At 50.2% G+C, this 69,357-nt stretch overlaps 2 protein-coding genes and 2 long non-coding RNA genes across 14 annotated transcripts; 2 read left to right on the top strand and 2 right to left on the bottom strand.

Moving 5' to 3' along the window:
- Positions 1–1,416: 1,416 nt before the first annotated feature.
- LOC109257404 (uncharacterized) lies at positions 1,417–3,756 on the bottom strand. Its single transcript, XR_008424559.1, has 3 exons — positions 3,658–3,756; positions 2,768–2,923; positions 1,417–2,522 (listed from the first exon to the last, which is right to left on the bottom strand). It is a non-coding gene; the product is annotated as an uncharacterized LOC109257404 (long non-coding RNA).
- On the top strand, positions 3,292–32,585 carry MFSD4A (major facilitator superfamily domain containing 4A). 4 transcript variants are annotated; one of them, XM_019433438.2, is made up of 10 exons: positions 3,293–3,828; positions 14,523–14,721; positions 15,398–15,658; positions 18,688–18,856; positions 19,296–19,411; positions 20,473–20,646; positions 25,733–25,880; positions 29,421–29,491; positions 30,788–30,810; positions 31,973–32,585. In XM_019433438.2, the coding sequence occupies exons 1-10, from the start codon at positions 3,599–3,601 to the stop codon at positions 32,169–32,171; spliced, it is 1,590 nt and encodes a 529-aa protein (XP_019288983.1). In that variant the 5' UTR covers positions 3,293–3,598; the 3' UTR covers positions 32,172–32,585. The 4 variants fall into 4 exon arrangements, with proteins under 4 accessions (XP_019289009.1, XP_019288983.1, XP_019289002.1 ...); XM_019433457.2 differs by having other exon boundaries at positions 30,690–30,810; positions 31,973–32,146; XM_019433447.2 differs by lacking the exon at positions 30,788–30,810.
- A 5,203-nt stretch (positions 32,586–37,788) lies between these two features.
- ELK4 (ETS transcription factor ELK4) lies at positions 37,789–65,384 on the bottom strand. 2 transcript variants are annotated; one of them, XM_019433493.2, is made up of 5 exons: positions 65,272–65,384; positions 51,148–51,363; positions 49,182–50,054; positions 48,317–48,433; positions 37,789–46,412 (listed from the first exon to the last, which is right to left on the bottom strand). In XM_019433493.2, exons 1-5 carry the CDS (start codon positions 65,275–65,277, stop codon positions 46,314–46,316), a joined length of 1,311 nt encoding a protein of 436 aa, XP_019289038.1. In that variant the 5' UTR covers positions 65,278–65,384; the 3' UTR covers positions 37,789–46,313. The 2 variants fall into 2 exon arrangements, with proteins under 2 accessions (XP_019289038.1, XP_019289046.1); XM_019433501.2 differs by lacking the exon at positions 65,272–65,384 and adding an exon at positions 58,002–58,375.
- Positions 57,151–66,126, top strand: LOC109257430 (uncharacterized). 7 transcript variants are annotated; one of them, XR_002075978.2, is made up of 6 exons: positions 57,151–57,634; positions 62,130–62,308; positions 62,683–62,818; positions 63,940–64,026; positions 65,351–65,463; positions 65,586–66,126. It is a non-coding gene; the product is annotated as an uncharacterized LOC109257430 (long non-coding RNA). The 7 variants fall into 7 exon arrangements; XR_008424556.1 differs by having other exon boundaries at positions 57,152–57,634; positions 62,112–62,308; positions 62,683–62,843; XR_008424554.1 differs by having other exon boundaries at positions 57,154–57,634; positions 62,683–62,843.
- The last annotated feature ends 3,231 nt before the right edge of the window (positions 66,127–69,357 follow it).

The following is a 69,357-nucleotide window of genomic DNA, read 5'->3' as shown; positions in this document are numbered from 1 at the left end:
GGATGTAGATCACTGTTGATGGTCCAAAATATACAATTGATTTATTGTTTATCAACTTCAAGGACTAAGTGGGAGTCACTGTAGGGCAAACATCTCTCACCACAGAGCCAGTCCTGGCAACTCAGTGACGAACAAACCCCGTGGCCCTTGCCTTGGAGGAGAGGCGGTAGACAGGTGATCAGCAGTGATGTAGTTTGGGGCCCTAGGAAGGTCAGGGAAAGGTTTCCAGAGGAGGCGACCCTTGAGGCAAAGAAATAGATTTCAGTCAGCAAGAGCCTGAGGACCCTTCACTCCTACAGATCTTTTCTGCCAATGCAGTCAGTTTTTCCGTTCTTTAGCGTCTCAAACTGCTTTCCAGAGCTAGTGAGGAACAGGGATAATTTCCTTCCAATTTACAAGGAGGGAAATCAGACAGTGGCTAAGGGACCATCCAAGGTTTTTCTGTAAAATTTAAGAGTGACCACAGGGTGCCCAGCTAGGGTTAGATACTTGAATACTCAACACGGGAAATATAGGACAGCCTCTGCCCTTGGGGAACTTGTTATCGCTGGGAGATAAGATATGTAAATGAAAAGCCAAAAATAATTGTTAAAGGCAACGTGCAAATAACTCAGTTCCCCAGCTGTTTATCCAGGACTCGCTATCTGAAAGGCATTCAGTGAGGCACCTGGGCGGAGGTGGGGAGAGTCAAAAATATAGGTAAATATGTCCCAGGCCCTTAAGAACTCACCGTTTCACTGGCTGCAAGGGAGGCAGGGTGACAGGAAGAGGAACCTAGCAATCCATGGATACAGCTGTGAAGATTGTAGGGGCAAGAAGTCAATCAGGGGCTGGCTAGAATTTAGGGGTTGGATAGAATTTGTCCAGAAAAGGTTCCTGAAGGAGGTGGACAGCGTGATGATACTGGAAAACAGGAGACAGAGAAGAAAAAGAAGAGAGACGAAGAAAAATCTTTTCACACACCCATCCTTCCACATTTAGTTCAGTAATGAAGCCCTCCCCGGGCAAAATGGGATACGGCCCCAGGCTCTCGAAGCATCCCCATTACAGAGCCCCGTTGCTTCACCTGTTTCCCTGCCTGCTAGTCCCAGCTCCAGGGCTCTGCCCGAAAGAAAGAAAGAGAGGGACGCCCGGATGGCTCAGCCGGTGAAGTGTCAGATTCTTGGTTTCAGCTCAGGTCATGATCTCACAGTGCATTTTGTGGGATGATGCTGAGCCCCAAGTTGGCACAGAGCCTGCTTGGGATTCCCTCTCTTCCTCTCTATCTGCTTCTCCCCTGTGTGCTCTCTCTCTCTCTCCCTCGAAATAAATAATAAACTTTAAAAAATTTTAAAAAAAAGAAAGAAAGGGCGAAATAAAGGAAGGAAGGAAGGCTCGACTCTAAGGGGGTTGGGTATTCACAGTAAAGTGCCTCACTTTGTTTTTGTTTACTTATTTTTACTTCCCACTATTTTGTCCAACTGTAACTTATAGTAAAAGACACAAATCACAAGCATGCGTATGTCTGTACAAGAATGAATATTTACATATGTTTATAGCTGTGTAACCACCACCCAGATCAAGCTATAGAATGCCTCTAGCACCCCAGACACTATGGGCTGCCTCACGGTACACTGTACCAGGGTCACGGCTACTGTGGCTAGAGGAGCTGCCCCAGTAGGGTGATAGATCTGGGGAGTACCATCTATAGAAATTATGAAAGAATTTTAGGTGTTTGGGCTGGAGAAGCCAAGTGCTGGGGCGAGGTGGTGTGTGTGTGAAGGGCTAACATGCGCAGAGCAATTAGACTTGTCCTGTGGGTGGCGGTGGGGAGTCACCGGGAGGGGCATTTCAGTTCGGCATGAAACCCTTCCTAACTGGAGCTGACCCACGTTGGAAGCAGACCCACAGGAGATGATAGGTAAGGTCCTCAACAGTAAGAGGTATCAGCCAAGAACAGGACTGACGAGCATTTAGCAGCAACTATGGGGAGAGGATGGGGGACTCAATTTGGAGATTGTTCTTTCCAACTCGGAGCTTCTGTGGTTCTGGAATTCTGTGAAAATGGCAGAGAGGACCCAACCAAATGCTTGTGGTTATGATTCATTTTTTTTTTTTCCTAGAGGAGAACTTTTTACTGAACCACAAATACTGTGTAGACCCTCCATTATCACTACTGAATAAATAACTCTTACTACCTACCAACCCACTGAGCCAGAGAGGCCCTGGGGCTCTGCTCCCATGTGTTCAGAGGAGAGGAGGGATGGTGCCTCTGTGAGATGAAGCCAGCCCTGCAAGAAAAGTGGATTGCCCCCTCTTCATGCCAGGTTGTCAGGAGAGCACTCCCTCCCCGCCCCCCCAACCTCCTCAGCCCTTTCAGCTCTGGTCCCCCTGGAGGGCCAAGTGGGCATGATGTCGTGGTTCCTGCCACTACCAGCAGAAGTGACACTCTGGACCTTACTGCTCCGCCTCCGGGGGCCAGTGCAGGAACCCTGGCTCCCTCAGAAGCAGGACCACACAGGACTCGCCAGTTCTATAGCCACCTGGGGGGAGGGACAGCCTGTGTCAGCCCAGCCGCAGGCGCCTCCAAGGACTACTGGTCTGGAGGGTGACACCTCTCACCCCACTCCCCCATCCGTTTTTTTCCAGCAAAAAAAGGAATTCTCCCCCAGGACCCTTTTTACCCCTGGAGGATTACTTCCCAACTCCTCTTGGGATTCCTCCAGATCGCTGCCCACCCCCGCCCCCCACTAGGAAGAAGACGAGAAGTGGAGTTTGGAGAGAACACCCTCATCTTCCTCCTTCCTGCACCTGCCCAGCGCGCAGAGATGCGGCCGGGGAAGACCAGCTCTCAGGCGGAGCTTAGGGTGCAGATCGGATAGTTCCAAGGTTTTCTGTCTAAAATGCTTATCCTCTCGAGGGTCCAATGAAAGCCATGAATACTCTCCCAAAGGAAAAAAAAAAATGTATGTAGGAGATTTTATCTTCTATTCTGGGGGCCGATGGGGGCGCTGTCAGACCCTTGAAGTGCATCTGTGAAGCACCTAGGTGTAGGGGGGCGCTGTGCTCGGGGGGTGGGGGGGGTCCTCCACCGCAAAGCCCAGGCCAGGTTGGGGGTGCGGGGTGGGGGTGGGGATTGTAGCTCCCCAAGCCTAGGCGAAGCGCTGGAAGGTCCCGCTCTCCAGCCTCTCCGAGCGTCCGGGACTTCTCTCGGGCTCAGTTTGCCCAGCTCTGCAATGGGCGCGCGGGCCCCTCCGCCCCCGCGGGGCTGTGCACGGACGCGGGTGGGACGGACAGCTGGAGAGGGGGTGGGGGCGAAGCGCTGCAGGCGGTCGGTCTCCTGCAGCCGGGGAGGGTGAGCGTGCGTTCGGGAAGCAGGGGGAGGCCGGCGCCCGGCCGCGCGCGAGGAGGGCGCGGGCCCCGACGCGGTGCCAGGCGACCGCAGAGGCGCCCCCGCTGCTCCCCGGGCCCGAGGGCGGGGCCCCTCGCCGGGCCGCCCCTCCCCGCCCCTCCCTCCCGGCCGCCGGCCTCCCCTGCCCGGCCGGCCCTCCCGCGGGCGGCGCGGCACTCGGGCACCGGCGCGCGGAGCCAGCAGCCGCCGAGCCCGCCAGCCGGGGCCATGGGCTGCGACGGCCGCGTGTCGGGGCTGCTCCGCCGCAACCTGCAGCCCACGCTCACCTACTGGAGCGTCTTCTTCAGCTTCGGCCTGTGCATCGCCTTCCTGGGGCCCACGCTGCTGGACCTGCGCTGCCAGACGCACAGCTCGCTGCCCCAGATCTCCTGGGTCTTCTTCTCGCAGCAGCTCTGCCTCCTGCTGGGCAGCGCCCTCGGGGGCGTCTTCAAGAGGACGTGAGTGCCGGGCCCGCGCGGGAGCCCCGCAGCCCCCAGCCCCCAGCCCCCAGCCCCCGCCGCTCCTCCGCACGGCCGCGCCGACCCTTCCCTTCCCTTCCTTTCCCTTCCTTCCTCTCCTTCTCTTGCATCCCTTCCCTTCCCGCCGCCCGCGTCCCTGCCCCCGCGGGGCTGGGGCCGCGGGGCGCCCTCGCCTTCTGGCGGGCGGCGACCACCTCTCCCAGCGCCGCCAGCCGCGCCCCGCCTTAGCTGGACTGCCTCCCTCCCCCACCCTGGCTCTCCCCGGAAAAGTCTCTCCAGAGACTGAAGGTGACTTCTGGATTATTTATTTGCCTTCGCTCACCCCCGCCAGGGGGTTAAACCCGGCCCTCACCCGCTCCCCCACCCACGCGCCACGGGCCGAGGGGTGATGGAACCGGGGGCGGTGGGACGGCGTCTCCCTCCCGCACCGCGGGTCTCAGGTTTGTCAGTAGCCCCTGCTGCCGGGGGCGGAATTGGAAGTGAGGTGGAAGGAGAGTGGGAGTGTCACCTCAGGGGCCGTGCCAGGTGCCAGGGCTGGCTGCGGCTTGACAGAGCGCCCTGGGGCGGGCTCCACTCAGACCATCAGCTCCGGTTCAGCTGACACACGCTGTCCCTTCCCCCCCGGGGCTGCGGGGCTGCTGGGTCCTGTGTGTCCCTGCTTCAGAGGGAGTCAGGGTTCCTGCATCGGCCCCTGGAGGCCAAGCCCTTCTGCCTGGGAGACGCTCAGCACCAAATTACTAGGGCCACGTAGGGGAGGGGTGGGCTGTCCCACGCACAGCTTGGGTAAGTTGACCCTCCAACTCTGGGGCCAGGGTCCCCCTCCACTTCTCCCACGCCATGTTACTCTTCCTTGGCCTCTGCTCGGGACTCGGCCTGCCATGGCCGCGAAAGATGCCCCCTTTGGATACCATCGCAAAGCCTCCTTCTCCCCCGGGCTTACGTTGGACGGGGCCGCCCCCGCGGAGCCCTCCGGAAAGGCAGCAGGATTGCTCGCCTAGAGCAGCTGGGAAAACAGACCCAAAAGCAGGGGATAGATGGCTTGCAAACCGGAGGCTGCTGGAGATTTCCCTGGTTCTGGTTCCTGGCTGGGTGGTTTTCTGGGCTGCATGGACTCAAGCAAGCGGAAGGCCCAGGAACAAAACCCCGGGTTGGGCTATCCCAGAGAAACGGGGGTAGGGGGCATGCCCAGCCAGGTGCTCTCACCCTGGGCTCGCTCCTAGAGGTATCCCTGAGCTGATGGAGAGAACACAGGCGTCATACAGACAGATCCCACTTTAGGACGCCCAACTGACAAAACATTCCCAATTAGGGAGTGATTATCCCCGTTATCAAATTCTTTTGTAAACGGAAGAATTCTCTTGAGAGGCAAGTCTCGTGGACACTGGTTTTTCTTTGGGCTTTGTGCAAGGTTGGATGCATGGGGGCATGGGGGATTCCACAAATCTTAAGAGAAAGCTCAGGACGCTTCTTGATTCTGCCTAGAGGTTTAATTAGAAATCTATCAGGGTGTTTTTCTGTTTTCTCTCCTTCCTTTAAAAGCGTGTTTTGCCTTACAAAAGCTCCCTTACCTGGCACTTTTTAGGAACATGTGTAGCGCAAAGAACAGGAAGGGGAATGGGAGTAATTTGAAAGGGCAGGTTGGCGGGCCAGGTTCGGTGAAAACAACAGAAACAGACACACACACACCCAAAGGGGCCATCTCTTCCTTGCTTGCTGTGCACCTCCCTCGGGGCTCCTTACTCAACAAGGAGCTCTGAGCGGGCAGTGGAAAGGGTCGTGGGGCAGGAAACCGGCTCACAGAGAAGAAAAATAATGCTAATAATAAAACTAACTTCGGAGAGCTCTTTCTCAATGCCAGGCACTGTTCTTAGCTCCTCACCGTTCGTAGCAACTCATTTAAACTTCACGACAACCCTACAGAGTAGTACTGTTGTTTCTATTTTGTGCCTAAGGAAGCTGAGGCACAGAGAGGTTAAGAAACTTGCCCCGAGGGCCCCTGGGTGGCTCAGTCGGTTGAGCGTCCCACTCCGGATTTCGGCTCAGGTCATGATCGCTCCGGTTCATGGACTTGAGCCCCGCATCGGGCTCCATGCTGACTGTGCGGAGCCTGCTTAGGATTCTGTCTCCCTCTCTCTCTGCCCCTCCTCTCCTCCTCTCTCTCTCAAAATAAATAAATAAACATTTTAAAAAATTTTAAAAAAAAGAAACTTGCCCCAGGTCGCATCATACAGCTATTGAGTCAGGTTTTGAACCCAGGCATTTGTCTCTGGAACCAGATACCCGGGAAATGGCTCTTGCTTTCTGAGTAGTCCTCTCGAACTGTGTAGGATACAAGTTATACCCTGTCCTCACCAGGCAAAGGCATGGGGCTGAGTATTCCTGAGCTGACACCTCTGGGAAGGAGGGATCTGAAGGGTCAGGTGGAGGGCCTGAGTCCTATCAGTTCAGGCTCACATTTAAGTCCTGGACCTCAGTCCTCCCAGCCCCCAAACAAAATGTCATAAAGAACCCTTTCCTTTGGCTAGGAGCGAAGTGGACTTCGGGAGGAATGCAGGATTTGTCACAGGGGTGGCCTGTGTATAAAGGAAAGTGACAACCTAGCTAGGTCTGGACGACTCATCACAGTCCCCCATTTCTCAAAACAGAACCGCCAGTAGCCCTAAAAGCGGCCACTAAAGCTTGATTGCTTGGGGCCTGACCACAAATTCAAATGCTAATACCCCCCCCCACCCCCCACCCCCACACCAAGTGCTTTTCAGCTTAAGTGATTACCCGTGAGTGCAGTGTGGCCAGGCTGGTACTTGTGAGGGGGATGGGGGTTGGTTTAACAAATGGCAAGAGCCAGCCGGTACAGACAGACACACGGGAGAGGTGAGGGGCTCGGGACAGCCCAAGTCCTGCCTGCTGCTGGGCCCAGACTGAGGACCAGGGCTGAAAAGAGTTTCTGGATGCCTCCGTGGGGGCATGCATTGGAGGGTCTGCGTGTGGACAGCCTCGGGCGTTAGAGCGGGACCGGACAGGACAGCACAGGAGCTCCCTGCTCAGGATCAGTTACCGCCCCCCCACCCCCACCCCCGGCCCCACCCCCAGCTTCTAGCACAGACAGATCTTGAGGGAAGCTACCATGTGCAGGCCAAGAGGGAGACGGGTACAATTAGAGTCAGAAGAATCTGGACTAGACCTTCCTTAGAAATATCTTGCGTATAGAGAGCAGGGAACCATTCAGAGAAGAGAAAACTCCAAAGCCACCTGGTTGGCAGGGTGTATAGGTATGTGCTTTGTCAGACAGGAAGGAGAAAGGGGTATTTAGATAAAAGGTTAGGGTTTTTGTTTTCTTGGTTTCTTGGGGACCTGTCTAACCACCCTGGGCAGTTTGGGAGACCCCTTTATCTCAAAGGCATCAGGGTAGATAAATGGCTTTCAGACCTTCCCCAGCCTTCTCCCAGCCTCACCTTGGCCTCTGCCCTGCATGCACCCTCTTAATTGAAGGCTTGGGCTCTTCCCCTCTACCCTATTCACTGCCTCCTTCTCTACCTATCATTTTACCCAAATACCTGCAAGTCCTGCCCTGCCCAAGACCCAGCTCTGACTCCCTCCTGCCCATTGCATGAAACCTAGTCTTTCCTGCAAGGTTTCCCAGGCCACCATCAGCCCTGCTTCCCCAAGATGCTGGCCCCCTGAAGTTTCTGGAACACAGTACAAAAGCCAGTGTCTTCCCCTGAGCTGGGCCCCTGGTCGGTCTCCCGTCTAAAAAGCCTCTGCCTCTCCCTCCAGCAGTTTGTCTCCCTTTCAGCACGCAGAAAACCTGGGCTGAAAGCCTACTTGGGGTCTGGCCCCAGACACCGTTCTTGCTTTAAAAACTCATCTCAGTGTGGGAATTACCATAAGACCCAGCAATGCCACTCTTAGGTATATTAAGACCTGTCAACACAAAACCTTGTACGGGAATGTTTATAGCAGCATTATCCAGTTTTTAAAAAGATTTTATTTATTTTTGAGAGAAATAGAGTGCCAGCTGGGAAGGGGCAGAGAGAGAAGGAGACTCAGAATCTGAAGCAGGCTCCAGGCTCTGAGCTGTCAGCACAGAGCCCGTCACGGGGCTTGAACCCACGAATTGCGAGATCATGACTTGAGCTGAAGGTAGAGGCTTACTTGACTGAGCCACGCGGGCGCCCCAAGCAGCATTATTCATAATGGCCAAAAAGTGGAAGCAAACCAAATGTTCATCGATGGATGGATGGACAAATGAAATGTGGTTCACCCGTACGGTGGAGTAGTATTCAGCCAGAAAAAGGAATGAGGTCCTGATAGATGCTACAACATAGAGGAACTTCGAAAACGTCATGCTAAGTGCAAGGAGCCAGGTACAAAAGACCACAGGCTGTATGGTTCCATTTGCATGAGAGTCCGGAATGGGAAAACCTATAGATACAGAAGGTAGGCCAGTAGGTTTCTAGGATGCGGAGAGGAATGGGGAGTGGCTGCCGATGGGTATAGGGTTTCTCTCTGGGTATAGGGGTGAGGGGGGGATGCTCTAAATTTAGGTTCTGGTGACGGGTTCCCAGCTCTGAACATACTAAAAACCACTGAATTATACACTTTGAACAGATGAGTTTTATGGTATGTAAATTATACCTCATTTTTTTTAAGATTTTTATTTTTTTAAGTAATCTCTATACCCAACGTGGGGCCCGAACCCACAACCCCGAGATCGGGAGTCGCACGCTCCACTGCCCCTATCTCAATTTTTTAAATGAAAACAAAATCTCAAAACTCATCCCACCCCTTCATTCACTTGTCCAACAAGCATCTTTCGAGCCAAACCCCGGTTTAGGGGAGAATACGATAGACAAGGTCCCTGCTCTCAAGGAGCTTGTGCTCTGGAGGACCGTTGTAGTGAAATGAAGGAAACAAAGCAGGACGAGGATGGAGAGTAAATAGTGTTGGGGGGGGGGGGGTTACTTTCACCAGGTGGTCAGGGAAAGCTCCTCTGAGGAGGGGACAGTGGAGCGGACATGTCAATGACAGGAGAGAGCCATGCGTGCAAAGAGCTGCAGGGGAGGGGTTCCAGGCAGACAGAGCCGCTAGACCATCCTTGCAAGGCCAGCACCCCAGCGCACCAGGCAGGTCGTCACACACAGGGTGTACCCCCCCACCTGAGTCTAATAGGGCCTGAGCCCTGCCTTGGGCTGGGATCTCCCCAAAGGCAGTCTTTCTTGTTCCTCCCTCTGGGTGTCCCCAGCCTTAACACAGGGCCCTGACCAAGCTGGGGTGTCAGTATGGGAGCGGCCAGTTAGAGGGGAGCCACGAGAAGGCAAAAGTTGCCCCTTCCCTCTTGGCCGGCTCAAACTGTTTTCCAGCCTGCCCTAGCTCCCAGGGTGTGGCCTTGACTCCTGGTTTCTTGTTCCAGACCCCGACTCCTCTCTTGGAGGCTGCCGGCTCCTTTTGGGCTGGAGAGAGGCTCAGGCTGCCGCTGCCGCTTCCTGGGTTCTGGGCACTTCTCTTCCCTGGTCCCTCCAGGAAGATTATCAGGGTGGACAGGGGGACGCCCTGAGGCAAGAGTGTGAGAATGTCAGTGCCCATGCTGGAGTCACTCCCATGGAGGTGGCATGGAGCGGTCGTCAGCAGCATTTTTACCCACCCCTGGGACGTGGAGGGCAGGACGGGCTGGCTGGCATCTTACTGTTTACGCCCTTCCTCTGGTTTGGAGCCAGGCAGCCCCCCCTCCTCTTATCACAGAACCAGGAGGGCCAGAGCCGCCACTCCTGGCAACGCCAGGTCAAGGTGATCACGTGTGCCCTCTGGGTAAAGCAGAGCACCTGGGCTGACAGGGTCAGCAGCGTGTTCAAGGTCACACAGCAAACTGGTGGGGCGGGCACCTCCCACAGAGCCACCGCCAGGCTGGGGGAGGACCTGCTCTCTCTCCCCCGTTTCACCTGCCACTTGGAGCCGTCAATGAGTAACTTGGACATTTCTCAGGCTTCCTGAGGAAAGGTTCCCTCGACGGTCTAAGCTGTTCCTACATCTCCCCAGGCCTTGGGGGATTGCCCCCCCCCCCCCCCGCTTTAACTGGCCTGAATTAACCTCTGAGTTCGAGATCAGGGGAGGGAAGATCAATAACACGATGCTGGCTTTAGCCTGGAATGGGAGTCCAAAAACTGGATCCTGACTCTCTTCCCCTGTCTGGGCCTGGCTCCCGATCTATACAGTGAGGGGTAGGATTCTTAGGTCCTTGCTGCCGCTCCAGCAGTTCCCGCACCAGCCTCCCAGGGTCACCCCAGAGGGCACTGCAGTGGGAACAGAGAATCCAGGAGCTGGCACCCATCTCTGCCGAGCGGACTTCCCTGGGCCTGGCTGCTGGCAGGGAGGGGGATGAGCACCGAGGAGGGGGACTGCCAGTGGCCAGGGCCAAATCCCAGCGAGTGAGCCAAGGACTGTAGCATCACACTGACTCCGCACGGCAGCCTCAGGAGACAGAGCTTACTGGCCCCATTTTATAATAGAGAAAACCGAGGCTCTAAGGAGCGATGTGTCAGTGCCTCGTCCAGGGCCGCCTGCTGGGAAGTGACAGAGGGAGGTCTAGGACCAGTCTCTTTTTCAATTTTCTTTTCCTTTTTTAAAAATCTTTTAAAAATGTTTAGTTTTGAAGGGGAGAGAGACAGAGTACAAGCAGGGGAGGGGCAGAGAGAGAGAGGGGGACACAGAATCCGAGGCAGGCTCCAGGCTCTGAGCTGTCAGCACGGAGCCCGATGCGGGGCTCGAACTCAAGAGCCGTGAGATCACGACCTGATCCGGAGTCGGACGCTCGACCGACTGAGCCACCCAGGTGCCCCCTTTCCTAAAAATTTTCTATTGAAGTATAGTTGACATACATATTATATGGTTCCAAGTGTACAACACAGCGATTTGACATTTGTCTACACGAGGACCAGTCTGACTACAAATCCCACTACATCCGTGCTGCCAAAGCTGTTTTGACATTATTATTCCATAATTTTGAAATTACCCACATTCCTAGAAGGGGCCTTTGACTAAACCATTAAGTGACCAAGCCAATTAGTACATTTCAGTCTGGCTCTGGGGTGTATCTGGGACTTCTTTTCTCTTGGCAGCAATATTCCGATCTAAAGAAATTTGTTCAGGCTGGGTTTTGGAATGCCCAGGCACAGCCCTGCTGGAGAGACTGGGGAGGGCGGGCAGCCCGGGATTGAAACACAGGCTTTCTTGTGCTACGGCTGCTCCCGCTTACTGGGGACACGTCTCCATTTCCCAGTGCCCAGGAACCGCAGGCCCGGTATGGGCTTAGCCCTCTGCAGCCCCGGCTGGTAGGCGGCAGGTTCAGATCATGGCTCAGGGGCTGGTAGCAGATGCAGGAAGGGGCCTCCCCCGGCCAGTGTTCCTCCAGCCTCTCCTTTCTGTTTTCTCCTTATCCTTTCCTGCCCGTCGCTGGGCCTGGGAACAAAAATCCCTCCCCCCCCCCACCCCTGCCATGGGCATCAAGTGTCCTTCTCAGAAATGACGAGGTGAGAGGGTACAATAGGGGAGGGGAGAGGCCTAGACGGGCAGCCCGCCATGACCCCAGCCCTCCACATCCCCCTCCCATCTCCCCAGCCTCCTGCTGCTCCACTGGCATCCGGGCCCTACTTGAGTCTTCGTCTCTTGCCTCTGTCCCTCGGTCTCTGTCTCTGACTCTGTCTGAGTGTCACCCCGTACAACTCCCACGTCAGCCTCCCAAGTCTCCAGGCCGTCCTGTGTGGGGTCACAAGACGAGCTTCCTCAAGCACGTTTCTCATTGGACCAGCAACATCCAGCAGCCCCGGAGAGTGCACCTTCTCAGGGCCGAGCAAGGTGCCAGGCATGGGGGCCTCTGCACTAACGGCTGCAGCGGATGCCTTGGGAGGCCGGCAGTGGGGCCAGCGGTTATAACACGAAGGGTTTGGAGCTGCCATGACACCAGCAGAGGGACCCCTGGGGGCTCATGTTCCCCCATTGCCTCTAAGCCTGCCAAACGAGGCTCTGCTGACTCTGGCCCCTGCTCTCTTCTGGCCGCCCCTCTCCCCAGCCCTGCTGAGTCTGTGGCCCAGCACCAGCCCTTTTACACACACGCGCAAGCTCTGTCTCTGTCTCTGCCGCTGTCTCTCTCTCTCTCTCTCCTCCATGGAAAAGCAGCATGGCATAGGGGTTATCAAGATGATCTGGGTTTGAGTCCAGACTGTCAGCGGCTTTTGCAGTCTTTCTCTGCCTCAGTTTACTGGGGGGTCAAAGAGGCACAACTGCAAAGCCTACCCGCGGGCACTGTCGTGTGCACCAAATGTCTCTGGCACCGTAAGCACGTTAGTTGTCATTTTCTTGTCTCGCAGCCTTCCTTCCCTCTCAGTTTCCCGATCCTGGGACTTTGCTACAGGGCTGATCATTAACCACGTTCGTCTAGGTTTCTCAGGGCAATAATGATAATGTGTTCATTCTTTAAGAGAGTGTGTGCCCTTGACGTGGGACCTCCATGCGTTACCATAAAGTGGTGAGTGAGGTGGTGGAAAGGGCAAGCCATCCCGTGTGCCAGCTCAATGGGGAGAATATCTGAAGGGGAGACAGGGGACCCTCTTGCCATCCCTGAAGTGAGGCCAGCCAGGATGAGGCTGGTTCCATGCCCAACATGGGGCTTGAACTCCCAACCCTGAGATCCTTGTGCAGGCAGAGGAAAGGGAAAGAGAGAGAGAGAGAGAGAGAGAGAGAGAGCTATAATGAGAAGCTTGCTGTGTTCATCACCTGTGGAGAAGTGGGCATCGCCTCTGTGCTGGGCACCGGGGAGGAAAGGGAGATTCGGAGGCCAGGTTGCAGGAGGCGGAAATGCATGAACCTCAGTGAGCAGTCCAGGCTGTCAGCACCGGGGACCTGCAGAGCAGGGTGGGGGAGGATGCCAGAGGGAACAGGATGGTGGAGGGAACCCGGGAGAGACCTCAACAGGCCTCCCCACAGCACAGCCCTCCCTGTCCTCCTCCTAGTGGCCGAGGTGAAGGGAGTCCCCTCTCCCTGCTCACACAGGGTTGGGATCAGGCAGGGATCGTGATCAGTTATCTGCCCAGCAGATCAGCCCGGAAACAAGAAAAGAGAAAATAACTGATGCTATCAGCAGAGCCCTTCTGATAAAGGATTTAATCAAAGATGGGCCAGAAGGAGAAGCTGAGGGCCCCGGGGGTCAGAGGCAAGCACTTCTGGTGAAGGACGCAGCCCGAGGGCTCTCCTGGGGGCCCCCTTCTTTTCCTTAATGTGCTGGAAACTCACATATGTCTTCTGGCCACACACCCCTCCTCCCGCCCACCTCTCCAGGTCCAGCTGCCAGAACAGCTGTTCATAATCTGAGAAATTTCCTTTATAGCCTCTGTCTTCCAGAACCTTTTTTTTTTTTTATAAGTAGGTTTCATGCCCAACATGGGGCTTGAACTCCCAACCCTGAGATCAAGAGTAGTATCTTCTGCCAACTGAGCTGGCCAGGCGTCCCCAGAACCTTCTTGCTGCCCAACCTCCTTCACTCACATTAGCCTTTCAGCATGGTTCCAGAAAATACACGGCATCCTTCCTTGCTCAGAGTCTGCTCATGGGGGGACAGGCCCTCAGCCTGCCTGCTGCGGGCTCCTCTGGGGGAAGGTCACCTCCCAGACACCTCTCAGTGAGGACAGCCACCGGGCCTCCCTTCCAGACACTTGGAGAGTCAAGATCTCTGTCCAAGGTGGGGAGGCACCAAATTACCCAAAGACCTCGGTTGTGGGCTTTGGTTCAGGTGGCTTAGCTTGGCGCCTACAAAGGGCCTGGCCGTCTTGCCATTCCTGTGTGGGAAGAGCGCATTGCAGCCCCGCTGGGGGGTGGGAGGGGATGTTTTGGAAATCGGGTCCCACCCCGGGTCCCGCCTCCAGTTTCATGCGTTGGGCACAGTACCCCTGAGACGCTCGAAGCAGGCTCCTCCTGTACATCCATGAGAGGAGCAGAAATATCTTTGTATGTAATCTTTTCTAAGTAAGCCATTGATTTATTTATAAGCTTTTTAAAATATTTATCTTTAGACGTTTATTTCTGAGAGGCAGAGAGCGCGAAGGCGGGGCAGGGGCGGGGCGGGGCGGGGTGGGGGCGGACAGAGGATCCGAAGCAGGCCCCGCGCTGATAGCAGCGAGCCAGATGTGGGGCTCAAACTCAGATCCTGAGCCGAGCTGAAGTCGGTTGCTCAACCGGCTGAGCCACTCAAGCACCCTAAAGGTTTTATTTTTAAGTAATCTCAACGTGGGGCTCAAATCCACAACCCCGAGATCAAGAGTCGTACGCTCCACTGGCTGAGCCCGGCAGGCGCCCCTATCCGCAAACAATTTGAAGTTGAAACTCGCTTCTAAGTAAAATCATAGCAGGTGCACTTTGCTAAGTGCCATCACGTGCCGCTTCACACCGTTTCTTGAGTTCTTACGGCCGCCCTATGAGGTAGGGGTTGTTACCCGAGAAGACTGGGGCACAAGAAACTTCTCGCCTGTGAACCCCTAGCTAATAAGTGACAGAGCTTCTTCAGCAGCCCCCTCCCCCTTCTACCAGAAGCTTCCCCTGAGGCTGCCCAGCGAGCGGGGGACAAGGAGGGGGCTCTTTATTTGAAGGCCCCAGGCCCCTCCCCTGACCTCACCCCTCTGCTCCCGTAGCCTGGCCCAGTCGTTATGGGCCCTCTTCACCTCATCCCTGGCCATCTCCCTGGTGTTTGCCATCATCCCCTTCTGTCGAGATGTGAAGGTGCTGGCCTCTGTCATGGCGCTGGCGGGCCTAGCCATGGGCTGCATCGACACCGTGGCCAACATGCAGCTGGTGAGGGTCTACCAGAAGGACTCGGCCATCTTCCTCCAGGTGAGCCCGCACGCAGCCGCGGGGCTGGGTGGTCACGGGGAGCTCCCGGGAACCTGTGCACCTCTCCCAGCCCCCTCCCTGGGGTGAGGTGTCTTCTACCGGAGGCCAGGTGGTAATGCAAAAAGAGAAAAGAGCACCGGGGTCTTGGTTTTATGTGGCCACCTCCCGCTGGGCCACACTGGGCCACTATCTCTGGACTCGGGCCTCCTCAGCTCTAAAGTAGGGTCATGCTCCCTGCGTGCAGGGTGGTCCCAGGGACCCAGGTGCTCCAGAGAAGAGGTTCTTTGTGAATCGGAGTGTGCCGTGATGGGAGGGCTTGCTGTTCTCTCAGCTCCTTGCCCGTCTCTGTATTTCTCTTCCTATCCAGCCCTTCCCTTTATCAAGCTCCCTTCCCTTTGGGGTGTTAGCTGGTAGGTGTTATCATGGGAACAGCCCCCAGCTGGAGTTCAGATCTGGGAAAGAAGGAAGCGGGAGGGAGGGAATTGGCCACTGTCACCCAGTTATCCCCGGCCAAGAAGGTGACTGAGAGGAACTTCTGTCCTCATCTCTCCTGTGTCCCCATCGCTCCCCACTCTGGGGCCAGGCAGGCACTCCCCAGATGGAACACAAAGTGGGGGGGGAGGGTATGAAGCCTGAGCCATTCCCCCACCCACACCACTTCTCCTCCCTGCTCCAGGTTCTCCATTTCTTTGTGGGCTTTGGCGCCCTGCTGAGCCCCCTCATTGCCGACCCCTTCCTGTCTGAGGCCAACTGCTTGCCTGCCAACGGCACAGCCAATGCCACCTCTGGCAGCCACCTGTTCCACGCCTCCAGGGTCCTAGGCCAGCACCACACCGAGGCGTGGCGTTGGTCCAACCACTCGCTCTCCGGGCTGCCTCCGCAGGACCGGGCAGGGACCCGCGTGTCGTATGCCTTCTGGATCATGGCCCTGATCAATGTGAGTGCCACCGGGGCAGGGCCGGGTGGGGACAAGTGGACCGTCACACGTGCAGCTCCCAGTGTAGATTCTTATGATTCCGGGCAGTGTGCTGGGCTCAAGCGTGCCCTCAGGAAGGCAAGGGGGCGGGAAGACTAACCCCCCCCCCACCAGGGATGCATCTGAATACAAACGGGGTCGCAGGAGATCATCTTGAAGGTCCTCAGTTGTCACAATCCATGATTGCGATTCTCCAGGGAGGTAAAGCCATGAGCAGGTTGAGCACAACGGAATCAGGGTCAACTTTCAAGCCATCCGAGGCTCCATGGGAAACCAGCTCTCTCCCTCCAAGGCCAGATGAAGGGGCTCTGGGACAGAGCACCCCAGGCTGTATGGGGCTCTTCCCCGGGCTCCCTCATCGCCGGTGGGATTCCCCTGTGTTCTGCTGTGAGGTGGGCTCCCGTGGGGGTCAGGGGATGAACAAAATGACCACACCATGGCTGCCATGGTGGGAGCAGAGTAGAGAGACCACCTGCCTGTACTGGGTCAGGTACTGAGGCCCCTCTGCACCCCGGCTCTCATCCTCCCTGTCAGCACAGACTCTGTCCCTGGCCGGAAGCCTCTGGTGGTCTTTAACCCAAGACAGATCCCCTGCCAGTAGCCCAGGCTGGGGCCAGAGGGACAGGTGGGGAGACGCCCCTACCCTCTCTCCAGCTTGGGAAGTACCGCGAGGTACAGCGGGAGCATCCCTGGCCCCCTGGCTCGGCCCAGCCTGGGCTGCGGGTGTGGAATATTCCAGGCGGCCATTGGCCTAGCTGCGGGATGGAGGCAATGTATGGCCCGTCGTGACAAAGGGCCTCGGTTTGCTCTGGGCCCACTTGTCACCGCTCTGCAGTGGCTGCCCAGCTGCGATGCCGTGCACGTAGCACTGAAAGGGGTCTTCGAGATCATCCAGTCCCCCTGAGCAGCACAGCAGGGGGCGTCATGCCCTCCCTGGCACAAGGGCCCGATGAGTGGCTAGCAAGACGCTGGCCAGGCTGTCACCCCGACTGCCAGCACCAGCCTCCTTCCTCCTGCCCCATAGCAAGTGCTCGTTTTTCCTTTCTTCGTAACTTTCCTTTCCTTGTACCAGAATCTTCACCGGGGGCTCTGAAAAACACACGCCCCTCTCTCGCCCTTTCCGTTTTCTGCCCATGCCTGTCACTGCTTTGGAAACAACCCAGCTTCGGGCCTGTGCCCTCCAGGGGGGCACCTGTAAGGGGAAGCGTCACCATCAGTACCATGTCAAAGCTGAGACGCCAGGACCAGGAAGCCGGAAGGTCCAGTGTCAGCCCGAGCCCTGTTTTCTCTCGCCGCACGAGGTGCAGCCTGGAGGCACTTTGTTTGTGGCAGGATGTCCGGACTTTTTTGTTGGTTTGTTTCTGAAGATAAACAGTCCACCACAGAAGAGAATGGGGCTGTGCATGCTTGTGGGTGCACGCACACACACACACACACACACACACGCAGCCTCCCCAGAACTCTTGGACTCTCCAGGTGGAGCCTTTGCCTTCTCTGAATGGGCTTCTTATCAAGACAGGCTGTGTTCTTACCAGGCAACCCCAGCCAATCCTCTGTGAAGCCCTTCCCACCGCCCACCTCCCTGGAAAGCCCCGCTGGAGTGACCGGACTCTTTCACAGCTGTTTCCCCTCGGCCTTCACCCAGGCATTCTGCCACCGCAGGCCTCTGTGTGTGGGTTTCCTGTTTCCCCCATCAGACTGGAGGGAGGGTTTGACTCTCCCCCGTCAGACCTGGGACTCCCGAGGGCAGGGGTTGTCTCCTCCCACTGAGGCCTGATTTGCGGGGCGTGTGACTTGTTATCTTTGAGTGGAGGGAGGCTCCCAAGGTGCCCTCGGGGGGCGGGAGCCCTGGGAAAATGCCACCCCCACCCCGGGGCACCAGCCTGCCTCCAGGGAGGGAGAGACCGCCTCAGAGCAGCACCAGCCCAGCTGCCTCCCATCTCTGTCAGCGCGGAGATGCCTGGCGGGCTCTGGGCAACTTGCACAGCTCCCTGGGCTTCCTCTCTGTCCTAAGCAAAAGGAACTCGATTTATGTTGCAGCAGGGAGGGCAGAGGGCAGACTTGATGGGGAGCTTCCTGGCAGTGAGGGCGGTGAGACGCAGGCAGGGCACCTGAGGGAGGCGGTGGAGGCTTCTCCAGGCAACCGCAGGGGCAGGAGCTATTTCTCATCGCCCTGAGGAGTTCGCTAAACCCAAGTGGCTTGATATAAAATAGCAACGCACACAACACCGGGCTCGTGGGTGCGGGTGTTGCCCGGACCGTGCATCTTTCCAGCAAAGGAGTCCGTGTCCCGGTTTTCCTGTTTAGACAGCAAGCCTCTGGGGACAGGCCCTCTACCTCCTCGGGTATAACATCACCCACACAAGCCCTGAGGTGGGGTCTGACCAGACAGAATCAGGGTGCCCCGGGCTCCAGTCCAGCTCCGCCCTTCCCTCCCCCGTCAGCCAGTGACCAGGCACTAACACTCTCTGGTCTCTCGCTTACCGATCTGGTCTCTTCCAGTTGTAACGGGTGATGACTAAGTGACAGTTTTGAGCCTCAGGTCGCCCCATCTGGAAAATGGGGATAACGAACCAAAGCAGACCTTCTTCGTGAGGTGGCATGTGATCTCCCAGCATGAAGGAGTGTGGCGGGGGGGGGGGTCCCGCTTCGGCACCGTTCAGAATAAGGACCTTAGAAACAACTTTATCTCTGACATCTCTCCTGTACCAGCGGGGAGACCTGGTGTGAGTCCAAGATTTGCATGTGACAAGGAGCTGTCTTCAGAAAAACGGATGTGGTTAAGGTTGGACAGTCAATACACCTGGCAGCATTCGCTGGGGATGGCCTTTAGGTGGACACCCTTAGAAAAGCACCGTCTTCTCTCAGGACTGTGCGGACCCGTGCCGGTCGACCCCGTGGTGGTGTGTGCAGGTGAGGCACGGGAAGGGGAGAGCCTGATGGGAACAGGGCTCTCCTGACCCTCTGCCCAACCACCCCCCCCCCCCCAGCTCCCGGTGCCCATGGCTGTGCTGTTTCTGCTATCCAAAGAGCGGCTGCTGGCCTGCTGCCCTCAGAGGAGGCCCCTGCTCCTGTCCGCAGATGAGCTCGCCCTGGAGACGCAGCCTCCCGAGAAGGAAGACGCCTCCTCACTGCCCCCAAAGTTTCAGCCACACCCAGGTGGGGGCTCTAATGAACTTTCACGCTCACGGCCCCACACCGAGGCGTCCCTAGTGACCCCATCCCCCGGAGGGTGAACGTAGATCACAGGCAATGATGGTTGGAAGCAAACCCCGGGCATCCATGGTCCCGTCTGGCAAGACATGGACCAGCCTGGCCGCAGGAGTGGGGCAGGCAGGCTTCTGGCTCCAGCCTGCACTCTGCCTCAGCCTGCCTGTGTGACCTTGGGCAAGTGACGTGATCTCCCTGAGCCTCGCTTCCACCAGGACGGAGGTGGACAGGCGCTGTCCCTGACAGCTGGCTGGAAGTTAGGGAAGGTGGGCGGCAGTGACCGGTCCCCAACCTGCCAGGCTCGCCCATCTGGCAGCCGCTTACCCCGGGCCTGCAGAGAGGAAGGAGCAGAAGCTGAGACTCAGCCCTGTTCTCATGTCTCGTCCAGGGCACGAGGACCTGTTCGGCTGCTGGCAGAGGAAGAACTTCAAAGGAGCCCCTTACTCCTTCTTCGCCATCCACATCACAGCCGCCCTGGTCCTGTTCATGACTGACGGGATGACGGTGAGCCTGCCCGCCTCCCCGACGCTCAAGCTAGGGGCGGCAGGAGAAAGAGGGGAGCTTCAAGGTGTCCTAGAGGGCTCACCTGTTGTGCAGTCAACTCATTTAAACTAAATAAAAGTCCTAGGGGGCGGGGACTGCCTGAAGAATCGTTCGCAGCCCCTGGGTACTATGGTCTTCTGTCCCAGCCAGCTGTTTTTATTCTCCTTAACTCTGTGGGTAGGAGCCCCTCTGGTTTGTTACCAAGTGCAAGCTACCCACGTTTCTTGAGAGGTAGAGGTCTGTTCCTCCAGATAGAGGTCATGCCGTGTAAACGCGAGGGCACGCTGCTTCCCGGAACGCGTTCCAAACCTCAGCTTCTCAAACCATGTTGTAAACAAGCTACAGTCAAGATTTGGGCCCAGCTATTTATTCTACTAGTGACCTCTGTTAATACTGTTTAGTGCCTTTTTCCAGAAATCTCTTAGGATTAGATCGGGATACTTTTGAATGGCCGATTGATTAACCGATTGCCGTGCTGGGGCCTCTCCGAAGAGAAGGCCCTAAAAGAGGTGACCCAGTGGGAAATACTCGTGACAGTACTGGTTGACTCCCAACTCTCAGTGTGACCTTGGGCGAGTCACTTCGCTCCGCCCCCTCCTCCGTAGAACGAGACGCGACACGTGTGCCCACCTTGTTTTCAGCTGTGGTGCCCTTCCTTCAACCAGAAACCGTCCGTGGAATCCTCATAAATGAGACGTGTGGTTGTGCTCTGCTCTGGTGGGGAGGGGGGGAGCGGCCCAGACCTCTCGAGACCCCCTGTGGAGACCCGGAGACACCCCTCTCCCTGTGTCCCCAGGCCTGCGCCTCTGGGCCGGTGGAATGTGTAAGCTCTACCTCCCCAGGGTCTGTCCTCTGCTCGGGCCGCGAGTGTTGTGTGATGTTGGCCCTAGGCCCACCTTTGAGCTTCTAGAAGCAGGACCAGTCCTGCCTCAGCCCTCAGCACACCTGCCCCGACCTGGTCTTCCTTCTCTGAGGGCTCAGCTGTGCCGCAGGTGTGCTCAGCAGGGCCCGTCTCTCCACAGGGGGAGTACTCAGCCTTTGTGTACAGCTATGCAGTGGAGAAGCCGCTGTCTGTGGGGCACAAGGTGGCTGGTTACCTCCCCAGCCTCTTCTGGGGCTTCATCACCCTGGGTCGGCTCATCTCCATTCCCATCTCCTCCAAAGTGAAGCCAGCCACCATGGTGTTCGTCAATGTGGTAAGTGGCCTCCTTTCACTTCTTGGAGATGCAGGAGGACCATCCACTCCTGGCCCTACCACGGCCCCAGGACATTTGCTCGGGACTGGACAGGGAGGGAATGCAGGAGTAGAGGGAGGAGAGCAGTGGGGAGAGAGATGCCGGTGAGGAAGGGGGGAATCCAGAAGGTGGAGCCTATCTGTGTGACCTTGGAAAAATCCCTTTCCCTCTCTGGGCCTCTGATTTTGTACCCATCAATGAAAGGGGCTGTAGGAGGTGGTTACTGCCATGAGTGGAGCAGATCTCAGCTGACAGTCTGCCAAGAGTACAAGTGAAGCAGGTGCTGGCCTTGGCCCTCCTGTGTGACCTTGACGCCCAGCTGGTCAGAGCTCCATGGCCAGCGGAGGCCAGGCATCCCCTGGCCTTCAGAAATCACCGTGTCTGGGCTGGAGCCTAGGAATCTGCGTTTTGAAACTCTGCCAGATGATTCTTAAGTACCAGGCTGGTCAGGGAACTGGTCTGCCCGGAAGGCAGGGGTTCCAGGCCCAAGCGATGGGGTCAGACTTTCGACCTGACGTGTGTCCATGTCACTATCTATGACAAAGCGTCCAGATTACAGATTAGGGTCGTCTGGCCCAGCCTCCCTCCAGGGCTCAAATCACCTCTGTAACATCCCCTCCAGGGAGTCCACAGTCTGTTTAATAACCTCCAGTGACTGGGAACTCACTACCTTTCCAGGCAGCCCGATCCACTGCCAGAAAGTACTTCCCTGAGTCAAGTTTCTAGCGGCAAGGGGGTTCGGAAATAATGTTGGGGCTACAGACACCAAAGATCATGAGCCCCAAGAAAAGCCTTTATATCTGACCTTGTGCTGGTTGATGACTTTTAAGAAAGAAATTACTTTTTTTTTTTTCAGTTTTTCTTTATTTATTTTAAGAGAGAGAGAGAGAGAGAGAGAGAGAGTGAGCTCGTGACCTGAGCCAAAGTCGGATGCTCAACCAACAGAGCCACCCATGCCCCTGAAAGAAATTCTGTTGGACATAGAGGGGAGGCAGTGTGAGCGGAAGCCAAACTCAAGAGGTTGAGGGCCGGACAGGAAGCGGAGGTGTGACCGTTGCAAATTCCTGAGCTGGAGGGAGTTTTGTCTGACAGGAGCCTGTTTGGAGGCCGAGGAGAAAAGGAGGGAGCCTGGAGGGAGGGGTCCCATTGTCAGAGAGAAGGGCCCCCCCCACCCGAAGGGAAGAGGGGATGAAGAGCAGTGGAGAAGGGAGTGTCATCTCAGTGAAGAAGAGGGCCAACATGATACTGCCAGGAAGGAGCAAGTCTGCACGAGTCCTGGGGTGCAGAAGGCTCCGGGTACGTGCACTACTGGGGCCCCTGCAGGACCCCAGGGCAGCTGCTTAGACAGAGGAGGGTGGGGTGGGACTCTGAGTTTGGAGGAAGAAAAGCATCTGAAGCACCCACATGACAGGCGCGGATGAGAAAAACTCACCCGGACCGTTGGGTTTTGTTTTTTACTTTTTGAATTTTTTAAATGTTTCTTTATTTTTGAGAGGGCACGAGAGAGACACAGAGTGCGGGCAGGGGAGGGACAGAGAGAGAGAGAGAGAGACACACACAGAATCCAAGCAGGCTCCAGGCTCCCAGCTGTCAGCACAGAGCCCGACGCAGGGCTCAAACCCCCCAACCGTGAGATCATGACCTGAGCCGAAGTCGGCCGCTTACCCGCCTGAGCCACCCAGGCGCCCCTGGACTGCTGGGTTCTAAAAGGAAACCCAGATTCCTGGGCCCAAACCAGACCTCACGAACTGGAAGGTCCAGGGGAGGTACCTAGCGATCTGTATATTTAACCAACACCCCAGGGGGTTCATGTCACCAAGCAGATTTGGGAAACCAGTGTCCTAGAACAAGTGACTCCCAAATACACTAGTGGTGGTTTGGGAAGATACAGATTCCCGGGCCCCTCCCCCGGAGACTGTGACTCGGGGTGTGGAGAGGGGCCTTGGCGCCTGGATTGTTTTCAGACCTTTTCAGGTGCTTTTGGCGGGCACCCTGGCAGGATTACAGGTAAACAGCTGCGAGCAAGTTCCCCTCATGCTGCCGATTCACTCCTCTCGGTTTTAAACTAACAGTCACCCTGCTCTCTGTTCTCCTGGGTCTCGACAACCACTTCCTGGTGAAGGAACAGGCGCTTTGTGCAGGGCCTGTGGGCAAGTGCAGGGGTACCAAGTTGTACAAGGCGGGGCTCTGCCTCGGGGAGCTTATGGTTGGCTAGGGGGCTAGGGAAGAAGAGGGGCAGGGGAGGGGAGGGGTGGGGAGGGGAGGAGAGGGGGAGCGGGGCGTGCCCTGCAGGGCCAGTCAGCAGGCGCAGGCGTGTGTTTGGCAGGTGAGAAGCAGGTGGGGGGGGGGGGGTGGGAGCCGCACAGAGTGGGAGGAGTGGGAAGAGGGGCTAGTTCGCCCTGGGCATGCGTGCTCAGTCTTCGGTCACCCCGGCTAAAATAAGAGGTGTTTTTAAAGCTCGCCCAAGTCTAGAGATTTTCAGGGTGGCTCTTCAAGGCCCGCCTGCAAACATGTGGTGTGTAAATGGGGCGCCAAGGCAGCAGGAGGGGAGCAAGAGCAGAATCTTCGCCGGCTCTGCCCCCGACGTCTAAGTTGAGAGCTGACTACTGAGAAGGTGCCAGCGGTGTGAACGGCAGAGGAGTCGGGGTTCCTGGCTGATGGCACTGCCGGTTGCAAGGCCCAAGGGGGGAGCTAACTGGGTGAGAGCGTGGTGGGGCAGGGTCTGTGGTGGGGAGCAGAGAGGGAACAGGTTGGGGAAGCAGACATGGGCTAGATCCTGGAAGGTCTTGTAAGCCAGGTTTGGGGTTTTATTCCAAGTGGGAGAAAAGCAGGCCTTTAGAAGGTGTTAGGCAGGGAACGGACATGATCTGCTCTGTATTTTATTTTAAAATTTTTTTTATGTTTATATTTGAGAGAGAGAGAGAGAGAGAGAGAGACAGTGTGTGAGCAGGGGAGGGGCAGAGAGAAACAAAGATTCTGAAGCAAGCTCCAGGCTCCCAGCTGTCAGCACAGAGCCCGAAGTGGGTCTCGAACTCACAAGCAGTGAGATCATGACCTGAGCTGAAGTCGGTTGCTTAACCGACTGAGCCACCCAGGCGCCCCTGATCTGCTTTGTATTTTAGTATATGTGCTGCCGAAGCGAGCACAGATCTGCTTTGAAGCACGCTGTCCTGTGCTGTATGAGCGTGGATAGATCTAGAAGGGAGACAATGAAGAGCCACTCCTGCAGTCCAGGCACAAGAGGGTGGTCCGGGATGGGTGTGGAGAGGTACAAGGATGCACAGCGTTTTGGGGGCGGAGTTGACAGGACTTGCCCTTGGCCTGAAGGTGGAAAGAAGGAGGAAACAAGATCAAGGACATACATACCTTCGTGACAGGGCCTGACCACGGGGCGGATGGGGATGCCCTTCACCAATGCGGGGAAGTGGGTTTGCTGGAGGCAAGGCCGGGCTCTGTCTGGACCAGGTTGTCAGTCATCCAGTGGAGTTCTGGACACAGGTCATGGCCAAAGGGATGGATTTAAGCGGCTGGGCGTAGAGATATTTGAAACCATGGCGCCGGCCCAACAGGGAACACAGACAAAGAGCCAGAAGGGTCTGGGGCCGTGCCAACATTTAAAGATTGAGCAGAGGAGGAAGAAAGAGCAGTGAAGCTGTGGGGCCATTTTCTGTGCCAAAGAAATACATTATACTTGGAACCTTGGATATGTCCGCCTCTTTCGCGTTAAGAAGTCTTTCACGCTGCTTCTTCATTGTGAAGAGGGTGTCTTCCCCTCAGCCGCCATTTGTGGTACACCCCCCTCCGGGGCAGCAAGTCTTTCGCTAGGTCTCAGGTCTCGGACCAAGAGATCTTGCAGCAGAGATGGAGGGGCTGGTAGAGAAGCGTAAAGGGAGGGGGCTCGCGGGTTGCGATCACTGGCTTGGTTCTTCCAGCTGGAGCAAATCCCCGGGATCTGCCTGTGAGTGTGACCGTCCCTTCCCTCGGCACGCTCAGGTCATCTGTAAAGCGGCCGGGGTGGGGGTGGGGGTGGATGTGGTTTCTTACACACCTTCTAGCCCTCTGCTATGTAATTTCATCTTCCTTTTTTCTGGAAACAGAGGTACTCACCCAGGAGACGCTCACCTGAAAACCATGGTTTTCCATGCAAGATCCTTGTGTCTGGAGACATCAGGGAGGGCGCACACACAAACACTAAGACTGATATTTGTCGCAAGAGTCACACTTGAGGAGACCCTGCGTTGCCATCATTTTCCTACCACTCTTCCGTGTAGCTTTTGTAACCCATTTCGTGGACTAGGAGGCTAGAGAGATCAAGGACTTCAAAGCCCCAGACTTGGTCTTTTGCCTCCAGACCCGGGCTGCCTAAGTTTCCTCCCAGAGGCATTTTGCCTAGAAATTTTTCAATATTGACATAAAAACCTTTTTAAGGGATTTAGAAAAAGCGACACTTAACAAAAATATGCCCGTGTGACAGAGACCCTTACTGAACCAGGAAGATCTCTGGTCCCCGAATCCATCACAAGAGTCTCTAACCACAGGCTGGAATTTGCTCATGGGAGTCTGAGGTGAAACCGGGGAACCGGGCCACAGTCACGGACCCTCCGTCTGGGAGGTTTGCCTGGATTCCCAGAGCGTGGGGACCCAGCCACCCACACCCCCCCCCAGCCAGCCCCTCCTGCTGCCTGCAAACGCATGGCTTTTAGGGCCAGAAAAGCAGCTCCTCTTCATGAGGAGTGGAGGGCAGAGATCTGGTGGCGTGGCTGGAATTCCCCGTGCTCCAAGATAAGACCTGAGGGACAGGCAGTACTGCCTCACCAAGCGCTTTTCAAGTGTGTATGGCCCGCCCTTGGCGCCCGTCTTGGCGGCTCATCCCCCAGGGCATCCTTGGCCGAGACCCGGCTGGGGAAGGTGCAGTTCCCACACAGTCCACAGGGAGGCGCCCTGGTCACACAGCGCTGCTCTGGGGTCCGAGAGGAGCTTTCCAAGTCAGGAGCGGGACGCCCAGCTTTTCCCAGTTCCTAATAGCCTCCTTCTCTGCTGTTAAAAGGTGGGCGTGGTGGTGACGTTCCTCGTGCTTCTCGTTTTCTCCTACAACGTCGTCTTCCTGTTCGTGGGGACAGCCAGCCTGGGCCTGTTCCTCAGTAGCACCTTCCCCAGCATGCTGGCCTACACCGAGGACATTCTGCAGTACAAAGGTGGGTGTGCTGGGGCGCAGAGCAAAGAGCGCCCCCCCTTGGCTGGGTGCGGCTTCCTCCCCCGACACCCCATCTTTTCTGTGGTATTCCAGCCAGATCCCCGCCCTCCTGACTCGGGTGGGAACTTGTTCGCAAAGTTCTGACCCACGTGGAGTTCCCCGTTCAACAGTATGCCCGTGTCGTGTGATTTCAGGCCACTGAGAAGCCGTAAGCTTCTCTTTCCCGTTTTCTTTTCTCCCACGGCAGTGCCTCCTGAGGCACAGCTGGCATTTTGTGGAACACGGGTGTGCTGGAAATCCCAAGTTCAGAGACCAGCAAAGTTGCGCAGGAAAAGTTAGGGCATAGGAAGGGGGTTTTTAACTTATCAGTAATAGTACCTCCTTGCTCTGCCGTTCTTGTGGCTGTTTTTGGAAGCACGGAGAGTTAGAACAGCGGCTCCACACTTGGTTGGGGGTTGTCCTGATGGGGTTCTTGGATGCCGGAAACCTCAAATTCCCTGCAGTAATCTCCCTCCCCTGCTGTAGCCTCCCCACCGCGTGTAGCAATGAGCAATGATCCTTTTTTTTTTTTTCTTTAAATGGGTTAATTAAAAATAATTATGTTTTGAACATTTAACATTACCCTTAGAAGTAGCTAGAGTGCCCTGGGGTGTCGGAAAACCAACATTGAGGAGGAGTGATTTCTTTAGGGAGGAGTGAGGAAATGGTGTATGGGGTGGGGGTGGGGGGGCGGTCTGGAGCAGTTAGAGCCCAAACCAGCGCAGTTATCCCCAGTAACAAGAGATGGCAGGCCTGGATCCGCGAGATCTAAGGATGATCTCCAAACCCCAGTGAGTAGACGAAAGCAGTGAATTAACGTTGGTATCACACATCACGCCGTGGATCCCAGAGTTTTAAGTAGTCAACAAATGTTAGACGACACGGGCGCCTGGCCGGCTCAGTCCGCGGAGCGTGTGACTCTTGACATCGGGGTCGTGAGTTCGAGCCCCACATTGGGTGTGGAGCCTACTTAAAAATAAGTTCATTAAGTAAGCCAAATGTTGGAGAATAATAATAGTAGTAATACTAAGTGGTCACTCAGATCTGCCCTCTTCTCATTTCCCACCATCCCTACCGCAGTTCAGGCCTTTCCCATGACGTGCCTGCTTGGAATATTTCATGGTGCCCCGTTTTTTCCAGTCTCTGATCACCTCCATCGCTGCCTCCGCAGGTCTTGGCCTGTGCCCTTCAGATTTGCCTCCTTCGGTGGCGGTTCCCAGTGCTGGTCCCACATTAAAATCACCCAGAGCGCGTATAACACAACCAGAGGCCTGGGCGTTGTTTCCATGACACCTGGTGTAATTGGCCCGGAGCCACTGGGAGGCTCTGAAGTGCAGCCAAAGTGGGACCACTGAGCGGCAGGTCTCCAACCTGCTGCAGAGGGGTCCCCGTGAAACACACAGTCACGGCCTTTGTATATTCCGGTGGTGCTCTTCTCCTTTCACCAGCCTCCCCTGCCCACCTCTTGTACTCAGGGCCTGCGTCCCGGCCATGCTGAATTACTTGCTAGTCCCCGATGGCACAAAAGCTATGCTCTGCCTGGAGTGCCCGCTCTACTCCGTCTGGCCCCTTTACCTGCCTGCTCAAGTCCCTCCTCCTCTACCCCTTCCAGAAGTTTCTCTGATTCCCCCTGGAAAGATGTGTCCCTCTCCTTTGTACCTGCCTCTCTTGTTTGACCCTCATGGCTTTTGTACCTATGTTATCTGTGCCCTCTCCTCAGCAATGTGCTCCCTGTGGGCACCAGCAGGGAAGGAGGGCGAGAGCATAGGCTTTGAGGTCATTGGCAGACCCGGATGTGAGTCTTGCCTGCACCCTTTCTGGCCTTGAGACCATTTTCTCAATTTTCTTCCCCTTTCTGAGCCTCAGCTTTCTCATCTGCAAAACGGGGGCACAAATACCTATCTTTAGGATTGTTTGTGCATTTGACGAAATGTAAAACACTTGACTTAGCAGCTTAACTGACTCACAGGTGCTCAAAACGTACGTTAACTCTAATTATTCATCTGCCTACTCGGTGTTTAGTTCGGTACCTGATGCCCAGAAAGTACTGGAGGGTTTTTGAATGAATGAGTGGAACAGACAGTGGGTGCTACTGGGATTCAGAGAAGGGAGTGACCAGTGTTGAATCCACACACAGCTTCCTGGAGGAGATGGGACGTGAGCTGGCCCAGGATTTGGAAAGGCAGAAGGAAAAAGGGAAGACATTCCAAGGAAGAGTGGGGCAGGGGCAGTGAACAAAGTGACAGCAAAGGCATAGAGACTAATGGAAACGTGAGCCAGACCAAAAGAGGAACTTGAAGCCTAAAGCAGGGAATGATAATCTCTGTTTTAGTAGTCAATCAATCAACATTAAGTATCTATCATATGTTGGTCACTGGGCTAATAATAAGCAGTAGTGGACGCCACTGAATACAATTCAGGGCACAGTCCTCTCTCGTGGGCTCGCAGCGCAGAGGGGAAGGCTACCCTGCAAACAGTGGGGTACCTGGGGGAAGGGTGGAGGGCCGCGGGACACGAAGAGCAGCTACCGCAGGGTTAGGGACGGGGGAGATTTCCCGGAGGAAGTCTAAAGGAGAAACTTCAAAGATGAACAGGGGCTCGGCCCACGAAGGGGAGGAGGAAGAGGACCGCTCAGGAGGGAGGGAGGGAACGCAAGCGTCAGAACCCGGCGGTGAGCACGAGTGTGCAGGGCAGGAAGTGAGACCGTCCTCCTGGCGGGAGGGTGGATTGTGAGCAGGTGTGATGGGAGTCTGAGCTCTCAGCAGAGACCAGGCCCTGCAAACCACCTGAAAGCATTTGGACTTTATCCTGAAGGCAGCGTTGAAGGGGTTAAGCAGAGAACTGGCAGGGGTTCGGGAGTTCACTGTGTTCAGCACTGTGCTAAGTACTTACCACTTACTAAGTGGTGTATCAGATTCACCACACAGCAACCCTGCGGAGAAGGTGTTGCCATGCCCATTTACAGAAAGGAAACCAAGGCCTAGAGAAGGGGAAGAACTTGCCTAAGGTCACACGGCTGGTAGGTAACACAGTCGGGCTTGGGACCCGAGTCTGACTCTGAAGCTTGGGCTCAGGGGGTCTGTGCCCTGTTGCCAGAGTGAGCGGAGGTGTGGCCGCTCAGTACAATGCCAGGGCAGTGAGGACACTGGTCTGCCTGGAAGAGAGGGCTGGCCTGAGGAGATCAGGGAATCTTTCCGGAAACGTAGGGGGCAGTCAGATTTGGAAGGACCCCGAATGCCAGGCTAAGCAATTTGGAATTTACCCTGAGGACAACCCTGAGTGATTGAAGGTTCTAGAACAGTGAAACTACAATGACAGCAGGACCTAAGCATTCCCAAAGCAAAGTTAAGGACTGAGGTCTGAGAAATCTTAGGAATTCGAACTCGTCCTCTTAGACAGTCACGCCATTTTCCAGGGTCTCCCTAGAAATAGCCGGGATTGTACCAGCTGACTTGTCTCCTTAACTTGCTTTTACTAACCCAAATCCTTCTCTTTTGGTTAGGCTGTGCGACCACGGTGCTGGTGACAGGGGCAGGAATTGGCGAGATGGTTCTCCAGATGCTGGTTGGTTCGGTATGTGGGAGACCCTAGGGGCAGGGGACAGCGTTTGGGGACCCCCCCCTCCAAGCAGGTGGGAAGATGTAGCCAGCCACCTTCTGAACCCAAGCTGTCCCTCCCCTGGGGGTCCCACACAGCAGGCAGGGCCCCCCTCTGTTACCTGTTTCTGCTTCTGCACGTGAGACCTGGAGATGTGAAGGGAGGTGCGGTACGGTCCAAAGCAAACACAAGTCATGTCTGGGAGCGGGGCCAGCGGGGCCCCTGTGGGAATGTCGTTCAGCTCCCAGAGCCTGGGATGGGATTGAGTGGCGGGCGGGAGCTCTTTTCCCACCCCTTCTCAACCTACCATCCCCACCCCAGCTCCCCTAGCCTCTGGCCACCCTACACAGGGCCCAGCTTTCCTGCCCAAGTCTTGCCCTCATCGAGGGCCAGCCCTCCCGTGTCTCTTCAGACGTACCCGTCCTCCCGGGTGCACCAGGAAAAAAATACATCTGCCTTCGTTTGAAGCTTCTAGCGCTGTTGTTACGCCCCCTTTTGCAAAGGAGGATATTGAAACTCAGATAAATGAGCAACTTGCCCTCGGTCAGTCATACTTCTAATAAGGGACAGGATGTTCAAACCTAGGTCTTTGGGTCTCCCAGATGCCCCTAATCCCAACCCTCCTTTCCTGATCTTGTGCCCTGCCGGGAGGAGAGCTACACCTCCTAATAACACTCCGCATCGAAATGACGTGAGGTCTGGGGTTTGCTTCAGGGTAATCTTGTGCAGGGGACAGTGGAGGGGCACAGAGGTGCTAATTGCTAGTCGGGTGACGGGCCCAGGGGAACTCTGTAAGCTCCTTTGGCCTGTGTTTTAAATTTTCCATGATAGAGAGACATAGGTCTATACACATCCTCTGCAGAGTTCTGGTTCGGCCCTGTGGGTATAGAAACGGTCTGACTGGAGTTTTAAGGAAGATGGAGAGATTTTCAGAAGCTTCCAGATACAGAGCGAAAAGGGACCGCAGGGGTCACGAGCAGGATTTCTGCCTCCTCCAGACACATAACCTTGAAACGAGGCCAAGACGTCCCTCCTACTCACCACCCTGCCGGTCGGTGTGACGGGCCTCAACCTGACTGCGGAGCCCGCCGGGGGTCGGGGAAAGCTGCTTCCTCCAGTGCGCCTTCCTGTGAGGCTCTGACGGCCTGCGTCTCTGTGTTTTCCCCTCTGGCAGATTTTCCAGGCCCAGGGCAGCTATAGCTTCCTGGTCTGTGGCGTGATCTTTGGTTGCTTGGCTTTTACCTTCTATGTCTTGCTCCTGTTTTTCCACAGGATGCACTCTGGACTCTCATCAGGTAAGGAAAGAATCTGTTGCTACACAAGAGGAGGAAAACAAAGTGAGGCGAGGCTGTGGGAGATGCTGTAGATCGTAGCACGCCACCAATACTGTTCTGTTCCAAGTAAAATGCGAGGAAGTGTTTATTTTTCTACAGCTTCCTTTTCCCCTCTTCCTGCTTTGCCATGCGATTGTCCGCACTGGACTCTTAGGGCAGGAGGGAATGGGATAGGCTGACTCATGGTTTCTCCATCAGGAGAGGGGCACGGATCGTGAACTTGGCTTCCTGCATCCCACCATGCCGTGGGACCACGGGCCAGGATTCCCTTTCCAGCCCGTGTGGGGCCCTGAAAGGCGGCGTCTGCCTCCTTGGCTGGAACACGGCCCAGAGGCCTAATTGGCCATCTCTTTGCAGTTTGGGATTTTGACTCTAGTCCCAATTTCTTTTTCAAAAAGAGGTCCTTCGGGCCAAGTGGCAAAGAAAAGCTCCTTTGGGGCAGAGACACCTCCTAAGAATAGTCTCATTCCTGGAGACCCAAGGCAGGGGGTGTCCCGAGGCTATTTTCATGTTCCTGAGCCTCCCAGCCTTTCTGCCCAGAGATCTCAGAGTCCCAGGCAGTGTATCAGCTGTGCACGTAGCCAGTTCTTAAGAGAAGGGGCCCAAGCGGAGCCCTCATCCTCTCCATAAAAGCAACATGATCACCAAAAAATTGAAGGAATGGGTGTCTGCAATCCGATCTCTCAGATGACCACTCAGTTTAAAGCCCAGAAGAGCAATCCCACCACCGCCCCCCCCCCCCCCACACCCCGGTCAGCACTAACTGCAGCCCCGCTTCCAAGGTGGCCGGTACCAGCTGGTGTCTAGCCTAGCGCTCAGCATGGAGCCTTCATTTAGGCCACACATTCGAGAACTATTTGGTGAATATCCAATGAGTAACACCCAATGAGTGCCCTGTTGGTGGCAGACCAAAAGAAACCTATATTCCCTGAGCCCCAGACGCGAGTCTCAACGAACTCCCTCCACCAACAGTTTGCCAGAACCAGTAAGTCTGACTCTCTGCTTGTTCTCCCTATGGAGCCATGGGATGGGAAAAGCAAAAGCCCGGGGAAGCTCTCGGAATGAATAATTGCCGCAGCTAATCAGAGCTGCTGACGCATGCTACCTGTTTTTTCTGTTGTAGTTCCTACCCAGGACAAAGCACTGGGAATGGAAAGCCCAGAGTGCTACCAGAGGTAAAACTGGGGGAAGGGGGCAGGCGAAGACGGCCGGCCTCTCGAGCACCAGCACAGACCAAAGTGTTCAAGAAATTGGGGGTCGCCCTGGAGGCGATCTCTCCACGCCTTGGCTCGGATCTTTTCCACAAATACTTGGTTAGGTAGAAGAAATTGAACGGACTGGGAAAATCATTAGCAGTTTACTGGATGGACATTCAAGTTACCTTCCTCTCCCCCGGTTCGGACCTTTGGTAAGAGGTGTCCAGGATACCCCGATGGGAAGGAAGAAGACAGCCGTATGCTTCACTCCATTGGCCACCAACCACCTCCTGCATGGACCATCCCCTGGGTTTGAATATCACTTTTTGTTGAAGTTTGAAAGAACAGGTTGAAATTGTAAAGTTCGATGATCACTGCTTGCTGTAGATATATTTGAAATCAGTCAAAACAAACCCCAAGTTAGTTCCCGGCATGCTCAAATGATTTACGTGCTTTTTACTTTTTGGTAAGCCACAGTCCCTCAAATTCCCGTTGCTGATATCCGTAGTTCGTTTAAAATCTAAAACATCGAAAGGAAAAGTCGAATCTTGCTATCTTTGGGACACTAATTCAGTGGTATGCTGGGCTGGCTCGTACTAGCTGATAAAAGGCGGTTGTTAGCATTTCCTTTTGAGAGCTAGTTGTTAAAACTCGGCCAGTATGAAACATGAGATTTTATAGAAAGTTAACAATTCCGTTAAAGACAAGGGAAAGAACCACTCAAAACTCATCCCTTCCTCGAAGGTATCTAAGCGTATTGTACCTGTACAGGGGAAATAGGATACGGAGGTGTGGCTCTGTCCTTCTCTTCCCAGATGCGCTGTCAGTGGTGGCTCGAGATCAGCCACGTGGGAGGATTCACCCCATAGAAACTGGCAGAGGCTACACATCCTCCCCTTTCTCTTCCCCCCGGGAGAGCCAGTTGTTAAACATCTACCTGCAAGTACCCCACTGCTAACTATCAGTGCTAATGGGCTCAGGAGCCGTCTGGGAGAATGGGATGAAGGTTCCGGTTTTCTTTTACTTGACCGCGCTTACGCGAAGTGTAGGCACAGCACCGAGAAATTCTCAAAAATACCTGATTTAAACTTTACATCTTTTGTCAAGGAAAACAGCTCTTTGTACCACGTCAGGTGGGTTTCCTTAACAAAAAGCTGGGACTGCCGAGCGATGCGGGGGGAGCAGCACACCGGAAGCAGTGTGGAGGAGGGGGCTCTCCCGACCGAGCAGATCCCCTAGTGATCGAGAGGGCACAGAGCCTGCCACTTGGAAAGGGTGAGACCACGGAGGCGTCTGTAAGTAGTAAAATGGCCGTGACGGTGACCGTACGTGCGCTTACCTGCAGCTTCTCTGCGTTATGTACAAACGTGCATGCGTGGCTGTAAAAAGGGGATCGAGGTTCTCTGTAGCCTGAGCCGCAGGCCCCACACTGAGCAGTGTACCCCAGATCGGTGGCCTTGTCATGTCAGCCGGCCGCATCTGCCAGCATATCCTGTGTGGTGACGGGGCCCTGGCCGGAGAGCGGGCGCTGGCCTCGCTTTCTAGCTGTGCGGCCCTGGGCGGGTCCCTCACTGATGGTCTTCCAGCCTTGCTTGTTCTTGTTAAATCTAAGTGACATTTCTAAAAGAACTTACCCTACCTCAAAGGAATTCTGAAAGAATGAAGTGGCTTTGTTTAAAGCAATTATTGTATGCCTGACCTAGAAACTGCTTCATAAATGCTAGCAATTTTTATTTTTAAAACCTCTTCATAAGCAGATTCGAAATTGTTCGTATGTTTGGTACATAATTATTGTTAAGTCAAACAGATCTAAATTTTTTTGAAGGCTGATGGTCTAAGGGTGTAGTTTTAACTATGCCTGTAAATACTGAAAAATTGCTGATGGCTGCCGGACTTCAATGTGCAATCTAACTGGAGTGACTGACCTGGACAAAAAGAAAGTAGCTGTATTTTTCTTGTGGTTTTTCAAAACAAACAAACAAACAAAAAAACCCGCATCCTTTTTATACAGATTTACAAAGAAGGATCAATGGCTTTATCTAAGATGATCATGATTAATTTGAGAATATAGAAAACGAGATTGAAGCAAATCTAAGTGTACCTTTCCTGAAATAAAATATTTTAAATTTAACAAGTGTGTTATCCATTGTGGACGATCGAGCCTTTTATATGCAGCTCAGAAACAAATGACCAAATATTTTCCAAAGAGAGGTCTCTCTCAAACCGTAGGTTCACATGGCTGGTATTTTAGAAGAAACAAAACTGTTAGACTGAGAATCACTATTTCCCTCGTTCGTATAATCAGAATAAGGGAAGGCAGAGGTTTTGAAACCCCACTTCAAAATCAGTTCCAGAGCAAGTGGGGCTTTGTACCTGATCTCCTTTGAAGAGTGTGACATTTCAGAGTGCAAGGGAACATCACCCTGTTCCCAGATGTCCGTCTGCTGCTTGGAGGCAGGAATCTAATCCATCTGTACGCCAGATTCACTAAAGGAAGACAGACTGACCAAGCGGTCTTTTAGAGGATTGATTCATTTATTCGTTTTCAAAAGATTTAGGGGGTGCCCGGCTGGCTCAGTCGGGAAGCACATGTGACTCTTAATCTCCGGGTTGTAAGTTTGAGCCCCACACTGGGTGCAGAGATTAAGAATAAAATCTTTAGGAAAAAAAAAAAAAGATTTATTGAGCCACCTGTTATGTCCAAGGCACTGATTAGGTGCAGAGAATCGGCAGAGAATGAGATAGAAGCATCTGCCTCAGATTACACTGCAGTTGAAGACAGAAAGACAGGAGAGGACCACGCCGGGAGATGAAGGGTACTTGAGTGCCACAGAGGAACATAAAGCAGGGGAGTGGGAAGAGGGATTGGCAACAGATGCTCCTGGAAGCCTTCGTAGGGAGGTGCCGTCTGTGCTGGCACTAGATGACAGGCGGGAGCAGTAACTCCAAGTCCCAGGGAAGGCTCGTAGGAGGCAGGGGAAGGGGTGAGTGCACAGGCATCGGCCAGCATTCGTGTGCCGTGCCTGAGAGGCAGCAAGCTGGCCAGTGAGGCTTAAATGCAGTGAGCAAGGTGGTGACAGGAGCAGGAAGCAGGCGGGAGTGGCAGCGAGAGGCCAGATCCTACTTGCCATGGCGGGAGCACGGATTCTGTTGTTTTTATGTGAAATCGTTGGGAGTTGCGAGCAGGCAGGGCACGTGGTCTCATTTACACTTCTAAAAGTAATACTCTGCTTGTTGTGAGGAGAAGAAACTGGGGGGCAGGAATGAAACCGGGACACTGGCGAGGGCACCACCGCCTAAACTACGCGAGAGACGTTGGTGGCTTCGACAATGTCGGTAGCATCCGAGGTAGTGAACGCGATTGGATTCAAGCTCTATTTCGAAAGTCGAATGGATAGAATTTGCTGCTGGAGTGGGTATGTGTGGGTGTGAGAAAAACAGGAATCTAGGATGACCCCAAGGCATTGACTTGAGTTACTGGCTAGATGACGAGGCCAGTGAACACTGGAGGGAGGATGAAGGAGGTGCTCCACAATTGTCTTGCACATGTTCATTTTATGATGGTATCTCGCATGTGAAGAAGGCTAGTAAGTATAAATGCACAGAGCGTCAACGTCAAGCCCAAAGATATCAATTTCATGGTCACATACCTATAGAGCTTAAAAGCTGTGGGACTGAAGACGACCACCTAGAGAGAGAACATATGACTAGAAGGTTGAGCCCTGGGGTTCTTCAACACTTAGTGGTTTAAAAAATATATATATGGTCCAGCAGAGCAAATGAGAGAAGCCACGGAAGGAGGAGGAAGTTCAGGAGAGACTGTGGTTTCCTGGAAGGCACCATGAAGAGTAAGTATCTCGAGGAGGAGGAAGTAACCAATGCTGCCATGAATTCTGATGAGGACTGAACATCGACCACTAGACTGGGCAACATGGAAGGTGGCCTTGACAAGAGTGGGGTTTCTGTCAATGATGCTTTGAAAAGCACACGGGAATCATAACATCGACTGTGACGTTCCAACAACCTCCTCGACACCAACGCTTTCCGTCTGGTAGAAATGATCTTTCCTGTTTGATTTTTCATCACACACTGTCCTCTTAAAGTTATCCCGAAGGAAGTCACCTTCATGAACTCCAGTTACAGGGCATATTCCTCTTTTTTTTTTTTTTTTTAAGTTTTATTTAATCTCTGCACCCAAAGTGGGGCTTGAACTCACAATCCCAAGATCAAGGGTCACGCTCCTCTGACTGAGCCAGCCAGGCACCCACAGGGCATATTCCAGTAAGTGCAGTGCTTTATAGTGACAAATCAGTGTGAGAGCTATTTTTTTTTTTTATTTTTGAATGAGAGAGAGAGAGAGAGAATGAGAACGAGCAGGGGAGGGACAGAGAGAGAGGGAGACAGAGGATCCAAAATGGGCTCCACCCTGACAGCAGAGAGCCTGACGTGGGGCTCAAACTCACAAACTGAGATCATGTCCTGAGCCAAAGGCAGATGCTTAACCGACTGAGCCACCCAGGTGCCCCAAAAGCTTACAACTGTTAATGATTATCTCCAACCTGGTAATGCAAGCCCTGGGAAATTACTCAATGTTCGGGCATTAGTTTGTCACTAGATGCATCTATAAAACACAGAAAGTGATTGCAAAATGGACATTATGCCTCTCAAGAGAATGTGTCAACAGCCAGAAAGGCTAGAAAATGGTGGCTCGAACAGGCTTTTTTACTGAAGGATTTCTTAGAGCTTTTAATATTCTAATATGCATCTTCAATCTCCAAGAGGTGGTGACCCCATTTCCCAAACGTATTCGACCTCCCGGGACAACGGTTTTAGGTAATATTATTTTGACGACAGCGGTTTAGGAGGATCCGGCTGTCGTCCTAAGTGGTTACTACCCAAACACGCTGAACATGGTTTACCCGCCATCTGAAGTGAAGCTTCATTGCCCCCCACGGAACTCTTACTCCATCTCGTTATGTCCCCCTGGAGACAAGAGACAGCCCTCTGTGACGTAATTTGTGCCATCTAGTAACCCCACTTTCCCCCATGTGTATTATATCAACTCAGCTCGGAAAGGGCCCAATTTCATTAACTTAAAGAACTCAAGTCTCCAGTGTCTTATGTCAAGAAACAATGCCTAGAGCAGAAACAAGCAAAATATGGTGCTCACAAGGGCTAGAATGAAAGAATCTAAGTTTCTTAAAGTTAAAAAAAAACAAACAGACAGAAGTGAAATTTTCACACGGGGAGTAGTTTTTCTAGCCCGTCAGTTCTCAATTCCTTTTTATGGCAACAATCATTTTACAATCTCCCGTTTCCAGCACCTATATCCCAACTCAGGCTTTAAATATTTTATTTTTTTTATTTTTTTTTAATTTGTTTAATGTTTATTTCTGAGACCGAGAGAGACAGAGCATGAGCAGGGGAGGGGCAGAGAGAGAGGGAGACACAGAATCAGAAGCAGGCTCCAGGCTCTGAGCTGTCAGCACAGAGCCCGACGTGGGGCTCGAACTCACAAACTGTGAGACCATGACCTGAGCTGAAGTCGGTCGCTCAACCGACTGAGCCACCCAGGCGCCCCAGGCTTTAAATATTTTAATGTAGCTACACATCAAATAGTTGATGGCCAGGTTTTAATAACCACTGGGAAACCGAACTTTTTTCTAACCCACATTTAGCACGGATGAAAACAGAATCCAGAGACTATCTCAATGGGTGTGACAGGAATAATCAATTCAGAGGATCATTTTGTTAAAAATATTTATTTAAAAAAATACAATTGTCGTCCGTATCTAGTTGCACATATATCTATTAACATATCTATGTAGTTTCAGACTTCAGTAAATTTGCTACGGTGCTTTCTTAAAGCTAGCTTGCCATTATACAAAGCAAATTCCTCTGTCAGTTCCTGCATAAAAATAGTTGTTTTTAACATATCATCTTTCTAAAAAGACACATATCACCATTACAGAATGTAACAAAACTTTTGCATAAAACTTGAAGTGAGAGAGAAAAAGCGATCACCTGATTGGTTATCAGAGCAACCCCTTGCTATGTCTGGAGATGCACTGAGTATCAACGGTCCTTTTCTCTTTTCAAAGCAGCATATCGTAAAGCCCTCAAAGTGCTAGCGCATCCTCTTCCTCACCTACCTACGCTCTGTGGGAAGGTTCTTTGCCACAAGAATTAGAATCCGAGACTCTGGCTCCCGTCATTCTAATCAACCTTAAAACAACACCCCTTTGTTTCCCAACAGGCTAAGTCCCACTGCTGAGCTAGAAGACAAGGCAGCTTCTCTCCAGCTGCCCCAACAACCAGTATAATTTCAATAAATGTTAGCAGTTACCATCATTTCCGTTGCTGTTGTAGGAAAAAGAAGAAAAAAGCAATGTTAATACTTTGAAGATCTCCCTAACGTAAATCATACTGAAATTATAACAAGTCACTAGTGCTGCTCTAACCGTCATTCATTCCTTTGGGTAGGTGCGCACCTGCATCACATAGAAACAGTCCATTTATACAGAAGCGGTGGATATTAGGTATCGTGAGCGATAGATTTCAATAAACAAGGAGGAAACAAACAGTGACAGAACTGTCTTCTCAGCCAAGTGGATCTGGGTTGGAGGGAAACACCCCAACAAGTTCTGATGACCACACAGCCCGAATTAAGACATTGATGTAAAAAAACAAAAACAACAACAACAAAAAAAAAACTTCTCTCCGGTGTTAACGCCACAGCAGACATGTTTTTCCTCTGCATTATACACTGGGTGGATGAAAATCGAATGTTCGCTATCTAATAACATTCCATTGTCAAGTGACGTCCACACCTGAAGATCCAGTTAGGACTCATAGAAAATTCTTAGTTTGTTCTTCAAAATGCAAGGTTATACACTTTTTTAAAAAACCAACTTGATTATCTGGCCAAAAAAAGGGTATAATTCTAAAAAACTAGTTTCAGGTCAAAAATTGTATTCACCTCAAACCAAAGCTATCAGTGGCAAAATGACTGGACTGAGTTTCACATTGAATCTTCCCTACCCACAGAGGTCAGTGAAACTGCAAGAAGGCAAAAGTGCAGAAACCGACAGGACTGTGATTAGGAAAATCAAACGGCCAAACCGAATAAATAGGCCATGAGTGACCAAAACTCAATTGTGTTAATTTCTATCTTTACATATATGCATATTAGTTAATTTCACTAACAGTGAACAGGGAAGTTGATAAGATATTGCTACTTCTTACATAAGCACTGACTGTAATGCAGGCCCTGGTAAAACTGCCCTCAAAAACAAAACCCATGAAATGTCTTAGAAGGGACTGCGTCCCACTGCCTAACAGACAATGAGCGACAACGATAAAACAGAAAAGAAACATGTAATTGGATAGTTTACAAAGCTGAGTGTACTCCATCAATTGCAAATCATTTAAAAAGTCATACGTTTCCACAAAGCAGAGTATTAAAAGCTTGTAAATGATTTTAAAACATCCTAGCCAAAAGAGCATACCTTACAGAGCCTTAAAGAATGGCTCACCAGGTAATCCATTTACCTCTTCTCCAAAGAGTCTTAATTCCAGAAAACATAAACGAGAAATCGACATTACTTCTCTGACCCTCCATACCCTTAAGATGAAATGAATCAAAATTACCATTGTGCTTCCAGTTATTAATAACAAAACAGTGCTAATAATGGTGCCCCCAAAAGTGCCAAGTGACTTAATACCAGTATGAACTCTATTCTGGGCATATTTGGACGATTCCGTTGGCTACGGCTCTGGCCTAGCCGCAGGGCATGCCCACCCTGTCCGGATCCCAGGCCTGTCCTAGCGCGGCTCATAATCCTTGGAGGGACAAGACTCAGAATGGGCCCTCAGGAGATGGGAAACAGAGCAAGCTGAGAAGAACATTCAGCCCGGGATACTCTGAGGTTTCTGCTAATGCTTATTATGTACAGTCTGAAAGGATAAACTAGACGACAAAGCCACAACTCGTCCACTGTTTTACCAATTCACGGTCAAATCTGTATTTTAGAAATACTACTCTTAGTATAAACCCCCTCTCTGAGAAACTCAGACCCCAACATAACAAAAGTGATAGTGTAGAAATGTTAGGAAAGGGCATCTGTATTTGAGCAGTGATACGTGCACAAGCGAGTGGGGTAACGTGGCTTTGTTCACCGCACGTCACATGCAGCCTCCTATTTCTAAAAATGTTGGCAAGCAATTACTCTTTAAGGCCTATGAGTCTAAGGATTTAAAAAAACTGAAATGTGCAAGGCATTAATTTTTTAAAAGTGGCAACTGCAAAGTGCAGCCAATTTTTTTTTTTAAGTTTTAGTATAAAATAGCCTGGGAGCCATCCTAGAGGATGAAAAATATATGTTCCCTCTGAAAGACAGATTTGTTTACACACACACACACACACACACACACACACGGTACTCAGCCGATAAACCAGAATGAATTTGAAAAGAAATGCTCCAGTCCCCCAATTACACATTTCAAAATAAAATTTTAAACCTCATAAAACTTTCTGATACGTATTACACTAAAAAAAACTAGAGTTCAAGAGCCTTACCATGTTTAATCGTATCCCTCATGAGTTTTCTTGTTAAAGGTTTCATTTAAAATGATGTTAACGACAGCTTGAATTTCTTGGTTTCTGCAGAAAGCCTGAAAGCCAACATCTCCCCTCTCACACAAACCACTCTGGACTTCCATCTTTCACGAGCGCTCAGTGCGAATGGCGGCATCCTAGCAATTGCCATTTTCCGGCAGGCTGTCAATCTAGCACTTACTTTTTTTTTTTTTTTTTTTTTTTCCCCAGAAAAGCCTGAAGAAACTGGCAGCTTCAAATGGAACATTTAAACCGCATCAACAACTCACCTTTCAGACTGTTCTGTTTACAGGTCAAAACATGACTTTTGTGCTAACAGGTTCTACCAAGTACGAGAAATGAAATCAAACCGCCTTTTTTTTTTCTTGCTTAATACACTACCACCCACAAGAATTCTAGACTCTGAGATTAAAACTTCAAACTTCAGTAAGCAGAATTCTGATGACCTAAGAGGAATAACAGGGCACCCTGCTTCAGGTAATGCTAGCAGCGTTAAAAATAATAACATCTATTTGTTGACCCCAAAGCAAGAAGATAATTAATGAAATATTTTCCATGGGACCCATTCTCTGATCAGATTACCTGCTAAAGAAAGGTAATTATGGTTGGCCTCCACTTCCCTACTATGGCTTAAACAATTAACTTCTCAGCTCCATTTTAGAAAGAACATGTTCTGTCATGCCCTCAGCTAACAGACTACATACATCATGAGTAGTCTTTTTAACTTTCCCATTGGTTTGGGAATTCATTTGGAGCTTTCTGCACAAAGACACCTGCACCCGTCTCCATCCTTGTCTACACACCTCAGCACAATTCTAGATTTCTGGCATGGGCAACTAAAATATATACAAGTAAGTGATAAATAGCACAGACCCATTAAGGAAAGTATTTCTTCAAGAGATGCTGAAATGTTCCAACAAATTAAAAAAATCAAAGCTTACAGGGGCGCCTCGGTGGCTCAGTCGGTTAAGCGTCTGACTTTGGCTCAGGTCATGATCTCATGGTTCGTGGGTTCGAGTTCCGCATCAGGCTCTGTGTTGACAGCTCAGAGCCTGGAGCCTGCTTCAGATTCTGTGTCTCCCTCTCTCTCTGCCCCTCCCCAGCTCACTCTCTGTCTCTCTCAAAAAATAAATAAAAACATTAAAAAAAAATTTTTAAAGCAAAGCCTATGAATGCAGCAAGAAAGTGGGGGTGATTATCTATTTTAGCATAAAGCAACTTAACATAATTCCAAATCTGTTGGTAAAATACAGTATTAATAAGGCCAGAAGAAGTTTGTAAGCAGGCTGGTAACATAGAAGTAAATTAAAGAGTCATATCTAGTATGAAGACACAAGAGCCAACAGGCTGTCAAAAATAATATGCACAAAGCTCTGGAAAACATTTGGTAATGGGGTTATTTACAAAAAAGAATTAACATAAAATCTCAGGAAGCTGAAGACAACTTTTACTGAAAAATTCCAAATCAAACTTCTAGGGGTTTTACATGAAAATCAGATCAAATATGTAAAGGAGTTCTCCATATATCACAACAAAAGTGTCCACGTTTTATTTTCAAGATTAAGCAGTGAAACAGTGTCCCGAGTCCGTGGTCTTTAAGGCAAAGCACGTGCTGCCAGAAGGTGCGTGAGACCATCTACTGGGGCGGGAAGAAAACAGTACAACTTCCAGTCAAGATTTACTGTTCAGACCATCCTTAATTCCTATTTTTGTGTACATCTCAGAACGTACATGTGCCTTTCCTACAGCGGCATACAACTCCACTTATACACGTATGATTTCGCAGTAGGAAATACGGTGTTTAAAACTTTTACTGATCAAGGTGTGTTCGAAAAGGCTGCAGACTGCTTTTCTGAAATGGCAATGAGTGCTTCTAGTGCTTAAATTCCCCAGAAACATACAAAACTGCCTTTAGAAATTCAGAATCCTAGGGGCGCCTGGGTGGTTCAGTCGGTTAAGCGTCCGACTACGGCTCAGGTCATGATCTCACAGTCCGTGAGTTCGAGCCCCGCGTCGGGCTCTGTGCTGACAGCGCAGAGCCTGGAGCCTGCTTTGGATTCTGTGTCTCCCTCTCTCTCTGCCCCTCCCCTGCTCATGTTCTGCCTCTCTCTGTCTCAAAAATAAATAAAAACATTAAAAAAAAAAATTAAAAAAAAAAAAAAAAAAAGAAATTCAGAATCCTATCACCTGTTCTGAGACCAGGATAAAACAAAGTTATGAGGCTAAAACTCACACAACAGGTTTGAATGGAACTGGAGTGATGTTACCAATAGCCTGCAGTTACAGCCACAGAATCCCACACCTTTTTATTTATTTACTTTCCCCTCCACGTCTGAGTCGCACAGTATGGAGAAAACTAGAAATTGTGCCCGGTGATTGGATTCAACAGTCATGCCTGTTTTGATCTCTCATACAGTATGCAAATCATCAAAGAATTCTTCCAGTTTAAAAAAAAAAAAAAAAAATCCAGGACCCTTTTTCATTATATACACATATACACATGCATACATGTATGTGTGTGTATACAGGTATATATATGTGTGTGTATATACACACACACATGGGCTCATGGGCTTAGTTTCCCCATCAAAATCTGAAGAAAAAAAAAATCTCTGCTTATATAGCTTACATTGACTTTTTTTGAGGGTTTCTGGATTATTCCATCATGTACATATTTTTAAAAATCAATGGAAGTTTCTACCTTTGTTAAAACACACAAAATACGCCATGAGGAATGTAACCTCACAAAGGCATTGACAAACCATTAAAAAAAAGATTACTGAAGCTAGCCATGTGATTTTAATTTTGTGTTTTAAGAAATCAGCATATGAACAAGGAAGAAAATCATCTTAGAAATTATGTGAAAATCCACCCTAAGATGGAATAAATGCGGTGCTTTGCTGGCTCAGTGTGTGGCTTTGAGCCAACTGTGTTCATCCCTTCTCAGCTCTAAGGTAGTAGCTTAAAATCAGCCACAGGGGAAATAATTTAATCATGGGAATCAGCAAATGCTACAATTGAAGGATTGTTTTTTCCCCTTCAGAAAGCCTGGTTGTTAAACATTTCCCAGCATACAAATGAGTAGATACGGGCCAGAGCAGATGAAAAGCTAAGATAACCACAGATGTCTCAAAAGCTCATTCAACCTGCTCCCTTATCTTCACTTAGGCTACTTTTGCCCACCAGCGAACGTCCTGGCAAAGTGACTTGTGATGGATACCAGCTAGATACCCAACAGAAGTCTCCCCAGTGAATATGGATCTTAAGTGGTATGTCACCTTTGGATGCTAAGAACACCGGATGCTCAAAAAAACATGAAGCTGAGAGTCTTCCAGGAAGGAGGTAGTTTACTAACAGAATGGTCTGCCTCATACACTTGAGCTGAGGTTGTAAACTTTCATTTGAAAAAGGAAACACACACGCACACGCACACGCACGCACACGCACACACTTCTCCACATCAGTTGATCTCAAAGAGAAAGCAGATCATCCATCTCCTGAGGCCCGCACCTCTCGGAGGCTTCCGGGGTAGGTTTATAGACAAGAGGCCTCACAAACACTGGTTCCCAGGAAGCTGCTTTGACTGAGTTTTAATGGTGCCCTTGATTCCCAGGCACCCCTGTGCTGACACAGTTAGTCATCAAAGATATTGTCTATGAAAACAACCAATGGCTTTTCTCCTTTAATTCAAAAAGATAAAATACCTTTGTGCTTTCAAAATTTAAAATATCTAGTTAAATCGAGCCATCAATACTTAGATTTAATGTACAAAATATTCATGAACCTAATAAAACTATCCCAAAGTGCTGCTGAGGTCTGATTCCAAAGAAGCATGCCCACGAAGCGACTCCGTGTGGGAGAGAAGTCCACCGTCCGCTCCCCATCGCTACCGAACATTGCCTCCAGAACTGTCGCGCACCTCAGGAGCACACCTTTCAGCCGACAGCCACTGACGAACCAGTGAACGGGTCCCCAAGACGACAGGTGTGAAGACGGCTCCCTGAATGTTGTCCCTCCCTGACTACTAACTAACAGGCATGTCTCACACTGTAGCTTCTCCACACCGTACAGAAACATATTTAAAGTGACCATTCTACATCTGGAAGATGCTGGTTCCTATCAGTGTCACTTGGAGCCCTCAAAACCTTACTCCCTCATTCCATTTGGTTTGGGACTCCATTACAGATCTACTTCTAGGGTTAAAAGATGAGGTTCCTAACGGGCAGTGTTGTAGTGCTGGTCGTGGCATATAATCTAACCCTAGGCTTTAAGAGCCACGTCTTCCCAAAGATTCCACTGTGATGTTGGTTATCAATTCAGCTTGGACTATCCACAAATCTGTCTCCACCTGGGGCTGAGTACCATATGACAATACTTTATAAATGTGGTAACGTAGAGATGAAGGCCTACGTTTTTCGCTACTACTGTGAACAATCCAATCCCTGTACATGAGCGTTTCCAAACAAATTCTGCTGCTCTCTAATAAAAAAACTTTTTTTCAAAGACATAACATCTTTACCTCACTATAGACTTGGAGGCTTCACTTTGCTTTTCATCTGCCTAATGACATCTTTAAAACGATCACGACCCCTAACAACCTGAAATTTAAAAGATAAAATATGCAGTGAACAGAAATGAAAAAGTATCTTCTAACTGGGAAAGAAAGCCCCACATGTGGTTTCAAGTTATTCAACTGAATGTTTTACTCAGAGATGCCTCGAGATTTCACAACCCAGGTCCATCCTAAAAGCCATCACTTACCATCCTGTACATATCACGGGTGTGTAATTATACCACCCAGCGAGCAGACATTTCTGTGCTAGAGAGCGGGTCCCCTATTCTCACCGGTTGTTGCAAAATGTGGTCGTAAACCCCACGTTTAAAAATCTTCCTACGCTGAAACAGACCAGGCTCCATGCTGTTCACAGGTTCAGACAAGATCACACACACGGTTAAGAGACCCACCCTGATACAGGTAATAAGATGCCTTGCTGTGGACTGCTTACACATGTTATAGTTCACAGCAAAGCAGAATCTCCCCAACAGTACTGCTCTAATCTTACTTGGTGTGAACAGGAAGGAATCCTTTTCCTTCACTGCTCATACATAGCTCACTTTTAGTCTTTCAACAGAACACACTTAGTCCTAAAGATATGGCCAACTGCATTTAACATTTCTTCAACTAATATACTCAAAGCATAAATGTTTTCCTGGCCAAAGGGTCCCAATAAGGCAGAAGGAATAACTTTGTTCTTAACTGCTCCTACAAAGCATGGCTAACTGCTAAACCCCACCAAAAATTTCTTTAAACACAAAGCTCAAAATATTCAGGAGGGAGGGAAGGAGGTAGGGAGGTAGGGAGGAAAGGAAGTAAGGAAGGAGGGAGGGAAGGAAGAGGAGGAGTTACGGAGGGAGAGGGCAAGGGGGAGGGAGGTGGAGTTTGGACTCCAATTAAGGCATTTTTATATACAGTCCAACTTGAGTCATAGTCAAAGGGAATCTCAGAAAGGCATTTCAATGGGGAATGGCAAAAATCACAATAGTCTATTATCAGCATTGTAGAACTATTAATCGCTCACTTCAAATGTAATCATGTCGAATGTCTTTCTGTTTCTTGACTCCTTGGTTCTCTCATTCCACAAGTGCATAGGTTATGTTTTCTGTAGATCTGGGGAAAATGGGCCAGGGGTGGGTGGTCCATCCAGGCCAGACACAGTGAACGGTCCATGACTGTTCAGTACAGAAGGAAACTGAGAAAGAAAACAAAAACACATTATCATCCTATTACTCAACCCCAACTTTCATTTTCTGTCCCTGCTACATTCCCTGAGGCAGAAAATGAAAGCCACCTGCAGTGGCTCACAGGACAAAGGTAGTAACCGTTTATCATGGAAGAACATGATGTCACAGCAGAAACTTTAAAGAAAAAAACTGTTCGTCCTGCATGTTACATATTACAGTCTCCAGCCTACCTTGAAGGAAGGAACAAACCTATGAGGCCCTCCCTTATAGCCAAAGGTATACAGGTTTACATTTAACTTCATATGAAAGTTTTAAAAAGTTCAGTAAATGACGACACGCACGACAGAGTACAATTCAATTATAAAACAAATTGCAGACTGTCAAAAAGAGGTCCGGAAAGAGATGCCCATCTGTGAACTCTACAGCTTGTGTAAATAGTTAGACGTATTCATCCTAGAAGAGCCTTCCCCATCATGTATTCTAAGACCAGTTCTATAGGGAGAGTCCGGGCTGAAGCCACATGAGCACTGTAGCTTTGCCTGAGGTCTCTGATCACTCTCTAACTCAATTATCTGTGAGAGGCAAAGAAAAACATAAAAATAAAATATGAAAAATTCTGAACGCTTTCTAGTCAATAACTTAGAATGTTTTACAAAATAAAAAATGCAGAAGTAGGAAGATTTTTAATTTTCTTTTTTCCTTACCATTTCATCTCCAGAAGAACAAATGAAAAGTTAAATTACAAAATATAACAAAATCTCCCAAGGAGTCTCCCCTAAATAAGTGAATGAATCAACCAAAATAAACTCTAGGAGTTAAAAAGTCTAGGTGTCTGAGGCAAAATGATGGTTAAGAGCTGTAAGACCTTTCCTATGATCTTGGCTAAGGGATAACACAATATCCATTTCTTTTTTTTAAAGATTTTTTTAGTGTTTTATTTATTTTTGAGACAGAGAGAGACAGAGCATGAGCAGGGGAGGGGCAGAGAGAGAGAGGGAGACACAGAATCCAAAGCCAGCTCCAGGCTCTGAGCTGTCAGCACAGGCCTGACACGGGGCTCGAACTCATGAACCGCGAGATCATGACCTGAGCCGAAGTCAGACACTTAACTGACTGAGCCACCCAGGCGCCCCACAACATCCATTTTTTAAAATATGTATTTAAAATGTTGATAAATATCAATTCTAAATGAATGAGAAATGGGCGTATTTGATAAACTATACTCAAAATTTTTCTCTTTTAAAAAGCCTCAGGTAAAAAAAAAAAAAGCCTAAGGTAAAAGAGAAAAGCTACGTGCAGATCCTCCTGCAAATACACACACACACACACACACACACACACACACACACACACACGTGTATATTTTCTTCTTAAAAAAAAAAAAGAGAGAGATTTCTAGCATTTAAAATGACAAGGAGGGGCGCCTGGGTCGCTCAGTTGGTTAAGTACTGACTTCAGCTCAAGTCATGATCTCAGTTTGTGGGTTCGAGCCCCACGTCAGCCTCTGTGAATGCTTGCTCAGAGCCTGGAGCCTGCTTCACATTCTGTGTCTCCTTCTCGCTCTGCCCCTCCCCCACTTGTGCTCCGTCTCACTCTGTCTCTCAAAAATAAATAAATGTAAAAAAATAAAATTTTTTTTAATGACAAGGAAAGGAAATCGGGTAGGTTCAAAATCTACAGTACCGAACAATCCCTGGTCTAACTCGAACGTACGTCACAGCGAACAACGGAAAGGAGACGTTGGCTGTATTTGTCGGAGCTGTTCGCTGGCTAGAAAATCAACACTTGGAAGGCATGTTTGTTAAACACAAGTTTTATAACGATGAAACCAAAGGGTGAAGACACTGCCTTCTGGCCCCACTCTTCGTGGACCAGGCCCCAAGTGCAAGAGACAGACCTGTGGGTGTTTTACCTGGAAGAGTGTGTTAGCACCTTGCAGCCTGGCTGGACTCAGGGGAGCAACAGGGCTGAGAGTGCTCCAGAAGTGGATACTGGAGAGCAGGGGGCTCGGCGTCAGTAAGATGGGCGTCTGCAACACACAAGACAGCAACGGTCACTGAGGACTGTCTCAACCTTATAACAATACACCAGCAGCCCTGAACCCAAATATTGTCCTAGTCTCTGCCCCAAATCTCTCCAAAATTTTATCATGAGGGAAAGCTCAGAAATTATTTGTACTTGCTAAGAAAGGTCAAAATATCTTCTCACCTGTCTTTTGTAGGGTCTTTCCCAAATACAGAAACCAATCTGGTCAAGTAGGGAGAAGTAACAGGTAACTAAGTCACAAACACGGTTCCCCTTAGTAACGGGCAGTCTGGGAGTCATGTATTTAAGGTTTCGGGAGAGGTGACTGGAGACAAGCAAGTGAAGAAATGGCTAATGTAACTGTGCACACTTGTTACTCAACATCACACCAGTTGTTCTCACGTTTCTCAGAATTTACTGTTTTCCAGCTTTTGAGGTTATCACTGTTATTTTATAAGATAACAACCAGTTCTATAAGACCAAAAAAAAAAGAGAGAGAGAGAGAGAGTAGTTGCTTTAGGAGGAAGTTGGAAAATATTCATCTACTTGCAGAGACCATGAATCCTTCACAACACGACTCCAAACCTTTCACTGCAGCGATCCTGACTGGGTGAGGAACGGGGTGACTTTCACAGGGTCACAGCTAACTTTTCTAAGACAAACCTAAATAGCAGCAGGAGAACCTGATGTTATAAATTCGGGATTTGTTTAAAAAGGTGAGTCGGTGGCGCTAAAAAGAAGGGGTCAGTTACCTGGGAGAACAGCGCTGGCGTGAGAGAAGCCGTGGGGAGAGACGGGCTCAATATTCCCAGCGGGCTCGGGTCGCTGCCCGTGATCACGAGGATGGGTGCCAGCTCTAACCCTTTGGGTTTCTTGGATCTCGAGGAATTCCTTGTTTTGTCCTTTTCCAGCAAAGCTGAATCCTGGTCTTTAGGCTCCAGCGACAAGTTCTCTGGAAGTTCCATGGGCTGAGAAGCCACCGAGTCGATGTCTGTGTCAAGGTCAGGGTTGGGGCTCAGCGGCGGCGAAGGCGTCCCAGGAGGCTCCTGCACAGGAGGCGGTGCGGACGCAACAGGTGGGGTGGCAAACGCGGTTGTTACGCTGCAGGCGGAGGTCGGGGCTTCCAGGGAAGGCAGTTTGGGGGAAGCCAAAGTCTCCAACGCTTGGAGAGTTTCTTCTGAGGATGGAGAAAGGCTTGGGCCGGCCGACAGGACGGCGGCCACGGGTTCAACTGGTAGCTTCTTGGAAGGCGTTGTCACGAATTTGATGACAGACGGCGTTGGCTCCCGAGGAGGCTTCTTCTCCGCCAACTTCTCAGCTGGGTTCTCGAGCTTGATCGGTTTGAAAAGCCTCTTGTTGGAGGAGTTCAAAGAGTTGAGGGTAAAGGAGGAGTACAAGCCGGAGTGTATGTAGTCGTTGCGGCTGGAGGTCCTGGCGCCAGGCTGAGGCGGCCTCTCCCTGCCCCCGCTCTCCGCATCTCTGCAGCTGCTGGTGACTTCGCCGCAGCCTACGGCTTCCCCGTCTCCCTCAATCCTGCCCACTGTCATTGGGTCCATTTTCAAGATCTCTGGGTAAGAGACAAACTTGTACACAAACTTCTGACCATTCACTTTTTTAATGATATTCTGTAGATAAACAAAATAAGCATTCTTACACTTTCTCATAAACTTACCTCCCACAGCTCATGAAAAAGCCGACCTAATAACAGACTCTATTTGGCAAGTAGTTTACCGAAGAGCTTCAAAATCATCTATGTTTATCTAGCCACACCAAAGGCAGTTCCTACCACCGTGGAGCCCAAGTTGAGTGTTTAAGTGTCTCATTAACAACTGAACCAGTATGTTACGTAAAAGGGAGATTTCAATTGCTTAACACTCTCAACCAAATATCGGCATTAAGTCAAAAATCACTGAACTGCAACCTCAAATAGTTCCAAAGGTACAGGCCATACGCATCCTGAGGAAGCGAAAAGGAACAGAACGTTACTTCTGCTGAAGTTTCCACTTCGTTCTGAAGTCCCAGTTGTTTCTTAGACAGACAGAAAAACTGGTTAAGATCAAGCTCTTCAGAGCGAAACAAATTAAGATCTCAGCTTCTCATTCCAACTCTATCCATTTGAGCCACTTATTGTACCTCAGTGCCCAAGAACGTATTCAAAGTAAGAAATTAAACAAAAAATAAATGTTAACTAAGAAACCAAATCTGTGCACTAACAGCTATTCTTTAAGGTATTTGTGTGCCCTGGGTTAAATTAAAAAGCAAAAAGTAAATAAAGCTAAAACACAAGCATATGTGTGACAATTTTTAAGTCATGATATACACAAGAATGTTTCTTTTAGCCCTGAAATCTCCTATTTTCTGCTCCTTATTCCAACCCTGTGCTCATTTTTCCTTTAAAGATGACTGCAATTAGGAACAAAATATGTACGAGGAGTGGAACTCTGCAGAAATAGAGCTGGCACACTTACACATTTCATCCCAATTCCACACTGCTGAAGTTATCAAATAAACTGGATCAAAATAATCCAAGGCAGTCTGTGATCGTTTTGCAACGTACACAAACATTGAATCGTTATGTTGCACACCTCAAGCGAATATAATGCTGTAGCTCAATTATGCCTCGATTTAAAAGAATTTGAAATTAACCAGGACATGAGTAGTTTCATAACCTCAACAGAAGAGAGGAACACGTCTTATTCTGAGGTGGATGCGTATTACCTTTACATAATAGTATCGGAGGGCTCGGCTGAGTTTGTCATAATTCATGTTAGGCTTGTTCTTACGAATCCCCCAGAGACGAGCCACCTCTTCTGCCTGCAAAAGCTTGAACTCCCCATCATTAGACGTCCAGCTGATCATGTGCTTGTTCTGAGGCTCCTGTAGGAGCTGAAGGAGGAACTGCCACAGGGTGATAGCACTGTCCATAGCAGTGAGCTGAAAAGAGGCAGACAGGGAAGACACACGATGGTATTAACAGCCACCACTCCCATAACACCCTATGCCAGGCGCTGTGCTCTAAATGTATTATTTCATAGCATTCCCCCAATAATCCTACAAGACATACTACTGCGGCCTCGTTTTACATTTGAAACCACTGATTCAGAAAGAGTCAAGTCACTCCTTGTCCGAGGCTGCACAGGTAATTGGTGGAGCTGATGTTTAAACCCAGGCAATCTGGATCTAGAGACCAAACTCGGAAGCATGCCACACTGCTTAAGAAAAGTCTTGCTGGGAGATAAAGTGAGTTCTTTAAGTCCCGGGAGCGGTCTCGGATGACGGCCAGTCACCAGAGGACCACTGCCACTACGTTTTAACTGAAAATCTCCTCCTATCCTCCGAGACCACCCTTTCAGCATCTATACAAATCAACCCAGTTGGTTTATCTGCCAGGATGTGTGTGTGGCGTGTGTGTGTGTGTGTGTGTGTGTGTGTGTGTGTGTCACAGTGGCCCAAAGATATAGGGAATAATCTACCTGTGCTCCATTGGCCTTTCTCCTCCAAACAGTTTCCGTTCTCATAAATTAATTTACATTTAAATTGGCAGCACTGAAAATTCAACAAAATGCTCCCGGATTTATTTGACAAGTTCTATCACCATTCTGCCCACAGAGCTTCCATCTGCATAAATTACTTTTTTTTTTTTTTAAAGTAGGCTCTACGCCCAACGTGGGGCTTGAACTCACAGCCCTGAGATCAAGAGTCGCATGCTGTACCAACTGAGTCTGCCAGGCACCACCACACATCCTCTTTCATTTGATTAGTAGCCTTTATGTGATTCTCAAGACATGAAATTAAAAATCTTTCAATATCTCAGGTTTCAGGATTTCCCTGTTTCGGCCAGAGTTTCTCAGCTTTGGCTCTATTGTTCGGGCCAGATAATTCTTTGTTCCTGGAGGCTGTCCTGTGCACTAGGACAGTGAGTTTAACTCACTAGATGCCAGTAGCACCTCCTGACCGGTTGTGACAATCAAACATGTCTCCGGCCATTGCCAGATGTTCTCCTGGGAGACAAAATCGTCCCAGTGGACACCACTGGTTTAGGCAACAGAGCTGCAAGGAAATGTCCTCACAGAGTTATTTTCTTCACAGAACTTCAAGATTCCCATTAGGAAGAATTCTTTATGGCAGAAACTCTGCCGTCCTAAGAAGCACTGTATATATATATAGCACATCCTAAGAAGCCCGTAACTGAACTATCCATGCACAAGAAAACAAAAACAAAAACCCTTCCTTTCTTTATCTAGGAATGAGATCTCAATGGACCAAAATAAGACTTGAAAACAAATTAAATCAATTCCATTAAAATACTACAAAAATAGGTAATTTGGTTGACATCAAAATGTAAAACTTTTGAGCTGCAAACAATATTGTCAGGTGAAAAGACAATCCTCAGAATGGGAGAAAATATTTTCAAGTAAGAGGCTTGTATCAGAAATATATAAAGACTTCTTACAATGAAAAAAAAAAAAAAAAGAAGTAAAGGAAGGTGCAAAGACATTTCTTCAAAGACGACACACAAACTAGGGCACCTGGGTGGCTCAGTCGATTAAAGCACCGACTTCGACTCAGGTCATGATGTCGCAGTTAAAGAGTGCCAGCGTGCATCTGGCTCTGTGCTGACAGCTCAGGGCCTGGAGTCTGCTTCAGATTCGGTGTCTCCCTTTCTCTCTGCCCCTCCCGCACTTGTGCTCTGTCTCTGTCACTCTCAAAACTGAACATTTTTAAAAAAGCGTACAAAGAATAATTTTTTTAAAAAAGACAAATTGACAATAAGCTCATGAAAAGATCCTCAACATTAGTTATTAGGGAACTGAAAATCAAAACCATGTAAGATACCACGCCACTCCTACTAGGATGGCTATAATCAATAAGACGGACAATAACAAGTATTGGCTAGGATGTGTCAAGAGTGAAACCCTCATGCATTGCTGGTAGGAATGTAAAACGGGATAGCCACTTTGGAAAACTGTGATACTTCCTCAAAATGCTAAACAGAAATACGATCCAGCTATTTGGCTCCTAGGTATATACCCAAGAGAACCGAAAATACATGTCCAACAGACACACTTGCACAGGAATGGTCACAGCAGCATCATTCTAGAATATCCAAAAAGTAGAAACAACTCAAATGTCCATCAATTGATGATGAATGGACAAGCAAAATGTGGTGTGACTACTGGAATATTATTCAGCCGTAAAAAAAACAGACTTTAGGGGCGCCTGGGTGGCTCCGTCGGTTAAGTGCCCGACTTCAGCTCAGGTCACAATCTCGCGGTCCGTGATTTTGAGCCCCGCGTCAGGCTCTGGGCTGATGGCTCAGAGCCTGGAGCCTGCTTCTGATTCTGTGTCTCCCTCTCTGCCCCTCCCCTGTTCATGCTCTGTCTCTCTCTGTGTCAAAAATAAATAAACATTAAAAAAAAAAACAAAACGGGGGGGGGGGGGGGCCTGGGTGGCTCAGTCGGTTGAGCGGCCGACTTCGGCTCAGGTCATGATCTCACGGTCCGTGAGTTCAAGCCCCGCGTCGGGCTCTGTGCTGACAGCTCGGAGCCCGGAGCCTGTTTCGGATTCTGTGTCTCCCTCTCTCTGACCCTCCCCCATTCATGCTCTGTCTCTCTCTGTCTCAAAAATAAATAAACGTTAAAAAAAAAAACCCAAAAAACAGACTTTAGTACTGGTACATGCTACAACATGGACAAACCTTGAAAACATTGTGTTAAGTGAAAGACACCAGCCACAAAGGCCACATATTTTATTTCGATTTATATGAAATGTTCAGAAGAGGCAAATGTATCAGACACAATGTAGATCAGAGGTTGCCAGGAGCTGGGTGGAGAGAAGAATGGGGAGTGACTGCTTATGGGATGATATAAATAAAAGACTGCAATGGTGGTTACACAACTCCCTGAACACACTAAAACCGCTGTCTTGTACAACTTCAGTAGATGAATTTTATCTCACAGATGTTAAAAACACTACAAACATTACAAAAGCACGGGCCTCAGAAGCCTAATTCTAACAACGTGTATGTAACTCACAAAGGATAGGATCCTTAAGGGTCAACTATTTCCGCTCCCAAAAAAGGCAGGAGAAACCGAAGTGGAAGATTTCTGGGTTTCCCTAACTTTTCTGAGACACTCAAAAATGTCTTCCAATAATCCTCACTCGTCCCTTTGAAGCCGGCTGTGCAGATATGGTCATCCAAAAGCAGAGATGGGAAAATAAGAAAGAGCAGAAAGCAGGAGATGTCCCCAGTCTCAGTGAATGGAGAAGCTGAGGCCGTGAGTCCAAGTCTTCCATCAGAGTCACACTCTGTTCACCAGGGAAACCACTCCCTGGATGCATAACAGCGTCCCTGCCAGCAGCTGGGTGTAAAGCAGTATTACATATTAAACACTAAGTGACAATAGCCTAGAACTATGAAGTGCAACTTTAATATTAAGTAACCATGCCCGCTAATCTGTGCCATGGCCTCACTTAAACTGAGTTGAAAAGGTAGTTTTAGGGGCACCCGGCTGCTTAGTTAAATGTCCAATTCTCGATCTCAGCTCAGGTCATGATCTCACGGTTCATGGGTTTAGGCCCATGAATTGTCAGGCTCTACACTGACAGTGTGGAGCCTGCTTGGGATTCTCTCTCTCCCTCTCTCCCTGTCTCTCTCCCTCTCTTTCTCTCAAAATAAATAAACTTTAAAAAATAAAAATTAGGGGCGCCTGGGTGGCTCAGTCAGTTAAGCGTCCGACTTTGGCTCAGGTCATGATCTCACGGTCCATGAGTTCAAGCCCTGCATCAGACTCTACACTGACAGCTCAGAGCCTGGAGCCTGCTTTGGATTCTGTGTCTCCCTCTCTCTGTCCCTCCTTCACTGATGCGCTCTCTCTCTCTCTCTCTCTCTCTCTCTCAAAATTAAACATTAAAAATAAATAATAATAATAAAATTTTTAAAAAGTGGTTTTACATTATGATCCATCAAGTATGGGGGGGGGTATCGTTTCTCTCAATTTACCAGAGATAATGATGCCTGTTTATGGCTTTTAATTACATATGTTTAACACCTAAATGATTTTTTTTCAGTCTAAACCTGTTCAAAGTACTTTCTAATAAATTTTTAGCTTAACCAAAGAACTGTCTCCATATTTCCAGACATCATCTTCATATCAATAATGCTCATGGGGTTGGGATGTGGGCGTGTGTGTGTGTGTGTGTGTGTGTGTGAGAGAGAGAGAGAGAGAGAGAGAGAGAGAGAGAGAGAGGAAGAGAGAACACCAGTGGGAGGGGAAAGGGAAAGGGGAGGAGGGGAGACAGGGAAGGGAAAAAAGAGAACTGAATCTCAAAACAATCACAAATTTGGTACCTCTAATTTGTTTTTGGAAAAATTCCCAAACGTAATCCTAGAATATTAATACCTATCACATAGACAATGCATGGACCCTACCGGTTAACAGCGACTAAGATATGCACACAAAGACACATATAACCATCCACATCTCCACCAAGAGCACACAGGTGCCGTCCTGAGCGGAGGGGGAGGCTCCCGAAAGTACGGAGGCTCCCAAAGGGTTCGGGGTACACTTTCCAACTTCCATCTTCCCAAGCTGGTTACTAAGGGGCCAGGACACGGACAGAGTCAAGTGCTGGTGGGCGCTACTTCAGGCCGCACTTAGCGGCCCTGGGAAACGATGAGGCTTCTTTAGGGCTCAGCAGCGCCTCCGGGAGAGGAGGTTGTTGAGAATCAAAGAAAAAGGGCCTTGTGGTTTTGGAATGAAGTACTGGAAAAGAATTGTCTTTTCCCAAAAACTAACAAAGATATAAAATGGACATCTCCAGTGGGTACCTTAAAGGAGTATTTTCTTCATTCAATTTTAACAATAGGTTATACTCTTTGACTGAAAAGTTGGTGAACCTCTGGGTATACAGTCAGGTTGAGCCTCTTCATTTTAGTTCCTAAACGTGTGCTACTGATATGAAATTCAATGATTTCCTCAGCCATAAAAAAGAACGAAAAGGAAAAAAAAAAATCCAGAAGACAATTAAAAACGTGAAACGAAAAAAACAAAAAATACAAATACTTTTATTCTAGCTACTTATCAATAAAAACCTTTACTTTCCTTCACAGGAAAACCCACGTTTTCTAAAATGACAATTTTAAAAGAGTTCTTCAGAAGTCTGATGAGGGAAAGAAATACGTGTTGCAAATCAAAGAACTGATTTTTGAGGAGTTAATGTTGAAAACATAATTGATTCTACCTTGACACTTGAAAGGTAGCTCTATCCCTATGCTAAGCTGAAATAAGGTATGTTGACATAACCTATTAGGGAAAGGAAGTCTCCAGTAAATGAAACTTTTTCCACCCTAAACATGTTTATAATACACATAGTCCAGTTGCTGCGGTGACCCACAGCCCGACTATTTTTCAGAAACAGCAGCCAAAACCCAAATAATAAAGGCCTCCAAATTCAGCGTGCTGCTTAAATAAAACAAAACCAAATTATGAAATGTAACAAGACTTGTTTTGAATCAAAATCATCATCGTTGAAAAATAATCAGGAGTCTCTTAACTGTACCCTATATTAAAACAATAGTAAAGTTATAGCTACATTGTGGTAAAAACTCGAAGGGCAGTATTTCCCTAAGAACATAATGAATTTCACTCATGCAGGGAGAAAGGAATTCCTGACGGGGAAGGGGTGGTGAAGGGGTGGGAAACTGAATCACAGCTACATGTTAACGAAAACACCGCTGACAGTCCTAAATATTAAAGCACCGAGTCTTCCACGTAGCGGGGTGGTGGCTCGCAGACTGCAAAGAGATGAAATTGTCGAGATAAGGAGTAAGACTCCAGAGTCTTCAGGTGAATGCCCTAAACTTCAAACAGCAACATCCGGGGGAAAAGTCAACTGTGTATCCTTTGACTAGTTCAGTCAACAATACCCCTTATTTCCTGCCGAGGCCACTTAATAGCCCGCCCCCCCCCCCAAAGGCGTTTCCGATTGACCCTCCCAGGAACCTAGAAACTACCAGCCTCGACGCAGCTGTACGTTAAGCGGAAAGTAAAGGGGGCAGGGGGCTCGCGGGAGACAAGTAGAAAAAGAAACGAAACTTGACACCGGATGAATAGCGAACTTGGGGAGAGGCAGAGACTAGGGTGACCGTGTGGCCCGGAGCAGATCAAAGTCCGGGGAAGAGCCGCAAACTCACGCGGCCTGGGTAAGCACTGAATTACTGTACTTTCATTTTCCAACTTCCTGTCACCACAAAGAGTCAGAATTCGCCCCCCCTCCCCGAGGCAAAAAGCCACCGCCACCCGGCGCCCCAGGGACCTCGCGGCACTAAATAAGGGGCGAAGCAGGGGACGGGACGCGCCGAAGTCCACCTGCGCGCCGCGGGGCAGCGGGCGGGGCAGGCCCCAGGGGAGCGCGTGCCCGCCCGCCCCCGCCGCCACGCTCACTTCCTGTTGTGCCGCCTGCCCCCCGGGCCCCGGCCTCCGCCCCCGCTCCCCGCGGCTGGGGGGCGGCGGCCGCGAGCACCCGACGGGGCGCGGGATGGACGGGGGCGCGCGGGGCCGGCCGCTCACCGAGGCCGCGCGCGGGGCTCCCTCCGGGTTTCCGCCTCGAGCGCGATGCTTCTCTCCGCCCGCCGCCTCCTCACGCAGGGAGTTCGAGGACGGCGCGGCGGCCGCGGCGACCCCCGCGGCGGAGCCGGAGAAGGCGGCGGCGGCCCAGCCGAGCCCGCCGGGTGCCCGCAGCCGCCCGCATCGCCCGCCGCCGCCGCGCCCGCCGGGGCTCCTCGCGCCCCGCCCTCCCCGCCCCCGCACGCGGCGGTGGCGGCGGCGGCAGCGGCGCGGGTCGTGGGGCCGCTACCCGCCGGGCGCGCGCTCGGGGCGTTCCTCGCCGGGGCCCGGCCTGCCAGTCTCTCCGCGGCCGCCGCCACTCTCAAACCCCCCGGCTGCGTCCGGGCCCCTCCCAGGCGCCGTAGCCGCCGCGCGTCACTTCCGGGGGCGGGAAGGGTGGGGCGGCTGTGGGAGTAAGACTGAGAACTGCGGCCGTCCAGAAGCCCGGGTCCGGGAGTCTGGGGGTCCCGGGAAGCGGGTGTGCGCGTGGGCGCGGTGAGGATGCCCCCTGGAGCTCCGCACTCCGCCGCTCTCCGCCGGACTGAGTGGCTACTAACAGCCTCCTGAAGCGCCCGACAGAGTCCGCAGCACCAAAGCTGCCATCTGTGCGGGGGAGGGGGGGGGGGGACACCTCGGACGGCTTGGGGCCTCACCGCATCTCCCGCGCCCGATAGTGGAGGTGGCGCTCGCCGGGACCACCTTTGTTGTTGCTAAGCTGAAGCGTGAGGGTTTCTCTCTCCCCGGCCACTTGTCCTGCCTTGACCCTGGCTAGATGGACGGGGGAGTTGGTGCCGCTGCAGCTTGTTCATCCGAGTACCTGCTCCCAGGATGCTAAGAACACCCCCGGTGAATATTATGTCAGCACTGTGGCTCGCTAGCTCGGGGACTGACAAATGGAGTCAGACCTGGAATCCAGTCGTGGCCTTGTCCTTCACCAACTCCCAGATCTTAGTAACTTTAACCTCCCCAAAGCTTCATCATCTGTAAAATGGAGAGAACCCAGTCTCAGAGTTGTGATGATTAAAGCAGATAAGGTGCATAAGTCACCTAGCAGAGTTTCTACCACATAGGTTCTCGTAAACAGACTTCCTAAGGAATCAAGCCACACTTGGTATTAGCGACTAGTTGAGTAATTTAGCAGCAGCAGAAGAGATGTGCAGTCTGTAAGCTGGACTCCTGAACCCTCGAAGAAATCGCTTGCATATTCTTTTTAACAAGAAGCCAGCTAGGCCGATGTCTGAGTTACTTGGTCATATACTAGCTGTAAGACCTGCAGTGAGTTACTTAACCTCTCTGAACCTCAGTTCCCCATGTTAAATGAAGATGATAAGGTGCAGCGTTGCTGAAAAGATCAAATGAGATAAAGACTATAATGTGCTTCGTGCATTTCCTGGCACATAGTAGACACCCAGTAAACGATGATATCATTTACTTTTGCCTCCACCTCACCCCCCCCCCAATTGAATTCAAGGTAAAATTAATTGAACTCACAGAGTAAAATATGATCCTATAATCCCTGTGTAGGCTTTTGGAAGAGAATTGGCACTTCATTTTATTTCCAACCTCCTGCCCTAGTACAGAGTAATTGTAACACGGAGGTATTCCTGTAAGACCAGCGCTACCAAAAGATGTTAGCTTTCTAAAAATAATTTCACCGGAGGATGTAAACATATTTTCATTAAGAGGAAACCTGCAATAACTGAAAAACACCAGCACTCTTGGCCTCTGATATAAAAAATTTTCCTTACAGCAGTTTCCATTTTAGAAACCGAGAGGAAAAAATAAGAATTATTAAGGTAGGCTATTTAAGATACACTCTTGGAAACATTTGTTTATAGAAAGATCTCATTCTAAACCTTGTATCAAGAACAGTTAAGGCTAGGGGAACTCTTCTACAGACTAGCCTGTTCTCCCCAAGCTACAGTAAACATCTGATTCAGCCCCAGGGTCTATTGTATCACAACCCCTTTAACACTGAGCTGATAGTATTGTCAATTGCAGTGTATTTTTGGAAAAGATCCTACTTTGGGAGTTCTCAAATTAGTCCTAGCAAGTCTGCTTTTAAATTGACTTTTTTTTTTTTTTTTTAAATAGTACATGTTGACCGCAGAGAAACTAGAAGATAAGTCAGATTTCAGATTAGTGAACTTGGAGGGGGGGGGGGGGGGGGTGGATATTATTGTGCCTGCTTTTCCCACTCAAGATTCTATAAATACAGAATCTCTCTCCATGGTTCCTCACACAACAGATGGTTGTTTTTGCAAACTCCATGGTGGTTATGTTGCTTTTTTGTTACTTTGGTCACTTTCTCACTCAATAGGGAGATTTCCAATGGTAGCCTTGGCTACTCAGGGCTATGCCAATTAAATTTGCAGATTTTCTTTAAGTATTTAATATGTGTTTTTCTGCTTGAACTGCCCTAAAATTGTGTTTTTTAAGCAATCGAGTTATCCCAGCCCTGCCAGCTCTGCTCCCCTAATTTAATTACATTTCCTATCCCAAGAACACCTAGTTCTTACGATTATTTCTTAAAGCAACTTCCCTTTCCCTGTCTTCTTTTTCACTGCTTCATCATTACCCCAAATTAGTGTCCCTTTTTCCTAGAGAAATATTTCATGGACTCTGAGCAAGCATGGAACCATCCGATTGCCTGTTCTGTCTTCCCCAGCCATGTCTTGTAGCACATGAAATAAACAAGAGAGAACTTTAAGTCACAGGAAGCGTCAACACCCCCAGATAGGGTCAGATGTGAAGTATGGCTGACACGAAAGAATAAAAATCTGGGATTTCTGGGTTCTAGCTTTTCAATCTCTCTAAACTCCAGACTTGAGCTTCTTGAGAAAATCCTTATGACCTATCCCTTCTGGGCCTCACTTTCAACATCTTTAAAAAATAAAAGATAGGGGCGCCTGGGTGGCTCAGTCGGTTGAGCGTCCGACTTCGGCCCAGGTCATGATCTCGCGGTCCGTGGGTTCGAGCCCCGCATCGGGCTCTGTGCTGACAGCTCGGAGCCCGGAGCGTGTTTCAGATTCTGTGTCTCCCTCTCTGTCTGACCCTCCCCTGTTCATGCTCTGTCTCTCTCTGTCTCAAAAATAAATAAACATTAAAAAAAAAATTTAAAAATAGAAGATATTCATACCTTTCAGCTTGTAGTCTGTGGTGGATGGAGGAAAAGAAGAAGACAGTCGATCAAACTATGCTTTGAGTACTTGTTGAATGACCCTATAGTTATGACATTTGTAGGACTTGAAATGGTAAGGTTATCACTGAAAATAGAATGCAGGCTAACTGGATACTGAATATGGCAGCATTTGCCAACCCCACTACCTGCCAAGGCCCTAAAATTCACCAAAGACAACCAGTAACATGCTGGTTAGAAGTATCTTTACACTAAGACTATTTTTCTGGGCAAAGAAGTTCCATCCCCAACAAGACTTATAATCAGAGGCTATTCAAGGTCCAGAGAAAAACGTCCTTGAATAAGGTATTTGTAGCCTCTGAACTATGAGGGAAGCTCATGGAAAAATCTTTCAGCCCTAGCTGTAATCTTCACCCAACTCCCTGTTTTCCCACAGAGGACATGACAAGACATGACTTATTGCAGTTACGTGCCTGGGGCGTAGTACCTGCCTCACACATTTCATGACCTATCCCAAACACACCTCAAAAATAACCGCGTATTCTTTTCTTCATTGGAATCTACGCCCAGCCTACTTCTTCCCTCCTCCACTAAGGTTTTTTTTAACTTAAAACAATTTTATTGGTCTTTGAAACAGGTACTTTCTCTTAGCTGTGAAAATTGATACAGAATATGTACTAGAGAAAAAGAACAGAGCCGATCACCTCTTTCCTAATTGCCCTTTGCAAAAGATGCAGCTTGATGGGCAAAAGTTCATGAAATCCACCTTGTGGGTAACCGTATAAGATTCTGTGTGGTTTGACTAACTCATTGTAGGATATGTACTTCTCTGAATTCTAAGCCAGAAGTTTTGCTTCCTCTCTTGTGTGTTTTATGGCAACTGACTTGAAAATTTTTTTTTCACTTAAAATTAATTCAGATACGACCACCGAAAGGTTTTGTTCATTTTTTAGGAATTGTCGCTCGTGGACCAGCGACACTGGCACCCTCAGAGACCATTATTGCTATCCACGACTTCCATGGATTTTGGAGTCCCCCCACCCCCTGCATTATCTCTTTTGATCCCTATTGACCTAGACAAAGAATTCGGCTAAGGATCCAGAGATGCCGGGGAAGGAAAAGTCAGGCTGGGGTAAGTGCAGCTCTTACAGCGGTGTGCTTTGTGGTGAGGAGGGAGAGGGAGGGAAATTACCACCTCCCACCGCATTCAGGAACATTTCCGGAAAGAGGTGGAGTTTGAAAGACTTGGTGCTAATTCAAAAATGTGTAATGCCAGCTTTTTTCTGCCTTACTTTATTTATCCAGCTGCGAAACAAAATTAGTTTTGCCATGCTAAAGAACGCATGGCTGGTGAGTTGGATACCCACTTCAGAAGTGGGACACAGCCACTGGCTTCCCTCCTTCAGACTCTGAAGGAAGAAAATTTGAATTCTGTCTAGGCTCACCCCATAAAATTGGGAAATTGTTGGTCTACAGGGCTTAATCCCCCCTCCTTCTTTCTCTCAGATTCTCCCTGCTTCTTAGAAAATGCAGCTGTGATGCATGTAACCGATTATGTCTAGAAATCAGACTCCAATGACAGAGCCCGGAAGTGGAGGGAGAACAGGGGCTCTCCTATGATGGAAAAGAATCCGATGACAAGGTCTCATGGAGCAAAGAGAATTCTGGTTAGGTTTTGTTTGGAATTCTATCCCTGCCCTGTGTGTGTATACCTTATCTGTGTTTTTTTGCTTCCTCCCCACCCCCAACCCCAGCCCTCTCCCTCGGCCTTATTTTTCTTTCCCTGTCTACTTTTCCTTTCCCTTAATATTTTTAAAGCTTATTTATTCACTTATTTTGGTAATCTCTACACCCAATGTGGGGTCAAAGTAAGGAACCCAAGGTCAAGAGTCACATGCTCTTCCAACGTAGCCAGCCAGGCACCCCTTTCCCTTTTGACCTCTCTGCCTTAACCCTGCCACTGGCAGCCTTGAGGATTTATTAGCCATGAAAAGTGGTCCTTAGGCCTGAGAAGATTTCATATCAATAAATATATCTTTGGGAGCACAGGGCTGGCTCAGTTGGTAGGGCATGTGACTCTTGATCTCAGGGTTGTGAGTTCAAGCTTCACGTTGAGGGCAGAGTTTACATAGCAAAGAAAGAAAGAGAGGAAGGGAGGGAGGGAAGGAGGGAGGAAGGGAGAAAGAAAGAAAGAAAGAAAGAAAGAAAGAGAAAAAGAAAGAAAAAGAAAGGAAGAAAAGAGAGGGAGGAAGGAAGGAAGGAAGGAAGGAAGGAAGGAAGGAAGGAAGGATTAAGCAATGCTTTATAAAATGTATATGTAATTTTTAAGCATTAACTGTGTGCCGAGCACTGCACTGGACACAGGAGATGCAAAGATGACCGAGACCAGTCTCTTTCTTTAGAAGTTTCTAAAAGAGGAGGGGCTACAACCCATTGTGACACAGGAGGGGGTGTTAGTTAAATAGGGGTGAAGACTGTGCTGGGGGAAGGGAGGAAGGTCAGAGGCTCCTGGCGTCCTGGGAGGGGGGTACTTGGAGGAAGCGGGAGAGGGTTTGGAGGGCAACGTTCTGTTTGGGATGCTCTGCCTGTTCCCCTGCCCAGCTGGGCTCATGGGGCCGGCTCCTACGTTAGGTCTCAGCTCAGCTCCGATGTCACCTGCTCTAGGGTGTGTGACCTCCACTGTCTTCTGTGGCGGCCAGCGCTGACCCTGCTTGTGGCCTTCACCACGCTCACCTTAAGTTTCTCCTCTGTTCCACCCTTCAGACCGAGTCCTCCAGAGGAGAGCCTAGATCTCAGTCACCTTTCCAGTCCGGGACGCGGTGGCGCAGGCCCTCTGCCAGGTGCTGCTCAGTAAGTACTAACGGGGAGACTAGATCAGCGGGGCCAAGGGGGGCCCCGGGCGCAGCCCAGCGTTGCTGAAGGGAGGTGCAGGTGCGCTAGACCCAAAGCTTGAGCCCGCCCCCCTCGCCTCCTCTGCTCGGTGCGGCCGCTCTGGCCTCTCCCGGGTGCTGAGTTCTCACCTCTCCATCCTGCCGGTCAGCACGGTGGTTCTCGCCTGTCCTAAGAAAACTTCCCCTTCAACCATCAGCCTATCTTTTCCTCCCTTTCAGTATCAAACTTCAAAAAATAATGGTTTCTATTTGCAGCCCACACTTTCTCAGCTTCCACTCACTCTCCAATCTCCCGGATATGTCTACTGTCCCCACCACTGACTCTTTGAGGCACCACCCCACCCACCGTCTCCCAGTCCTCCTCAGGCCCAGCTTAAGACATCCCCTCTTTAGGTAAACACTCTCTGACCTTCAAAGCAGGCTTAGGTGTCCCATCTTGGTGCCTTCCAGGAGACGCTGGGCTCTCTTGGCCTCCATGATTCTCCCTCTAGCTCTCTAACCAGTTTTTGTCTCCTCTGTCTTTGGACTGTGGTCCCCTGACTCACGCCCCACGTGGGACCTCATTCTCTCCAAGGCTTTCTTCACCACCCAAAATGCTGAGGACCCCCAACCTTTATTTCTGACCCCAAATTCTCCCCTGACCTCTGGATCCCTGTCTCCCATTTCCTACAGGGTTTCTCCTTCTGAATATCCTCATAACCTTTCCATCTCAGAATATATGACTTGAGGGGCGCCTGGGTGGCTCAGTCAGTTAATCGTCCAACTTCGGCTCAGGTCATGATCTCGTGGTTCGTGGGTTGGAGCCCCGCATCGGGCTCTGTGCTGACAGCTCGGAGCCTGGAGCCTGCTTCGGATTCTGTGTCTCCCTCTCTCTCTGCCCCTCCCCTGCTCTCTCTCCCTCTCTCTCTCTCTCTTTCAAATACAACTAAACATTAAAGTATACACATATACATGTATATATATACATGTATATATGTACATGTATATATATGTGCATAAGCATATATATATATATATATATATATATATATATATATATATATACCTTGAACTCATTGCCTATACCTGCCACCTGAACCAAATCCTCCTTCCTTTTCCAACTGAAAGCGCCACCCAGACCGCTCATGTACCCTAACCGTTCCTTCTTCCTCACCCTGCATACGCATTCCATGGTCTGTTGTACCTCCTCTCTAGAATATCTCACATCCATCCCCTCCCCAGGGCTCTCAGTGTCTCTTGCCAGGACTATGGCAAGCCTTCTGCTTTCTCTTCCCGGCTTCCAGGCATGTCAGCCCACGTCCACACTGTCACAAGGGAACCTTCTGGAACACACACTTGACTGCAGCACTCATCTGTTTCAGAGTGTCCAACAATTGATTTCCCTGCTGCTTCCAAGGTAAAGTCCAAACTCGAACCTGACAGACCTGTGATGGGCAAGGTTTAAAGGCCACGTCACCCGGTGATCATCACTAATCACTGTTTTGATCAGTGACCCTTTCCATTCCGATCCCTTTTCAGCCTAATCCAGCCTCACGAGCTACAGGCCCTCGAACACGTCCAACACCACCAGGACTCCAGTCTTTTGTCAATACTGCTGTCTCAGCCTGGACCGTCCCCTCCACTCCACACAGTTCCCTGAAAGCGAACAGTGTGGCCGTCATCTTCGCACAACCCGTGTGTCCCAGCCTTGTGCCTGGCACATAATAGGGACTTAGTAACTTTTGAATAAAGAGCTCCCAGGTTTAAAAAAAAAAAAATTTTTTTTTTAATATTTACTTATTTTGGAAACGAGAGAGTGAGATGATCCCAAGCAGGCTCCTCACTGTCAGCGCAGAGCCCGACACAGGGCTCGAACTCACGAACCGGGAGATCATAACCTGAGTCAAGATCAAGAGATTAACCGGCTGAGCCGCCCAGGTGCCCCAGAACTCCCAGTTCTTAGTGTCACTTCTTCACTGCTTCTCCCGGCCCCAGCGAGATGTGATTGTGGCTTCCGGGCTTCATTCATTTAACAGATTTCGTGAGTTCCTGCTACGTTTCAGGCACTGTGCTAATGGTGGGGGGGGATACGAGAAAGTTCAGTCTAGGTTAATAGACTGTCAAGTAAATAATTATAACACTGAGGTAGGTACCGTGATGAGTCCTCTATCACGCACCTATGCCGTAGAGAAACTAATACGAAAAGCCAAACGATGGCCATGCTCGTTGGGGAGCATGGTGTCTGGGCAGCGGGAAGGGGTTGGATGAATCAATCATTCTGTGACACCTTGGTCCATTCAGGCTATTCTAACAAGGTACCACAACCTGCGTAGCTTCCAAACCACAGAAATGTATTTCTCACAGTTTTGAAGGCTGGGAAGCCCAAGAGGAAGGCATCAATGTGGTGGAATTCTGGTGACAGCCTGCTTCTTGGTTCACAGCTGTCAGCCCTCTCTGTGCCCTCACGTGGTGGAAGGGCTGAGGAACCCCTGTGGGGTCTCTTATACAAGGGCACGAATCTCATTCGGGAAGGTGCCACACTCATGACCTAAGCACCTTCCAAAAGCTCTACTTCCCAACACCGTCATCTTGGGGCGCCCATGTGTATGACACACAGCTTCATATGGCACGGACCAACCTGTTGGGCGGGGTGAATGGTCACGTTCCCCGGACCCCACTATTTGTGGCAATCGGTCATTCTCCACCGCCCCGTATCAAAGAATCCCAGGGTTAGAGGTACTTAAGAAGAGTGTAGACCAACCATTCCTTGTGCATGAATCTCCTCCCTGACACGCACCAAGCACTTGTCCGGCCCGTGTTCCGGGACTTCCAGTGCAGAGAACGCCCGAGCCCCCGCAGCAGCCCAGTTACCCCTTGACTCTCGCAGTCCGTGTTCCCGGAGCCTTCCCCAGCTCTGCGCTCCGGAGAACACGGTACAACCCCATTCCTTCCTCTCCAGGGCAGCCCTTCCGACAGCTGCTGAAGACTGCTCCCCAGCCCCCTGAGGGGGTCTCTCCCGCGCTGAACACATCCTCCTTTCCTTCACCTTCCTCACACGATGGGGTTTCAAGTATCTTCACCGTCTTGCCCATTGCCTTTGCTCTAAATAGGATGGGCAGTTACTGTCGTGGCCAGATGGGCTTTTTCTTTGACCCAAAGAGAAAAATCCATCATAAGCTTCATACAAGCCAAAAAGCAAAAACAAAAACAAAAAACAAAACAAAAAAAAAGCCCCATTACACCTAAGGTTTGAAAATAGGCTGCTGGCTGCCTCACCGCTCCAGATACCCCACCACCCACTGCACCCCCGGCACCCCCCAGCGTAACTAGGAAGGCAGAAGGCATGCACTAAAAATGTTCTTTTTTTAAAAGATGTAAGCACTACCGCTGGAGATCTGTATTTTCAGAAGTTTTCTGTGAGCTCACTGAAATGAAGGCGTGGGCCACCTCCACCATTTGTCCCCCCGCAGGGACAGTCTCAGCTTCCCAGCCTAGCAAAGCCGGCACTGCTCTGAGCCAGCTCTCGACAGAGTAATGAGGAGGTGAGGCCTGTGGCCCCCACCGTCCTCCCCGTCCCCTGTCTCCCATTGTCCTGAGTGCCCCCTTGCCTCCAAAGCATGCCGACTCCACAGGTCACTTCTACACTTCTCTGAAATTCTCACTGGCCAAGGACCTCCAAGAGGGTAGGAACTATGTCTGTCTTTCCACCCTCTACCTCTGCTATCCCCCTTCGAAAATTTCTCCTCCGAAAACATTCTGAGTCACTTGTATTCTCTTATGGACGCGTGTCAGTACCTTATCTTCCCAGGGATATTTGTCTTCTTTCTCTCTCTTTTTTTTTAATTTTTATTTATTTTGAGAGAGAGCATGAGCAGGGGAGGGGCAGAGAGAGAAAGAGAGAGAGAGAGAGAGAGAGAGAGAGAGAGAATCCCAAGCAGGCTCTGCACTGTCAGCACGGAGCCAGATGTGGGGCTCGGACTCATGAACTGTGAGATCATGACCTGAGCCACAACCAAGAGTCGGATGCTTAGCCAGCTGAGCCACCCAGGCGCCCCAAGTCTTATTTCTAATTATGGTCTCCAGTTAAGGAGACTCCAAGCCTCAGCTAAGTGAGCGTGGTTGCTGGAATGTGCAGCGGGAAGAACCTTCCTTCTTGGGCTCGCACGTAACATCTGTAAACTGAGGCAAGTGTTTGATTTCTAGCTCCGACATCGATGAGCCGCTGACTTTTCTGGTGTTAGTAAAACCTCCTTGTATTAGTCATGCTTCTCCCACGAAACACAACCTATAGGATGCCCACAGAGAGAACGATTTGTTACAAAGAACTGGCTCCCACGGCCGTGGAGGCTGACATGTCCTAAACTGTGCAGGTGGAGTTGGTGAGCTGCAGGCCCGAGAGAGCCAGTGGGTGGTTCCAGTCCAAGTCTGAAGGCCACCAGGACAACCGTGGTGTAGGTCCGGTCTTAAGACCAGCAGGCTCAAAGCCCAGAAAAAGCCAAAGTTTTAGTTTGAGTCCAAAGGCAGGGAAATGTTGATGTCCCAATTCGAAGGCAGGCAGGAAGGAGGACGGTTTTGCTCAGAGGCAAGTCAGCTTTTTCGTTCTGTTCAGGCCTTCAACTGATTGGACAGGGCCCACCCACATTGGCTTCGCTCGGTCTTCAAATGTAAATGCTAATCTTATCCAAAAACACCCTTACAAACACCCGCAGAATATTTGACCAAACATCTGGACACCCCAGCCCCCTGTCAAATTGACACATAAAATTAATCATGGATATAGATGATTTGGGCAAGCCAAAAGACCTAGCCCTGGTGGTGAACAAGAGACATCAGATGGGAAAGTTCTTTGACCTCTTGGACATGCAGGCAAGGCCATCCTTGGTATTTCACTCCACCTTTTCCCTGGCCCCCATCCACCAATCCCACAACCTCTTTCCACTCCCACTTCACACTTTATAATTTTTTAACACAAAGGGATTTTTCTATATATATATATATTTTTTTATATTTTTATATATTTTAAATTTTTTTTAACATTTATTTATTTTTGAGATAGAGAGAGACAGAGCATGAACGGGGGAGGGGCAGAGAGAGAGAGAGAGACACAGAATCGGAAGCAGGCTCCAGGCTCTGGGCCATCAGCCCAGAGCCTGATGCGGGGCTCGAACTCACGGACCGCGAGATCGTGACCTGAGCCGAAGTTGGATGCTCAACCAACTGAGCCACCCAGGCGCCCCTATATTTATATTTATATTTATATATATTCTTTATATATATTTATACATATTCTTTATATATATTTATATATGTT

Source organism: Panthera pardus, unplaced genomic scaffold (assembly GCF_024362965.1).
Source record: "Panthera pardus isolate Hobbes unplaced genomic scaffold, ASM2436296v1 HiC_scaffold_21, whole genome shotgun sequence".
NCBI lineage: Eukaryota > Metazoa > Chordata > Mammalia > Carnivora > Felidae > Panthera > Panthera pardus.
This window is presented reverse-complemented; position numbering and strand designations above follow the sequence as displayed.

Coding starts and splice junctions, on each gene's coding strand:
- MFSD4A (XM_019433438.2), top strand. CDS start 3,599: ATGGGCTGCGACGGCCGCGTGTCGGGGCTGCTCCGCCGCAACCTGCAG. Junction 15,659..18,687: donor GGATCATGGCCCTGATCAAT/GTGAGTGCCACC, acceptor CCCCCCCCCCAG/CTCCCGGTGCCCATGGCTGT. Junction 20,647..25,732: donor CCATGGTGTTCGTCAATGTG/GTAAGTGGCCTC, acceptor TGCTGTTAAAAG/GTGGGCGTGGTGGTGACGTT.
- ELK4 (XM_019433493.2), bottom strand. Junction 50,055..51,147: donor TCCGATACTATTATGTAAAG/GTAATACGCATC, acceptor GTTTATCTACAG/AATATCATTAAAAAAGTGAA. Junction 48,434..49,181: donor CGCCAGCGCTGTTCTCCCAG/GTAACTGACCCC, acceptor TGTGTGTTGCAG/ACGCCCATCTTACTGACGCC.